The sequence below is a fragment of the Pleurodeles waltl genome, chromosome 3_1 (assembly GCF_031143425.1).
Source record: "Pleurodeles waltl isolate 20211129_DDA chromosome 3_1, aPleWal1.hap1.20221129, whole genome shotgun sequence".
Classification (NCBI taxonomy): Eukaryota; Metazoa; Chordata; class Amphibia; order Caudata; family Salamandridae; genus Pleurodeles; species Pleurodeles waltl.
The window spans coordinates 854,486,935-854,559,023 of record NC_090440.1 but is presented as its reverse complement, the minus strand read 5'-3'; positions in this window follow the sequence as shown (position 1 = coordinate 854,559,023).

Genomic DNA, 72,089 nt, shown 5'->3' with positions numbered 1-72,089 from the left:
TCATTGACTTTTCAGTCTCGTTGATTCCATGCATGAGATCATACTCAGGACATAAGTGTTTCTATATAAATATACTTGCTCAACACAACTCTGAAATTCTAAATCTTGTTATCCTAGTGCCTAAGCTCTTCGACTGGTCTCGGTTCCTGCCACGAATTTCTTAGAATGAATATCCATTCACTGATCCCAACCAAACAGATGCATTTTCTTTCTGTAAGGGAAAACATTTACTCAGTTTTGCATCTCAACTTTGTTTTGCTGAACTCTGTTTGGACAAGCGCTGCAACACGATCTGTGGATCACGAAACCATTCTTCCAAGTAAAGGAACTTAGGGTTATTTAGAGTTTAGTGGATGCCAGTCATCTATCAAAAATGGTTGGATGGCCCACCCCCTCTCTCTGTGGTGCGTATGCATGTGTGTGCACTTGAAATAGGATGCCCTAGCCACCCTTTTCAGAGTGCACATATATACATCTTATTAGGACAGACAGAGCCGTCGCCATTTTTTGGCAGATGTCCAGCATCTGCCAAGCTCTATATAACAACCTAAGGCTTTCTATGTTAACAAGCCATGAATCAAATCACATCTACTGTCGTTCGAAAGCAAAGATTTCTTTCAGATATCGGCGTTTGTAGAAAGGTGAAGCCTGCACACCCACCATCTTCTGTTCCAAAATGTTCCCTCATGGACATACCACGGAACAGGAAATGCAGTATGGGGAAGCGGGAAGGAGAATTTTGACAAACTCTGGCTATTGCCCATATAATGTAAATTCCTGAGCTTGTCTGAATGCACGTGCGTATTAATACATATGCGCAGCATTACTTATGATTCATTCTTACCTTGTTGACTTCTATGTGTGTACAGATATATCACTGTACTCAATCTGTATTAATACAGACCTGAAGGCTTCTTGGTCCCAGGCAGGAAGGCTGCTACCCTGTGGCACCTCCAGATACGTCTCTAGTGACTACACAGCCCTTCACAGTCAACCGAGTTTACTGTCTACTTTGAGTAGAGGAAAGTTGCATTAAGTTCACAGCATCACAAATTTGGGAAGTTGCCAAGTTTGTGAACTTTCATCTATTGTGTTAATTGGTGAAAAATCCCACAAAAAAGGTTTAGTTAGAATTTCTGTCCCACAAAACCTGCTTTTGCAGGTTCCCTTCCCTGCTTTCATGCTTTCTCTTTTCCCTCAGAACCTATTTTTGCAGGTTCCCTTACCTGTGTTAATGTGTTTTCTTTGTCACGTTTGGATAGGTTAGGAATGTGGTGAAGTGTTGAAGCAGGTCTCCAGGACACGAGTGGAAGCGACGTCGCACAGTTCATAGACCCCTACTCCTGACATAGTGACTCTAGCAGAGACTCGAGGGAGCACGGAAATAACAGAATCTCAGTTCCACTATTTTTCTTTTGATTTTTTTTCCACATATATTATCGTTTTCATATTAAATGCATGTTACTGTCTTTTAAGTTCCATGTGAGAAGTAATTCCTTTTGACCAATCTCCACTTACTGCTCCTCTCTGTCCTTTCTAGGAATGCTTCAGCAGTGCTCACCCAACCTGTCAATATAGCATTGGCCACTGTTTCGCTAATCTTTTCGGGCCTTTCCTTGGCAATTAGTGCCACCTAGTAGCAGCGCCCTATGGACTGCCTTTGCTCAGTTTGTCGTGGCATTTGCACCGGCAGCCATTGCTAAGGCTTCATTCACACTCACCAACTAAACAACATGTTGTACTGGAGGGTGCTAATGTCAGTTAAAGGCTGGTGAAAAATTGCCCAGGACTGATGTAAAATTAAGGGGCGTCAGTGCACAGTCTAAAACTGTAGTAAGGCGCCTGAACTTGCCGCAGAAAACGACTTGCTTTTCAAACCTTCTCATACAGGAAAGAGGCTCTGAATCTCGGTCTATGCGCAACAAACATTGGTGCACATATTACCCCAGTATCGGTGGATAAATAGAAATTATGGGTGGGCTGCTTCATTTTCAACTTTATGATCCTCCCTCCCCCCCCCCCCCCCCCCCCAAAAAAAAGGAGGTTTAATACTGTGTATCAGAACTCCAGCTCTGCACACACACTCCCCTGTGAAAATCCACTGATTTCAGCGGTGTCTCGGAGGGCACGCAGCTTCCATTGGAACCGAATCCAATTTAATTGTTATTGGATTACGTCTTCCTGACGGCGAGACTGACAGGTCTCTCTAGCAGGAGGGAACTGCCGTTGTTGGAAGTGCAGACCAGTAAAGACACCTCAACAGTCTAAGATTTAAGCAGGGTTTTTTTTGTCTGGAAGGACTGCTTTCCTGGTATGTTTATTTAACTTTTATTGTACATGCTGCGAAACATAATTGCTTGACAGCACAGAGGTATTAGGTTAGAATTATGCCTGGGAGAAATTCCAATGTCCCAGCATAATTCACCTAATTTCAGGTATTTCACAGTACGCTTGTGGACAACATTTTGGCCACAACGCATAATTAGCCACTTTACGGGAAGATTATAGCATGACAACATCAACGACAAGAACATGAGTGTGTGTTGTTCATTCCACTTACATTTTTTGGTCTAACTTTACAGTGACATACGTCTTCCCATTCAAAATATGAGGATGCATTTCACACAAATATATAGTTATAAATGCCAGATTTGCATTTCATATAATTTTACATAATTTTCCTGAAAATGTGCATATCTGCACGAAAGCAAATTATGCAAAATTCACACAACACACCTAATTAGAATAGATTATGATATGATGATGTCACTGCCCTGCTGGCTAGGGATCGATTGCTAAAACAGACTCCTCCACGGTTTGATCATGACTTTCTGCCTTTGTTGATCTTTAGATGCATCTGTGATGCTAGGGTATTTGTCCCAGTAATGTGATGATTTTGCCCTGTCTGCTCAACATGGAAAGTTTCGCATCATAAACAATATGAAACTATAAGAGCCATATTAAACTTCATAGCTCTCACATTTAACTCTATTGACTTTCAAAAAAGTGCCTGAAGGCAAGTAATGCAATGAGCACTATTAGGGTGACCTGATGAAGAAAACAAAAAAAACAAGCATTTGCAATGCAACGGGTCTCGCATTTGCTCATGTTAGAGCTATTAGCGTTGTAACGCCTAACCAGACTTTTCCTGCCAAATAAACTAATAATGGAAAGTAAAACAGTTTCATATATGTGAGCCGATGGTCGCCATGAGTGTGAAGGAGACACAGAAAAGGAACCAGAAGTTCGCTCGCAGGGAAACTTAGCGGCAAAAGTGAAATTTTCCATGTTACTGGCAAAAGTGCAATTATCCATGTAACAGGGTTGATGTCATGCAAAGTGCTCGACTTCTGCCCAGCGAGATTGCGCTGAGCAGGAAATGAAAAGATAAAGTAGTCCAGAAACCAGCTGAAAACACAGAGCCTCGTATGTGTTGAGTAGTTTACCGGTGCACTTGAGGAGGGCCAAACCCGGGAAAAGGCACGACGTAGGCATGCTTTTCACAAATGGAATCAATCGATTTTTAAAAGGCAAGCCTACGAACTAAAGAAAGCGACAGGTGTGACATGGGCGTGGTTAAAAGCCCACAGAGAGATTACAACATGGTCAAGAGTGCTTGTGCGTGCTCAACCCTAAAAAAACTAGGACATACCACAAACACAGAGGTAGGGCTACAATTTTCCATCGACAGAGGGGCACAGAATGACATAACTAATAGTGCTCACCAACATCGAAAACACAGTTAACAAGGCTTTATGGGGTAATTATATGCACATTTGCATGCAGTTTTATCTGTGATGTTTTAGTTTCTTTGTGCTAAAGACGGTACTAGAACACAAGAAAACTTGGTTCCATCTACGTTTGGTTATCCCTCTCTGAGAACCAGGAGAAGTGCTAGTAAAGGTACTAAAATTCGCTTGGATACATGCTGAAAACATGGGAGTGTGCAGCAAATCTGGGACACCTGGTCACCATACCATTATAGAAACAAAAAAGTCTCAGAAACTTCAACTTTTTTGAAGGATTACAGAAACAGTCTGAGAAGGCAGCATTTCCTTCCACTGCAATCGTTACAACTTTGACTTGGGTCACAATAATGAGTTGCCAATGTCAAATCATGACGGCAGAATTGTAAGTATCGTCTTATATTGGCTGCAAAGATTTATGCTAAAGTATGTGCAAGTAAAATGTTATTTTCTAGCAGTAATACTGATAATATGTTATTTTTTGTGACAGTCATTTAAATACTAAACTACGCTATCTATTTAGAAAAAAAGCTATTTGGAAAAAATTACCTCTTTCTTGTGCTTGCTCACCTTTGTACTTACAACATGACTGCAGTACCTTCTTCAAGAATTTATTGGCTCACATAATCATTAAAACAAGGCAATTGTATTATGAGATTATGTAGTCTCTACCAGATTGTAATTTGGCTGTTTTGGAAAAATCACACAGTTTGTTTCATCTGACTAACACGGTACCCCTAAAACACAAAAGGTGATAAGAGGAATGCTTGCAAAGAGTCTAAATCACTGGCAATCATTCTGGGTAGCATTTCAATTCATTGTATTTCACCCACTTTACCACTCGAGACAGAGGCCTGCAATGCTAAACCTGGTTCTCATGGGAACAGTCCAACCAGAACTGCCAGGTGTAGCACCCTTCAGGAGGGAACACAAACAACCACAGACCAGTTTCAGCTTTATTAAGCCCATTCAGTGAGATAAAGTTTAGAACCCATTGCATAGAAAGCAAGTGGTGCATGTTTGGTTATGCCCTTGACCTCTTAGGGCATTACCCAGCTACACAAAAGATGATTGGAGGAATGCTTCCAAACACTGTAAAGCATTGGCAATGATTGTGGGCAGTATTTTAGCCAAATTGGTATCCCTTTGTTCTACTCTAGACAGAGGGCTGCCATATACAAATCCAGTGCTTAATTTGTGCTTGTTGTTTCTGGTGTAGAGGGCCGGCACTTATTTTTCTGCCTCAAGCATTTACTGCAAGCAAAAGACACATATGGGAAAGACGGAGGAAGAGAAAAACAAAAAAGCGTCACAAAGGGCAAAAGCAGAAAACTGCAAGAGTGAGCTGAAGGGGCAGGGAGTGGCTTTAAATGGATCGAAGAGGCCCGAGATGGCTTCAGGATCACGCTGCCTCAGTAGTCCGTGTTTGCACATTTCATTGCAGCAGCAGCATGTTTAAGAGGAGGTCTTTGGGCACCGGCATGTTTTTATTTCCAAATTAAGCACTGTACAAATCAGTAAGGTCAAGACAAGTATGAGTTGCTCAATTTTGCAAATGAATCTGGATGAGAAATTCCAGAGCAGATGATTAAATTGATGAGCCTCAAAGTCCTCAGAATGTGTACTGAGCACAAGATATTTCCCTTTTTCACTGTTGAGAACACTGTATCGCGGCATGAGAGGATTGAATCTGCGAGACCTAAAGTTAATTAGAACACTTGTAGAAGAGAACTCTTGCCTTTGCAGAGTTCAGGCAGAGCATACACTTATTTGTCAAAGACTGCATTTCCTTGCACGAGGGCAAGCTTAGCTTGATTCTGTTCGTCTTCTGAGGTGTATCATTAGAGTGAGTTCACTTTCCTATGCAAGATACACACTGTCACTAACATCTTGCCCGTCTTCTTGATTCCAGGTTTAACATAGACGGTGAGACTGGATTAGCTAAACATATTCCTAAAATAATGTTTCTACTCTGCATGTTCTCAGGCACGGCCTGTCCTTTAGGGCGGAGGGGCCACCCCCCAACCTTTTGCCCCTCATGAAGAGTGCCGGTCAGGCTGAACAAAGGTCAGCCTGACAGACACTCTTCATGTTCAGGTCAGGTAGCCAGGAGCAGACATGCACGATTTGCGCTGACTCCTGGCTGCATGAGCTGAACTTAGCTGGGCTGAAGAGGTCACAGCTCCTGTGGGCGTGACCTCCTCGGCTCAGCAAAGGTGCCTCGAGGCCCTCCCCCGGGTGGTGAGGGAAGCCTCACCCATTGACTTTGACCTGGGTGCTTCAGGTTTAAGCCTTGAAGCGCCCACGGCAAGTGTCAATCAGTGACACCTCGTCACAGAGTGGGGTGGGGTCAGCAGTCTCACTGACCCCAACCCACTCTGTTACGAAGTTGGGATTGCTGCCTTCCCTCATTGGCTGACGTAAGGTCAGCCAGTGAGGGAAGGCAGCAGTCCCAACCATCCTGGGACCTCCGAGGCTGAAGGTAAGTGTGTGGGTGATCTTTTTAAATAAATGTTTGGTGCGTGCGTGCATGTTTGAATGTTGATGAGTGTTGTTAATGGATGTGCGTGCATGCATGTGTGTGTGAAAGAATGAGTGTGAGTGTGCTTCCAGCCCATCCCCCTCCCTCCTAAAACTGCCGGCCGTCACTGCTTGTTCTATGGTCCCGCTCCTTATCCCGTAAGAGGTACCCATGCTCCCCTTTCCTCATGATAGATAAAGCCAACCTGTGGTCAGGACTAGGACGGGACCAGGGAACAGAGTGAGCGAGTTCCAGGACTGTGATGAGGAAGACTTGGACTTGGAGTAATGAGGCTTATGGTAAGTAATCAGGGCATGCACATCAATCCTGGCATTTCCTGTGTGCAGTCAACCTATTGAACTCACTGTTGTACAGACCATTGTTTATTAAACTGTATGCGTAGTAGGACTTTACTACTTCAGGCTTCTTCACAGGAGAATGACTTGAACACAGTATATTGTAGCGTTCAGAAAACGCTACAATATACTGTGTTTTAACAAGGTATTGAATATGTGATAATTTGCCAGTGCCAAGGAGCAGAAAAGCAATGGTTCAATAGGGCTGCCTTTCTTCTGCACATAAACCTCTCCACTATGAGCACAATTCAGATTACATGCTTGACGCACTGTTCTATATATAATTTAATTGCTCTCTTAGTTTAATTGTGTTCCTGTTTCCTGTAACAATTTTGAAGTTTGCGTTCTATCTGCGTCCTCTAACAAGTGAAATGGAGAGACTAGTCAGTCATTCATAAATTGTTACCGATTAATAAAAATCACCATTCATAGCTTGTAATATCAAAATATAAAATATGGAACTTTACTTTAAAATTAAAGCTAATCAGTTATTTCGGCTTATTTTCTGTGTATGATATCCATCAATTTTAAACAGTTCTTGTAGTATAGTTAACTGTTCTATTTATTGCTGTTGCTGATGAAAATGCCCACCCCAGATGTCTTCAGACAATACTTCAAAATAGCCAGAAGAATGTTATTTTTAATTCTTAGGCTATCCTGGAGAGTACCGTTTGAATCTTGAGCGCAGAGGAGAACAGTCTGGAGAGTATAGACTGCCGTATGCACCAAGTACATGGCTTTGAAATAAATCCATTATCTTACTGGAAGCAAGTGGAACGGGGCAAGAGTGGAGAAATGTGATCCCTTGGCCTTAGTCCATGAACCAGGCATGGAACCTGGAACCAACTGCATGTGCTGTATCAGAGAAGCTGGAAGGTCAAGGCAAATTGAGTTGCAGTAGTCCAGCAGTGCAGATATAAACACCTAAAGCATTTGTACTCTGTAAGGAAAGGCATATAAAACGTTTTAACTTATATAGTTTGAAAATACAAGTTTTCACAACCGAGGCAGTTCCCAAAATCTAAATCATTTGGGCCCAGATGTACTAAATAGTCACGCAAGTGCAGCAGTAAAAAATGCTTCACTGCGCTGCATGAGAAGGAGAAAACAGGAGAGTGCCATATTTACAGAAATGTGGCTCTGTCGTCACCTCTCCCTGGCGCTGGCACTGATTTTAGCTGCATGTACCACGCACACCTTTGCACCATAGTGCAAGGGTGTGTGATTGAGTCTAGCATAGTGTTGTACTGGGAGGGTACGCTTCCAGTGCAAAATACTATGGGGGAGATTCTCAAACATTTTGCGCTGGGTTAATGCCACAAAAGTGATACACACCAGCATAAAACTTGTTTTGCGCTGGAAAGTAATCAAAAATAACGCAAAGCAGTGCAAAATGCTGCTTTGTATTACTTTGAATCAGGGGGCCTTACATGGGTGGTACGTCGGTATTCCCAGGCAGCCAGGCATGCTTTTTGATGCTAAACCAGTGCTTAATTTGTGCTTCTTGTTTCCGGTGCAGAGCACCAGCCCTCATTTTTGAGGGTCAGCGCTTAATTTTCTGCCTCAAGCATTTATTGCAATCAAAGGACACATTTGGGAAATGCGGAGGAAGAGAAAAACAAAAAAGCGTCACAAAGGGAGAGTGCAAAAAGCTGCAGGAGTGAGCCAAAGGGACAGGGAGGGGATGTAAATGGATTAAAGAGGCCTGTGATGGCTTCAGAATTATGCTATATGACTATTCTGTGTTCACACATTTAATTGCAGCAGCCGCGTATTTAAGAGGCGGGCTTTGGGCACCGGCACGTTTTTATTTATAAATTAAGCACTGTGCTATACCCTGTCTGCCAACATTACTAGGCAGGGTTTAGAGCCAAAAATGAACACCTCTGAAAAGCAGGCGTTAAAAGGAGAAACTTAATTTCTCCTTTCTTTTCAGATTTGCATGTCCTGCACCTTACAGCACGCATACAAAGTAGAAAAGGTTTTTCTCTTGTCTAGCCACAGTATTTTGTACAAAACCTATGGTAGACTCAGGCACGCACCCTAGCACTACCACACTAAAGTGTGTGCTTGGGACACAGCAGCTGAAATCAGCGCCAGCGCTAGGGAGAGGGGAGAAGAGTGCCATATCTCTGTGGATATGATGCTCTGCTGCTTGCTCTCTGCCACACAATGCAGCACAGCATTGTTGGCTGCTACGCTGCGTTCTGTAACACCTTTGAGAATCTGGGCCAAAGCATAGACACACTTTAAAACTTTCCCTACGTTGTATGTGTGCTGTAGAGTGCAGCACGTATGCAAACTCGGAAAAGAAACGAGAAATAAAAACATCTCACCTTTTAAAGCCTGCTTTCACATGGTGTTAACTTTTGCTGCAAAACCCTGTCTACTATTGTTTGTAGGTAGGGTTTTGCATCAAAAAACATGGATGTTTGCATGGGAATGCCCATGTGCCACCCATGTAACGCCGCCTTGGCGCTAAGTAACGCACAGCCCTGCTTTTTAGGGGAAAACAGAATCACAAAAGGATCGAACTTTCATGCTATAACGGTCTTTTGATAATAGCTTTGTCAATTCTTTCCGCTTTAACTTGCACTCGATCAGCTCGCCAGGGGCAATTACTTCTACGTCATGCCTCCCAGCATTCTGACTTGCACACTTCTGAGGTGAGGAGAGACGTTTAGCATTTACCTGCAAGCTTTGCTACACTAAGCCAAGCTCCACTCTCACCAGAGCTTGGCTAGTTGTTACTGGCAGGTGAAAAGCCCTTCTGTAGCTCTTACACACATTTCCAAACATGCTGAAATTGTTCCACATAAGCTAGCTAACCGTAGGCCATAGTGTTAATCAGCTTGGCTCTTATGAACTTGAGTATGGGGACAGAAGAAGGACTATGCATTTTGTTGTATGGTTAACAGAAGGCAAAGGATAAAGAAGTGGATTTCTTCTAAACTGATGTTAATTAAGCCCATATCGCTAACCCAAACACCCTGGCAAATGTGCACGTGAAAGTGGCAAATGCACGAAGTTGTATGCATGCCTAGTGTCCGTGTATGACAACACTTTTGACATTTTTCAATGACCTTAATATTTGTTTTGCTACCACTTACCATACAAACGTTTCTCTTTGTGGTAGCCGTCTTGATGCTTCAGAGATCCAGTTCAAACCAATTCAGGTCTGGTCAAAGATGTGCAGTGTGTGCGTACTGAATCTGTTGTAGCCCCGGTTTTGCAAATGATTTTCCTCTTTTGCATGGAGCCTGAACCACTACAGTAGCTTAACGGCTGATTAGCTGGGAGCAAACAAATACCCGTAGTTCAGACTCCTATTTTTGAAAACGGTCTGAGAAGTGCAAACTGTTGGCGAGTCTGACCCATACCCATGTTGCTTTTTATAAAAGAAGAATCAAATTGCTTTTAGGTGGGTGTTTGGTATACACCAAGAAGAAAGCTTTACTCCAGAGATTCTCCTTCGAAGGTGGTGCTATAATCCAAGAAACATGCATACAAGGGGATTCCCAGGTTGTGGACATTTTGGTGAATCGGGGGTTAAAGATGTGAGAACATTATCCAAGGTGCTGCAATGAGCCAATAACCTTGTTTGGTAACAGAGCCTTCTGGTCAACCCATGTTTTCTATAATTAGCTATTGAACGTTTGCATATGATTTTGCATTCACATTAAGAACAGCAATGTTTCTGTAATTGCTGGGTTCAGCCTCATTGCCATTGTTGGAGACTGGTTGAATAATGGGTCACCTCCTTTAATGTTGAATACTGGCATACTGAAATTGTATTATATTGTAATAGTATTTATATAGCGCTTACTACCCCTGATGAGGGGTTGAAGCGTTTTTCGGCAAATAGCACGCTACTCCAGAACTCAAAAGGAATTAGCGATGGATTAGTGTAGGGAAATATGAGTACACTTTTAGAATTATTATGAGTTAATCTGAGCCGCGGATATGTGAGTTTATTAGTTGGACTGACTGGAGTAACAGAGGGGTGGAGGAGGGAAGAATCCAGAAGTGTTAATTGGGAGTTTATGGTAATAAGATTTAGGCTTGGGATGAGTAAAGGGGGGATGGAGGAGGGAAGAGTTTGTGGAAAGGGTTAGGGAAATCATAGTAGCGGGGTGAAATAAATGAGGGAGAATTTAGTAGGGTTGTTTGCGAGATCATGGTAGTAAAGTGAGGTTTGGGTGAGTTAGATGTAGAAGAGGAGGGAAGAGCTTAGGCAGGGTTATTTAGGAGATGAAAGTAGTCGAATGGATTTGGGACAAGTCAGAGTGGGAATGGAGGATAGATTGATAGAGACATGACATATGGTGATGGGTAGACAAGGTGTGATATAAAATGAGAGCAGGGATTCATAAGTATCTAGTATAACAACTTATCTAAGAGTCATGCAATGACCTATGAACATGTTAAGCATAGAATAACATACATACATTTATATTAATATATATATACACACACACATACATGCACACATGAATACACACACATATGCACACATATATGTACATACATATACATATTTAAACCATGAGTAAATATACATTAGTTAAACAGGTTTAAAGAGTATGTATGTAGTTTATTGTTATGACATAGTAGCAATACATAGTTTCTAAAGAACTATATATAACTGGAATACACACATAATCAGATAAAAAATATTTATCAACATAGGCATATGCAGTCCATACCTTTTTGAATATGGTGGTTATGAAGGAAAGAGTCAACTCTTGAGTAACAAATGACGCATAACATACAAGAGATAGTCTTGCAGTCTCTATGACATATTTGCTCTTAATTGAAAACCAGTCCTCATTAGCCAATTGCTTTCAGGTTGTTCTACGAAGATCCACAGCACAAGATTAACTTACATTAACAACAGTTGCTATGGCCAGCACGAAAGAATGCGTCCGCTCTTTAACATTGACATGCAATTTGCTGATATGAGTAATCCTTTTAGTTGACCCTTAAAAGGACATTTGTCCCCTGATGTTTAAATACCAGGCCTCCTATTCGTCATTTGACTGTATGACAAAAGTTTAATGCCTTGTACGATGCCTGTCAACGAGTTTAGATGCAATAGACATAATATTGCTACACGTGATCTGAACCAGTCGTTGAGTGATTGCACAAGGGATATAACGTTACCCTCATTTAATTTGTCACAAGGACCTGCCGAGAAGTATTCTGGAGTGAAAATGTATGTATTCTCCTGCGTTCCAAGCATAGGACACATTTACAGGTTATTTGCTGAAGACGAATAAGTACAAGCATTAATTATCAAATTGTTTGCAAATAATGGCCTTGTGACCTGCTGATGGCTAATTACTAATACCAGTTTCTTCAATGCTTCAAACCCATTTTATAACAGTCTTTGCTTGTGAAAGGTGCTCCCTTTGGCCGGCAGTCTGCCTTCAAGCCAGAAGTCCCATGTTTTATCATAGTTTACCAGGCATCAGTGCTTAATTTGTAAAAAAAAACAGAAGTACCAGGGCCCATCTTGTGTTCATGTGAGGCAACTGCAACATGCACTGTCCACTGCCTCTGCCACCACTGTCAAATGTAAGTACCACTGTTGTCTACTAACCATTAATTTCCAACAATGTGCCAATCTGCTCTATTCTGTGTTACTCATAGCTCTAAATTATTACTTTAGTTTTAATATATATTGACAATTTAAATATTCTGATACTTCGCAGTGCTCAAAAATAAAAAACCAGCACCACAATGTTGTGCACTGTCAGAAATAAGTACTGGTACCAAGAAATAGGTTTTGGATCCCAGCACTGGCAAACACCAGCACAAATAAGCATGACCATACAGATGTTAGGGCCAAAGTAGTAATCTGGGTAGTAAGTGTTTGCTGAGGATCTTTATGAGCATTGGAGGGCTTCAGTGGAATGGTGTTTAGGACATAGGGGGTCATTCTGACCCTGGCGTTCGGTGATAAAGCGGCGGCCAACCCGCAAACAGGCTGGCGGTCAAAAAAATGGAATTCTAACCCTGGCGGGAACCGCCAACACAGGCCGCCACTTTAACACTCCGACCGCCACGGCGGGACCGACAAACAGCGCGGCGGTCACCGCCAACAGGCAGGCGGCAGACAATGTACCGCCCACCCTATCACAACTCACCAATCCGCCAACTTTTCCGGGGCGGGAGCCCCGCCGATAAAAACACGGCGGAAACAGACTACGAACGGGAATAGCTCACCTCTACACACTCCACGAGGAAGGAGGACAGCATGGAGCCCGAATTACACATCCTACCAGCTATTGTCTACCTGCTTATCTATCAGGAGTACGAACGCCGGCGCAGACGACAACGGTGAGTACTGCACCTACGACACAGGCGAGGGGGGAGGAGGAAAGCTTACGGGCACACACATGCGCCATACACCCACCCCCCCACCACAAATACCTACACCCCAATGCCGAGCAACAAGTCAGAGTGACACCACACAAACCCCCCGGAATAATGCAAAGACACAATTTAAATGATCTATAAAATATATGTATAAATAGCTCCATTGAAGGAATGGCAAATATGCCATATAAAAGATACAAAAATAAGGAATGAACATAGTCAACAATATATACATAGGCAAAAAGTCCTGCACATTCCGTCAAAGTTCCATAGTCCGTGGGCCAATGTGCCCAAACACATGGGCAAAGCCCACACAGGAGACCAGATACCATTGGAGAGAACACTGCAGGGGCATCAGATGATAAAACTACAGGCACCTCAGGGGGAAGGAAAGGGGGGGCACCTCAGCCACATGAGTCCACGACGAGAGATCCACGAGGGGCCTCCATGCCCACTGTCCCATCCAGGGGAGTGTAAAGCCACAGTCTCACAAGTCCCTACAGTGGGAGGCTTGCCCACTGGACCATCCTGGGGAGTGCAAAGCCACAGTCTCTCAAGTGTCTACAGTGGGAGGCTTGCCCACTGGACCATCCTGGGGAGTGCAAAGCCACAGTCCATCAGATGGATTACCGACTCCACTGTCCTTGGAGGAGGCATGGTGCCCAGAGTGCTTCCTGAAGCCCTGCTCGACACAGAACCGGCACTGTCAATGGGCCAGCGGTGCTTGAGATGAAGGGCCCAGCGGAGCGGTGCTTGTGATGAAGGGCCCAGCGGAGCGGTGCTTGAGACGGCGGGGCCCAGCGGAGCGGTGCTTGACAGGAAGGGCCCAGCGGAGCAGTGCTTGACAGGAAGGGCCCAGCGGAGCGGTGCTTGACAGGAAGGGCCCAGCGGAGCGGTGCTTGAGATGAAGGGCCCAGCGGAGCGGTGCTTGAGACGGCGGGGCCCAGCGGAGCGGTGCTTGACAGGAAGGGCCCAGCGGAGCGGTGCTTGACAGGAAGGGCCCAGCGGTGCGGTGCTTGACAGTAAGGGCCCAGCGGAGCGGTGCTTGAGACGGCGGGGCCCAGCGGAGCGGTGCTTGACAGGAAGGGCCCAGCGGAGCGGTGCTAAAGACGGCGGACCCCAGCGGAGCGGTGCTTGACAGGAAGGGCCCAGCGGAGCGGTGCTTGAGACGGCGGGGCCCAGCGGAGCGGTGCTTGAGATGAAGGGCCCAGCGGAGCAGTGTTTGTGGCGGCGGGGCCCAGCGGAGCGGTGCTTGAGACGGCGGGGCCCAGAGGAGCGGTGCTTGACAGGAAGGGCCCAGCAGAGCGGTGCTTGAGATGAAGGGCCCAGCGGAGCGGTGCTTGAGACGGCGGCACCCAACGGAGCGGTGCTTGACAGGAAGGGCCCAGCGGAGCGGTGCTTGAGATGAAGGGCCCAGCGGAGCGGTGCTTGAGATGAAGGGCCCAGCGGAGCGGTGCTTGACAGGAAGGGCCCAGCGGAGCGGTGCTTGAGATGAAGGGCCCAGCGGAGCGGTGCTTGAGACGGCGGGGCCCAGCAGAGCAGTGCTTGACAGGAAGGGCCCAGCGGAGCGGTGCTTGAGATGAAGGGCCCAGCGGAGCGGTGCTTGAGACGGCGGGGCCCAGCGGAGCGGTGCTTGACAGGAAGGGCCCAGCGGAGCGGTGCTTGAGATGAAGGGCCCAGCGGAGCGGTGCTTGAGACGGCGGGGCCCAGTGGAGCGGTGCTTGACAGGAAGGGCCCAGCGCAGCGGTGCTTGACAGGAAGGGCCCAGCGGAGCGGTGCTTGACAGGAAGGGCCCAGCGGAGCGGTGCTTGAGAAGGTGGGGCCCAGCGGAGTGGTGCTTGACAGGAAGGGTCCAGCGGAGCGGTGCTTGAGATGAAGGGCCCAGCGGAGCGGTGCTTGAGACGGTGGGGCCCAGCGGAGCGGTGCTTGACAGGAAGGGCCCAGCGGAGCGGTTCTTGAGATGAAGGGCCCAGCGGAGCGGTGCTTGAGACGGCGGGGCCCAGAGGAGCGGTGCTTGACAGGAAGGGCCCAGCGGAGCGGTGCTTGAGATGAAGGGCCCAGCGGAGCGGTGCTTGAGACGGCGGGGCCCAGCGGAGCGGTGCTTGACAGGAAGGGCCCAGCGGAGCGGTGCTTGAGACGGCGGGGCCCAGCGGAGCGGTGCTTGACAGGAAGGGCCCAGCGGAGCGGTGCTTCAGATGAAGGGCCCAGCGGAGCGGTGCTTGAGATGAAGGGCCCAGCGGAGCGGTGCGTGACAGGAAGGGCCCAGCGGTGCGGTGCTTGAGAAGAAGGACCCAGCGGTGTGGTTCATGTCCCGCCGGGGCCCTGTTCAGCGGTTCTTGTCCCGGCGGGGCCCTGTTCAGCGGTGCTCCTCCCGGCGTGGCCCATTCAGCGGTTCTTGTCTCGGCGGGGCCCTGTTCAGCGGTTCTTGTCCCGGCGGGGCCCTGTTCAGCGGTGCTCCTCCCGGCGGGGCCCGTTCAGCGGTTCTTGTCCTGGCGGGGCCCTGTTCAGCGGTGCTCCTCCCGGCGGGGCACGTTCAGCGGTTCTTGTCCCGGCGGGGCCCTGTTCAGCGGTTCTTGTCCCGGCAGGGCCCTGTTCAGCGGTGCTCCTCCCGGCGGGGCCCGTTCAGCGGTTCTTGTCCCGGCGGGGCCCTGTTCAGCGGTTCTTGTCCCGGCGGGGCCCAGCGGAGCGGTTCTTGAGATGAAGAGCCCAGCGGAGCGGTGCTTGAGAAGGCGGGGCCCAGCGGAGCGGTGCTTGAGATGAAGGGCCCAGCGGAGCGGTGCTTGAGATGAAGGGCCCAGCGGAGCGGTGCTTGAGACGGCGGGGCCCAGGGGAGCGGTGCTTGACAGGAAGGGCCCAGCGCAGCGGTGCTTGACAGGAAGGGCCCAGCGGAGCGGTGCTTGACAGGAAGGGCCCAGCGGAGCGGTGCTTGAGACGGCGGGGCCCAGCGGAGTGGTGCTTGACAGGAAGGGTCCAGCGGAGCGGTGCTTGAGATGAAGGGCCCAGCGGAGCGGTGCTTGAGACGGCGGGGCCCAGCGGAGCGGTGCTTGACAGGAAGGGCCCAGCGGAGCTGTTCTTGAGATGAAGGGCCCAGCGGAGCGGTGCTTGAGACGGCGGGGCCCAGAGGAGCGGTGCTTGACAGGAAGGGCCCAGCGGAGCGGTGCTTGAGATGAAGGGCCCAGCGGAGAGGTGCTTGAGATGAAGGGCCCAGCGGAGCGGTGCTTGAGACGGCGGGGCCCAGCGGAGCGGTGCTTGACAGGAAGGGCCCAGCGGAGCGGTGCTTGAGATGAAGGGCCCAGCGGAGCGGTGCTTGAGACGGCGGGGCCCAGCGGAGCGGTGCTTGACAGGAAGGGCCCAGCGGAGCGGTGCTTGAGATGAAGGGCCCAGCGGAGCGGTGCTTGAGATGAAGGGCCCAGCGGAGCGGTGCTTGACAGGAAGGGCCCAGCGGTGCGGTGCTTGAGAAGAAGGACCCAGCGGTGTGGTTCATGTCCCTCCGGGGCCCTGTTCAGCGGTTCTTGTCACGGCGGGGCCCTGTTCAGCGGTGCTCCTCCCGGCGTGGCCCATTCAGCGGTTCTTGTCTCGGCGGGGCCCTGTTCAGCGGTTCTTGTCCCGGCGGGGCCCTGTTCAGCGGTGCTCCTCCCGGCGGGGCCCGTTCAGCGGTTCTTGTCCCGGCGGGGCCCTGTTCAGCGGTGCTCCTCCCGGCGTGGCCCATTCAGTGGTTCTTGTCTCGGCGGGGCCCTGTTCAGCGGTTCTTGTCCCGGCGGGCCCTGTTCAGCGGTGCTCCTCCCGGCGGGGCCCGTTCAGCGGTTCTTGTCCCGGCGGGGCCCTGTTCAGCGGTTCTTGTCCCGGCAGGGCCCTGTTCAGCGGTGCTCCTCCCGGCGGGGCCCGTTCAGCGGTTCTTGTCCCGGCGGGGCCCTGTTCAGCGGTTCTTGTCCCGGCGGGGCCCAGCGGAGCGGTTCTTGAGATGAAGAGCCCAGCGGAGCGGTGCTTGAGAAGGCGGGGCCCAGCGGAGCGGTGCTTGACAGGAAGGGCCTAGCGGAGCGGTGCTTGAGATGAAGGGCCCAGCGGAGCGGTGCTTAAGACGGCGGGACCCAGCGGAGCGGTGCTTGACAGGAAGGGCCCAGCGGAGCGGTGCTTGAGATGAAGGGCCCAGCGGAGCGGTGCTTGAGACGGCGGGGCCCAGCGGAGCGGTGCTTGACAGGAAGGGCCCAGCGGAGCGGTGCTTGAGATGAAGGGCCCAGCGGAGCGGTGCTTGAGATGAAGGGCCCAGCGGAGCGGTGCTTGACAGGAAGGGCCCATCGGTGCGGTGCTTGAGAAGAAGGGCCCAGCGGTGCGGTTCATGTCCCGCCGGGGCCCTCTTCAGCGGTGCTCCTCCCGGCGGGGCCCTGTTCAGCGGTTCTCGTCCCGGCGGGGCCCTGTTCAGCGGTGCTCCTCCCGGCGGGGCCCGTTCAGCGGTTCTTGTCTCGGCGGGGCCCTGCTCAGCGGTTCTTGTCCCGGCGGGGCCCTGTTCAGCGGTGCTCCTCCCGGCGGGGCCCGTTCAGCGGTTCTTGTCCCGGCGGGGCCCTGTTCAGCGGTTCTCGTCCCGGCGGGGCCCTGTTCAGCGGTGCTCCTCCCGGCGGGGCCCGTTCAGCAGTTCTTGTCCCGACGGGGCCCGTTCAGCGGTTCTTGTCCCGGCAGGGCCCTGTTCAGCAGTTCTTGTCCCGGCGGGGCCCTGTTCAGCGGTGCTCCTCCCGGCGGGGCCCTGTTCAGCGGTGCTCCTCCCGGCGGGGCCCTGTTCAGCGGTGCTTGTCCTGTGTGTCTAGGGAGCCAGACTTGGGCAAGACTTCCCGCTCATTCACCATCCGAACTTGCGGTCGCGGCGCCCTCCTGTGATGGAGTCCTGGGCCCGTGGGTGTCGTCCGTCACACCCGGAATGGGGCTGGTGGGGCCCTCCAATGAGTGTCCTGAGGAGGTCAATGACCTCCTCACTGAGGGCAGCAGGGGTAACTGGGGCAGGGCCTGAGGTGCCTGGGGTGAAGGAGATGCCCGCCTTCCTGGGCGAGCGGGCACGGAGCGAAGGCTGAGGGGCTGCTGGGAGGGCGGGGCTGGTGCGCTGGGTGGCGGCTGTACCTGTTGTGGCGGTGGGCACGGATGTTGCCGCCACCGCTAGGAAGCTCCCTTCCGAGGACGTGTCGGTGTCGCTGACGTCTCCACGGGTCCCCGTTGTGGAGCTCCACTCGCCCTCCGTCTCACTGGTGTATTCGGAGTCTGTTGTATGGCCCTCCGGGGCCATGTGAGATGCAGCTCCCTCGTGCGCCGATGCCACTTCTCCTCCGCCTGATCATGCTAATGCACACATGAACAGGAAGACAAAGAAAATGGGGAGGTTGAGTGCATGCATTGGCAACACCGTTGTCGGAGAGGACAGACACAGAAGCCCCCTGAACTAGGCCGCGCAATCAGGGTACACTACTCAGTTATTGTGACTAGGCCTACGGGTCTATGGATGACAAATGCACACATGGGTGAGGCCGGACCATGGATAGCTGTACTTGGCACCCTACAGAGGTGGGGGGCGGGGGCACAGGGCCGTGTCTAACGGAGGGGCCTAGCCTACAGAATGCGCCCTGGCCTGGAGATAGCCACAGCCCTCCTCCCCCACCCAGACACCTTCACTGCGCGCAAAGATAGCAGAATGTGCTGATACTCACCCCCTTGTGTCTGCTGTGATGTCCTCACGCGCCCATCCAAATCGGGGTAGGCCACCGCCAGGATCCGGGACATCAGGGGGGTCAATTGGCGGCTGGTACCCCTCCTACGTTGGGAGGCCATCCCCAGCAGAGACTCAGCGGCCTTTCTGGTCCCGCGGCGGATGTCCTCCCACCTCTTTTGGCAGTGGGTGCCCCGTCTGTTGTGGACCCCCAGGGCCCGGACGTCCTTGGCGATGGCACGCCAAATGTCGATCTTCTGATGGGCGCTGACCTATGTGACATGTACAGGGTGGTAAAGGAAATCGCATCAGTTTTCTGCCTGGTCAATGTGAGTGGCCCCCCCCCTCCCCAACCTTGCCATGTGGCACATGCTCTCATCTTTCGTGCGTTGCACTCCTCATTCGCTCCCCTCCCCACCATCTTACATACACCCCACTCAACACAGGCATAGCCCATTCAACGTGCACCCTGTGTACTAACCTGTTGGTCTGGAGGACCGTAGAGTAGCGCATACTGGGGGAGGACCCCATCAACAAGTTTCTCCAATTCTTCGGCAGTGAAGGCAGGGGCCCTTTCCCCAGTCGCAGCAGCCATTGTATCTCCCAGACCGAGGTCACAGCAGCACTTGCAGTATAGGTCCTCTCCTGTGGATGATCAGGTCTCGAGTGATTAATCAGATAGAAAATGGCGGCCACGCCCGCGGCGGTGCGTACCGCGGCGGTGCGTACCACGACCGCCGGCGCACATCGTCATTGGCTCCTGAGACCCATAGGGTTCAATGTTAACCAATGCTGCTTTGCGCCGCGGTCTTCGACCGCCTACCGCCACAGTGTGCCACGCCAGCGCAGTGACCTCACATCCCACTGTCATACTTCACAGGCAGCCGCCATTTCAAGGGCCCACATGGCATGATTTCTACTGCGTCACACAGGCCTAGGCCTTGCATTGCCACTCATACAAGCCGTTCCATGCATAGCGATTCGTGTACTGTGCAAGCTGTGTGAACGAACCTGTGGGTTGCTTGACTCTGTGCTCCATGTTGTCCTTCCTAGGCACCGTCCGCTGGGACTTGCGAGGAGAAGGATGAATCCTCCTGTGTACCGACCCCTGGTGGACCTGTCGACAATGGAAGAACGACATATCATACTTACATACCGGCTTGACAGAGCAACTATACATGAACTATGTGCCCAGCTGGAGCCAGACCTGATGTCCCCCATCCGCCAACCCACAGGGATTCCCCCTCTGGTGCAGGTTCTCTCAGTACTCCATTTTTTGGCAAGTGGGTCTTTTCAGACAACAGTGGCCATATCATCTGGGATGTCTTAGCCTATGTTTTCTAAGGGTTTGTCCAGAGTGTTGTCTGCCCTGATGAAATACATGCGGAGCTACATTATTTTCCCTGAGGTGGGCGAATTGGCTACAGTGAAGGGTGATTTCTATGCCCTTGGACATATCCCCAACATCATTGGTGCCATTGATGGGACCCATGTGGCTTTGGTTCCCCCCAAAGAAAGTGAGCAGGTGTACCGAAACAGAAAAAGTTATCATTCGATGAATGTCCAGGTGGTCTGTTTGGCTGACCAGTACATCTCCCATGTAAATGCCAAGTTCCCTGGGTCAGTGCATGACGCGTATGTCATGCGAAATAGCAGCATCCCTTATGTGATGGAACAGCTAAAGAGACACCGTGTGTGGCTAATTGGTGAATCTGGTTACCCCAACCTGTTGTGGCTACTGACCCCAGTGAGGAATCCCCGGACCAGGGCAGAGGAACGGTACAATGAGGCCCATGGGTGATCTAGGAGGATCATAGAAAGGACCTTCGGGGTCCTGAAGGCCAGGTTTAGGTGCCTGCATGACAGGGGGATCCCTCATGTACTCACCAAAGAAGGTGTGCCAGATAATCGTGGCCTGCTGTATGCTTCACAATCTTGCATTGCGACGCCAGGTGCCTTTTCTGCAGGAGGATGGTCCAGATGGTGGTGTTGTTGCAGCTGTGGAGCCTGTGGAGAGTGAAGAGGAGGAAGACGACGGGGACGACACGGACAACAGGGATACAGTCATACAACAATACTTTCAGTAGCACACAGGTAAGAAACAGCCACCCCAATTTACATTTACTTGAGGCCTCATGCGTCTCCACTGTCTGTGATTCCCCCCAGTTCCTGTTAACTGATTTGTGACTTTCCCTTCCTTTTTCAGAGCTGTATGACCCACTGCCTGACTTCAGCTTTGTTTGCCCATGGACTAAAGCTTATTGAAATTGGTATGTTGTCATCACAAAGTAACTGGACATTATTGAACCGTTATGTGTAATACATTTGTTAAGAATACAAGCAGACTCCTGTTTATTTAAGTGGAATAAGTGATTTATTTTAAGTGCTACATATAGGTAAATGATTGGGAAGCAGGGATGGGTGGGGGTGGAGTAATGTCCATGGCAGAGTCCAGTTCTCAGTCGCACAGGTGCATTGTCCATATGCCTGTGGAAGGATGGAGCAGGGGCAGTTCAAGGTTCGACAGGGTGACAATGTGGGACAGTGGGATGACATCAGGGGGTATCTTAGGCTGGCGGGGTCTTGCAATCCTACTCTGTCTTCTTGTGAGATCTCAGGTTCCGCTTGCGGGGTGGTTCTTCTTCTGCAGGAGGTGGGGTTCTGGTGGCCTGTCATTGTGTGGGGGCCTCCTGTCCACTAGCGCCGGCGGAGGTGGTAGGCTGTTCCTGGCCTGGGCTAGTGACAGGGGCCCTTTGGGTTGCCACATGCTCCCGCAATGTGGTGACGATCTGGGTAAGGGCCAGGACGATGGTCCCCATTGCGGAACCGATGTTCCTCAGTTCCTCCCTGAACCCCATGTACCGTTCCTCCTGCAGTTCCTGGATCTCCTGGAACCGGGCCAGTACCCTCGCCATCGTCTCCTGGGAGCGGTGGTATGCTCCCATGATGGAGGAGAGGGCCTCTTGGAGAGTCGGTTCCCCGGGCCTGTCCCCCCCCTGTCGCACAGCAGCCCTTCCAGTTCCCCTGTGTTCCTGGGCCTCTGTCCCCTGGACGGTGTGCCCACTACCACTGCCCCCAGGTCCCTGTTGTTGTTGGGGTGGTGGGTCAACCTGGGTGCCCTGTAGTGGTGGACACACCGCTGATTTACGTGCCCTGGAGACAGAGGCATGGGCCCGCTGGGTGGGAGCTGTGCTGGTTTTCCCAGAGGGGGTTGGGTCTGGTGTAGCCTGTGGCTGTCTGTGGGGAACCGACTGTCCAGAGGTCCCCGATGGGCCGGGCTGGTCGTCTGGCTCCAGGGAGACAGAGCTGCTGTCATCGCTGGGGGCCTCTTCTGGGGGTGGGTGGACATCTCTGGACCCTCCGTGGCGGTGTGGTGGCGTTCGGGTCCTGCAGGGGTATAAAGGTATGGTTATTGCTTCTGTGTGTGGCATTTCGTGTGATGGGTGGGTGTCCGTGTACCCATGTGCAGGCATTTCCTTGTGGGGGCTTTTGTGAGGGTGGCTTGTGGAGGTGATGTGTGTGTGCAGTGGGCATGCTTTGGTGATGGGTGACCATGCTTTGGGGTCGCATGCAGGGCTTGGTGTTGGGATGGGTGGGTTGTGATGGTGAGCCTTTTGCTAGGGGTTGGTGTGATGGGGGAGGGGGTGAGGGTGGGGGTATGATTTGGCATGCAGGTGGGGTGGGGGTGGGAAGCAGTAGTGAAGATTTGCCTTACCAGAGTCCATTCCTCCGCCTACTCCTGCGAGGCCCTCAGGATGCAGGATGTGCAAGACTTCCTCCTCCCATGCGGTAAATTCTGGGGGAGTAGGTGGGGGTCCGCCACCAGTCTTCCGCACCGCAATGTTGTGCCTTGATACCATGGAACGCACCTTCCCCCGTAGGTCGTTCCATCTCTTCCTGATGTCCTCCCGATTGCGTGGATGCTGTCCCACCGCATTAACCCTGTCCACTATCCTTTGCCATAGCTCCATCTTCCTGGCAATTGTGGTGTGCTGCACCTGTGCCCCGAAGAGCTGGGGCTCTACACGGACTATTTCCTCCACCATGACCCTGAGTTCGGCGTCACTGAACCTGGGGTGTCTTTGGGGTGCCATGGGGTGGTGTGCTTGAGGTTTGGGGTGGCGTTTGTGGTGATGAGTGGGGTGCGTGTGGTGGTGTGTGGTGTTTGGTGCGTGGATTCTGTGTGGGTGATGGTGTTGTGTGCCTCTGTGTTGTGGGATTCTCTATTCTGTGCTCTGTCTCTAGCCTTCGTCAATGATTTCGGGTCGTAGGGGCTTGTGGGTGATGTGGGTGTGTGTTTTATATTGTGTTGGGTGTGTGGGAGTGGTGTTAGTATGTGTATCAGGTGTGTGTATTTCGAACTAACCAATGGTGCTGAGTTTTCTATGTGTGTGTGTATTTTGACCGCGGCGGTGTGTACCGCCAATGGAATACCGCGTTTGAAAGACCGCCGCGTGGATTTGTGGGTCGGAATGGTATGGGCGTATTTCTGTTGGCGTGACGGTGGAGGTTTGGTCAGCGCCATTTTTTCGCTGACCTTTGGTGTGGCGGATTTTTTAGGATGTCGGGTTTTCGGCGGTTTGGCAGTTGCGGGTCAGAATGACCGTGGCAGTTTACCGCGGCCGCGGTGGTGTTATGGCGGCCTTCTGGCCGGCGGTAAGCGCCTTTTACCGCTGAGGTCAGAATGACCACCATAATTTAGATTAGATATATTTTCTACCTTTTAAGTGTTGCAGAGGATGAATGTTCGACAGTGGTAGCTATGATGATGTTGTTAGGTTCCCACTACTTTTATGACTACATTGTAATTTTTCCCAGTGCCAACCAACATGCTAAGAGACCACTGCAAGCTAGGTTGTGCATGCACCGAATGTTATACCCTAAGACCCAAGTGTCTCCTGCAAGGGACATGGTGCATTGGGTGTTTGCTTGGTGGCCCCTGTTTGCTCTAAAGGGGAGATAATAGAGTCCGTACAGTTAGCTCACATTTGTTTACCTCTACATCTGTCTCCTCAACTGAAACCCCATTCATTATTCCAATTTTGCTAAGGGCCTTTTGTGAAATCCATCTTTGTGTCTACTTTTTCCCTTAGAATTTGTTGGATTGTTCTCAGCATGAGACGAACCTTTTGTCTTCGGAAGTATGGAAATAACCTTACTGCCTTTCATTATTTTGCTCTGGGTTGACTAGACAACGCAGATTACTACATTTAATAGAATCCAAAGATTTCTTGAAATAGAAAAATAGATATATCTATCAGATCATATTGACCATTTTTTAAATGTTATTTGCCACCAAATAATGATTTTGCTTGCATGGAACCTCAGAAGTGCTGTTTATTACCACCATCGCTTCTATAGCCAATAATAAAATAGTATATGATACGAGAAGTGGGCAAGTCAGTTTTTGTTCTGCTGAGATATGTTCAGCTAAAAACAAGCATACACATGCACATTTTTTCTAATAACAGGCGCGTCGCTTTTGTTCTGCGTATCCCAGTGCTGGTTTCGAACCTTCCTTCAGTTTTAGATTACTCTGCGTCTACACCAAGGAATTTCAAAAGCAATCATTTCCTTTATGGAGAAGCCTCCAGAGCAGCACTGTATACTACATACTGTATGTGTCTCACTAGGAGGCACTGTATGATTCAAGATGGCATACCTTAAAAAGAAAAGGACCCTAAGTAACCTTTTGAAACAACTGACTCTTCAAGAACAGTGCCTCGGATGTATTATGAATTTGCATGAATTATAAAACAAAATATTTGTATGATAAAGAATTAATTTTTTATTTCTATCCTGCATGAATTCTACCTAAGTATGTATAGTAGATTAGTTCATGATGTAAAAAAAAACTCCCTCCCGAGCTCCTGACCTGGAGACACCAGTACGGACTGGGTGAAAGGTTAACTTCTGTAGATTTAGCTTCTGAATAGTGCAATCAACAGGTTACTTGACCATTTACATTTAGTACGTCTCTGCTAGTGCTTTTTACCAAGTGGTGTATTTATTTATTTAACATTTGATCACTGGGACATTTGATGAATCTCAACCAGAGTAGTCTGTGGTCACTCTTGAAACCCAGGGATTTTCCTCTGGCAACCCTGACAGTGCCTTTGTTACCCTGGTCCCAGCAGTCATGAAGGCAGCTACAGAAATAGAAACTACATCTCTATTTAGAAGTTCTTTGTAGCTTTACTAGGCTGCACTCCCAGCCCTTCCATTGGGCACTCATCCACTAAGAGAAAGCTGTTAAGGCACTAAGGCCAGGACAAGGGGCCAATGCTTGGGCATCTTAGGAGTGGAGGGGTCAAAGGGTGCATGGCATTTTGGTAAATGAATGTCCATGACACTTCTATGTTTGTGCTTGCCCAGTTGAGATCCTCCTGTCATGTGCATCAAGCAGGGTTTTAAGTGGGGTGAAAAATGAGGGAGGGCAGGACCTAAGAACCGTAACTAGCAATCCTTTCCAACAGATTTGGCCTATATAACTAAGAGTGTGGATTAAAATATGCAAACTTAAGTCCTGAGCTTTCAATAGTGTCCTTCTGACCAGTGTTTTTCACCTCTCTGTAAGCTTTCTAATATTGCATCCCCTCACAATAAATAAGATGTACCTAAGACAAGCCAAACCCATTAGCTTTGTCAATGCTTGTTAGCAGCATCAAATAAATTAATAACAATAATTATTTTGTTATGAATAATTAGAATTGAAAATATTTACATTCTGGAAATATGAGAATGTTAAATAAACATTACTTAGATCTGTGGAAAGTGTAATAGTTTTCTGACTGTCTCAATCTCTCCTGTTCTTCCCTACACTTTCCTCTTCAATATCTCTGCTGGTCACTTATGCCATTTTTCTCATCATATCTCAGATCATCAATCTACATTTCTCACACCTCATCTCTTTCGAGTTCTATTTCAGGACTGGAGGCTCAGATTATGCTATATCTCTCTTTACTGGCCAAACACAGCAGCCAATCAGTTAACCCCTTCGCTGCCAGGCCTTTTCCCCCTCCTGTGCCGAGCCTTTTTTTGGCTATTTGGGGCAGTTTGCACTTAGGCCCTCATAACTTTTTGTTCACATAACCTACCCACGCCAAATTTGCGTCCTTTTTTTCGAACATCCTAAGGATTCTAGAGGAATGCTGGATCCCAGAAAGCTAAACATTTCTGAAAAGTAGACAAAATTCTGAATTCAGCAAGGGGTCATTTGTGTAGATCCTCCAAGAGTTTCCTACAGAAAATAACAGCTGAAATAAAACAAATATTGAAATTGAGGTGAAAAAACAGCCATTTTTCTCCACATTTTACTCTGTAACTTTTTCCTGCGATGTCAGATTTTTTAAAACAATATACTGTTACATCAGCTGGACTCTTCTGGTTGCGGGGATATATAGGGCTTGTAGGTTCATCAAGAACTCTAGGTACCCAGAGCCAATAAATGAGCTGCACCTTGCAATGGGTTTTTATTCTATACCGGGAATACAGCAATTCATTTGCTGAAATATAAAAAGTGAAAGATAGGTATCAAGAAAACCTTTGTATTTCCAAAATGGCCACAAGATAAGGTGTTGAGAAGCAGTGGTTATTTGCACATCTCTGAATTCCGGGGTGCCCATACTAGCATGTGAATTACAGGGCATTTCTCAAATAGGCATCTTTTTTACACACTGCCTTACATTTGGAAGGAAAAAATGTAGAGAAAGACATAGGCAATAACACTTGTTTTGCAATTCTGTGTTCCCCCAAGTCTCCCGACAAAAATGGTACCTCACTTGTGTGGGTAGGCCTAGCGCCCACGAAAGGAAATGGCTCAAAACACAACGTGGACACATCACATTTTTTCACAGAAAACACAGGTGTTTTTTGCAAAGTGCCTACCTGTGGATTTTGGCCTCTAGCTCAGTTGGCACCTGGGGAAACCGAGCAAATCAGTGCATTTCTGAAAACTAGACACCTAGGGGAATCCAAGATGGGGTGACTTGTGGGGATCTGACCAGGTTCTGTTACCCAGAATCCTTTCCAAACCTCAAAATTTGACCAAAAAAACACCTTTTCCTCTCATTTCGGTGACAGAAAGTTCTGGAATCTGAGATGAGCCACAAATGTCCTTCCACCCAGTATTTTCCCAAGTCTCCCAATAAAAATGGTACCTCACTTGTGTGGGTAGGCCTAGCGCCCACGAAAGAAAATGGCCCAAAACACAATGTGGACACATCACATTTTTTCACAGAAAATAGAGGTGTTTTAGACAAAGTGCCTACCTGTGGATTTTGGCCTCTAGCTCAGCCGGCTCCTGGGGAAACCTAGCAAACCAGCACATTTTTGAAAACTAGACACCTAGGGGAATCCAAGATGGGGTGACTTGTGGGGCTCTGACCAGGTTCTGTTACCCAGAATCCTTTGCAAACCTCAAAATTTGGCCAAAAAAACACTTTTTCCTCTCATTTCGGTGACAGAAAGTTCTGGAATCTGACAGGAGCCACAAACTTCCTTCCACCCAGCGTTCCCTTAAGTCTCCCGATAAAAATGGTACCTCACTTGTGTTGGTAGCCCTAGCACCCACGAAAGGAAATGGCCCAAAACACAACGTGGACACATCACATTTTTTCACAGAAAACAGAGGTGTTTTTTTAGAAAGTGCCTACCTGTGGATTTTGGCCTCTAGCTCAGCCGGCACCTGGGGAAACCTAGCAAACCAGTGCATCTTTGTAAACTAGATACCTAGGGGAATCCAAGATGGGGTGACTTGTGGGGCTCTGACCAGGTTCTGTTACCCAGAATCCTTTGCAAACCTCAAAATTTGGCCAAAAAAACACTTTTTCCTCTCATTTCGGTGACAGAAAGTTCTGGAATCTGACAGGAGCCACAAACTTCCTTCCACCCAGCGTTCCCTTAAGTCTCCCGATAAAAATGGTACCTCACTTGTGTTGGTAGCCCTAGCACCCACGAAAGGAAATGGCCCAAAACACAACGTGGACACATCACATTTTTTCACAGAAAACAGAGGTGTTTTTTTAGAAAGTGCCTACCTGTGGATTTTGGCCTCTAGCTCAGCCGGCACCTTGGGAAACCTAGCAAACCAGTGCATTTTTGTAAACTAGATACCTAGGGGAATCCAAGATGGGGTGACTTGTGGGGCTCTGACCAGGTTCTGTTACCCAGAATCCTTTGCAAACCTCAAAATTTGGCCAAAAAAACACTTTTTCCTCTCATTTTGGTGACAGAAAGTTCTGGAATCTGACAGGAGCCACAAACTTCCTTCCACCCAACGTTCCCTTAAGTCTCCCGATAAAAATGGTACCTCACTTGTGTTGGTAGCCCTAGCACCCACGAAAGGAAATGGCCCAAAACACAACGTGGACACATCACATTTTTTCACAGAAAACAGAGGTGTTTTTTTACAAAGTGCCTACCTGTGGATTTTGGCCTCTAGCTCAGCCGGCACCTGGGGAAACCTAGCAAACCAATGCATTTTTGAAAACTAGACACCTAGGGGAATCCAAGATGGGGTGACTTGTGGGGCTCTGACCAGGTTCTGTTACCCAGAATCCTTTGCAAACCTCACAATTTGGCCAAAAAAAACACTTTTTCCTCTCATTTCGGTGACAGAAAGTTCTGGAATCTGAGAGGAGGCATAAATTTCTTTCCACCCAGCGTTCCCCCAAGTCTCCCGATAAAAATGGTACCTCACTTGTGTGGGTAGGCCTAGCGCCCACAAAAGGAAATGGCCCAAAACACAACGTGGACACATCACATTTTTTCACAGAAAACAGAGGTGTTTTTTTTACAAAGTGCCTACCTGTGTATTTTGGCCTCTAGCTCAGCCGGCACCTGGGGAAACCTAGCAAACCAGTGCATTTTTGTAAACTAGATACCTAGAGGAATCCAAGATGGGGTGACTTGTGGGGCTCTGACCAGGTTCTGTTACCCAGAATCCTTTGCAAACCTCAAAATTTGACCAAAAAAACACTTTCTCCTCTCATTTTGGTGACAGAAAGTTCTGGAATCTGAGAGGAGCCATGAATTTCCTTCCACCCAGCGTCCCCCCAAGTCTCCCGATACAAATGATACCTCACTTGTGTGGGTAGACCTAGCGCCCACAAAAGGAAATGGCCCAAAACACAACGTGGATACCTCACATTTTTTCACAGAAAACAGAGGTGTTTTTTACAAAGTGCCTGCCTGTGGATTTTGGCCTCTAGCTCAGCCGGCACCTGGGGAAATCTAGCAAACCAGTGCATTTTTGAAAACTAGACACCTAGGGGAATCCAAGATTGGGTGACTTGTGGGGCTCTGACCAGGTTCTGTTACCCAGAATCCTTTGCAAACCTCAAAATTTGGCCAAAAAAACACTTTTTCCTCTCATTTCGGTGACAGAAAGTTCTGGAATCTGAGAGGAGGCATAAATTTCCTTCCACCCAGTGTTCCCCCACGTCTCCCAATAAAAATGGTACCTCACTTGTGTGGGTAGGCCTAGCGCCCACAAAAGGAAATGGCCCAAAACACAACATAGACACATCACATTTTTTCACAGAAAACAGAGGTGTTTTTTTAGAAAGTGCCTACCTGTGGATTTTGGCCTCTAGCTCAGCCGGCACCTGGGGAAACCTAGCAAACCAGTGCATTTTTGTAAACTAGATACCTAGGGGAATCCAAGATGGGGTGACTTGTGGGGCTCTGACCAGGTTCTGTTACCCAGAATCCTTTGCACACCTCAAAATTTGACCAAAAAAGCACTTTCTCCTCTCATTTCGGTGACAGAAAGTTCTGGAATCTGAGAGGAGGCATGAATTTCCTTCCACACAGCATCCCCCCAAGTCTCCCGATACAAATGATACTTCACTTGTGTGGGTAGACCTAGCGCCCACAAAAGGAAATGGCCCAAAACACAATGTGGACTATTCCACATTTTTCACAGAAAACAGAGGTGTTTTTTTACAAAGTGCCTACCTGTGGATTTTGGCCTCTAGCTCAGCCGGCACCTCGGGAAACCTAGAAAACCAGTGCATTTTTTAAAACTAGATACCTAGGGGGATCCAAGATGGGGTGACTTGTGGGGCTCTGACCAGGTTCTGTTACCCAGAATCCTTTGCAAACCTCAAAAGGTGACCAAAAAACACCTTTTCCTCTCATTTCAGTGACAGAAAGTTCTGGATTCAGAGAGGAGCCACAAACTTCCTTCCACCCAGCGTTACCTTAAGTCTCCCGATAAAAATGGTACCTCACTTGTGTGGGTAGCCCTAGCGCCCACGAAAGGAAATGGCCCAAAACACAACGTGGACACATCAAATTTTTTCACAGAAAACAGAGGTGTTTTTTACAAAGTGCCTGCCTGTGGATTTTGGCCTCTAGCTCAGCTGGCACCTGGGGAAACCTAGCAAACCAGTGCATTTTTGAAAACTAGACACATAGGGGAATCCAAGATGGGGTGACTTGTGGGGCTCTGACCAGGTTCTGTTACCCAGAATCCTTTGCAAACCTCAAAATTTGGCCAAAAAAACACTTTTTCCTCTCATTTCGGTGACAGAAAGTTCTGGAATCTGAGAGGAGGCATAAATTTCCTTCCACCCAGCGTTCCCCCAAGTCTCCCAATAAAAATGGTACCTCACTTGTGTGGGTAGGCCTAGCGCCCACAAAAGGAAATGGCCCAAAACACAACGTGGACACATCACATTTTTTCACAGAAAACAGAGGTGTTTTTTTACAAAGTGCCTACCTGTGGATTTTGGCCTCTAGCTCAGCCGGCACCAGGGGAAACCTAGCAAACCAATGCATTTTTGTAAACTAGATACCTAGGGGAATCCAAGATGGGGTGACTTGTGGGGCTCTGACCAGGTTCTGTTACCCAGAATCCTTTGCAAACCTCAAAATTTGACCAAAAAAGCACTTTCTCCTCACATTTCGGTGACAGAAAGTTCTGGAATCTGAGAGGAGGCATGAATTTCCTTCCACCCAGCGTCCCCCCAAGTCTCCCGATACAAATGATACCTCACTTGTGTGGGTAGACCTAGCGCCCACAAAAGGAAATGGCCCAAAACACAACGTGGACACATCACATTTTTTCACAGAAAACAGAGGTGTTTTTTTACAAAGTGCCTACCTGTGGATTTTGGCCTCTAGCTCAGCCGGCACCAGGGGAAACCTAGCAAACCAATGCATTTTTTTAAACTAGATACCTAGGGGAATCCAAGATTGGGTGACTTGTGGGTCTCTGACCAGGTTCTGTTACCCAGAATCCTTTGCAAACCTCAAAATTTGACTAAAAAAGCCCTTTTTCCTCTCATTTCGGTGACAGAAAGTTCTGGAATCTGAGAGGAGGCATACATTTCCTTCCACCCAGCGTTCCCCCAAGTCTCCCGATACAAATGATACCTCACTTGTGTGGGTAGGCCTAGTGCCCACGAAAGGAAATGCCCCAAAACACTATCTGGACATATCAAAATTATCAAATACAAAACTACCTGTTTTTGCAGGGGGGCACCTGCATTTTTGGTCCTGGGCTCAGCAGCCTTCTAGGGAAACCTACCAAACCCAGACATTTCTGAAAACTAGACACCCGAAGAAGTCCAGTGAGGTGTGACTTTCGTGGATCCCCTAATGTTTTCTTACCCAGAATCCTCAGCAAACCTCAGATTTAGCTAAAAAATCAATTTTTTCCCACATTTCTGTGTGTGATCACCGCACTGGGACACATTTCATACCACCCAATGTTCTCATCAGTCTCCCGGTAAAAATGATACCTCATTTGTGTAGGTGGGCCAAGTGCTTGTGAAAGGGAAGAGCCAAAAACATGTCGATATTTAGGGGGAACAAAGGGGGTCCAAAAGGAAAGTTTGCACAAAAAAAATTTTTAGGCTGACAAGTGCAATTTTTATCGGTATAGATGAGAAAATGCTGGGTGGTAGGAATTTTGTGGATTCCTGCAGATTCCGGAAGGTTCCATCACAAAAACGTGGGAAAAATGTGGGATTTCCACCAAAGTTGGAGGTTTGCAGGGGATTGTGGGTACAAAAATGGTGCGGGTGCATGTGAAACACACCACCCTGGAATCACCCAGATGTTTAGTTTTCAGATGTGTCTAGGTCATGGCAGCGTCCCAAAGTCCATAAAGTGCAGCCCTCACCATTCCAAGTGGGATGATTTTGAGAGTAAGCCAAGTTCTCATGGCCCAAATGTAAAAATAAAACCCAAAATAATCAAATGTCTTCTTGCTTGCTGTGGGATAAGATGTTTTAGAGTGTGGGGGAGAGCTGAAAGACTGTTACCCCCTTCATACTGGTTGGTAGCCACCACCCCAATATTTTTCGTTTTTTTTTAAATTCCCTGGCATTTAGTAGACTTTCTGCCCCCCAGGGTGTAGATCAGGGTTAATTGACCCATCTGCCCACTAGTTGGCAGAACAACCTTGTCCCCATTTATTTGGTGTGGGGGTATGGCCACCCTCTTATTTTTGGTGAAAAAACTTCCCTGGCCTCTGGTGGGCTTTCTGCCCCCCCTTGGGGCAGATGGGCCTTCCAAAAATAGGCCCATCTGCCCCCCATTGGGGCAGATATGGCTAACAGTAATGTGCCCCCATGGGGAGTGACAATTACCCAAGGGGCTGCCTCTCTAAAGAAACACACGCATACACACACACCAATCCCTGGTGCCTAAGTGGTTTCAGCCCCCATGGGGGCAGATTGGCCTAACAAAAATTGGCCGATCTGCCCCCAAGGGGGGCAGAAATGTTCTAAATACAATTTCCCCCCCAGGGGAGCGACCCTTGCCTAATAGGTCGCTCCCCATCTCTAAAAAAAAAAAAAAAAAAAACCTAGCACTCCCTCTGGGCTCTGTGCCCAGGACGTAATGGTTACGTCCTGGGCACACGAGCACTGTTCCTCAGGACGTAACCATTACATCCTGGGCACAGAAGGGGTTAACAGTACAAGAAAAAACTACACAATCCATGATGCATGATATATAATCACATGGTCAAATCACCATCTGTGACCTCTGTCCATAAATATCCTGACCCCCAATGTCACTCCCTCTTTCTTTGCTTCTTCGCAGCAGATAAGTACTATTTTATTTTTGCTCTGATATATATGCATGTTGCTCATTGTGATTCTTGTTGATCAATATTTACCTTTAGCGATGCTATTTCACTCGCTTTATTTGTTGATTTAGCGCCTTGCGCGCATGTTTTGTTCTGCTGTTTTTCCTTTTTGCTTTTGCCCCTTTTTCTTATGTGGAGCGTGAGCGTGCTACGCGCGTTGCGTGTAGCCTTTTCTTTGTGCCCCTTTCTTCCTCACGCGCACGCTGCTTTACGAGCCGGTACTTTCGATTTCATTAGAGAAAGATCGGCTCGTGATAGCGGCGCGCGAGAAGGGAATCCCTGGGTTTTTCCTTAATTCTTCAGTGCTCCCTGACGCCCACTGCGTTTTAATGCTTGGATGGTACAAATAAAAATAGGCTTGGCCTAGAGTGCACTACAGGCTGCTCCCTCCACTCTTTATTGGGCATTTATTTTTGTATTGGCCTGTTAGGGGGTTTTTGCACTCCCATTTTGTCATTGATTCATCTTTTATTCTTTTGAAATATACAAAGGCTCAATGGAGTGAGCAAGAAGCAGGGTACTACCCTGAAGATATTGATAACCAACTGGAGGTTAATCTTGGTGAAGCCCTTGATTCTAGGGTTCAACAGTCTGTAAACAACGCCCTTGTGAGGGCTTTAGGACCCTTTTCTGGTCAGATGTTTCATTACACGCGTTCCCAGGGTTGGTTTCTCAGTCAACAACCTCTTCTGGAGGGAACTAAAGTTAAATCTAAGTATAAATCAAAGCATTTGGAAGGAACTGATGCTCCGTCTGGAGACTTGCATGCTGATTTATTTGAAAAATTGCGCAATAAACGAGCTGCTGAACATAATTATAGCTCTAAAAAAGATACTTCTTTGACCCACTCCTCTTCTGACAAGAACTCTTCTTCTGAGGATTCCGATGCCCCTACTCCCAGTAGAAAAGCAAATAAACAGCCCCCCCCCTTCAGGTGTTAGATTTTGACCCCTCAGAGATCGTACATCCCAGATCTTCCACTTGGGTTCCTTCCCCTGAGGTGGCTCAATATGTTCACTCTAATCTTAGGAAGAGCTTTGATAAGGAGGTACGTTCTTGCCTTCGGGCGGAATGCCCTAGACCTGATTTAGATGACAAAGTGTCTGATACTCCTGAAATTGATCCCACGATGTTCACTTTTAAGAAAAAATTCGCCAGAGATCCCAAGAAGGGATTGGACAGGTCTTGGCGACTATGCCAAGATAAACTTTTGGATCTGTCTGGTCCATTAACAAAAGTCCTAGATAAGCCCTTTTTGGCCAAGGAGTCCGATACACCTGTGGACACGGATGTTCTTATCGGCTGAGCCATTTGTCATCTGGGCAATATTAATTGCGCTATTTCCTCTGAGTGCAGAAAATCTGTTCTAATGCAGATTGACCCGAAGTTAGTTGACTTATCCTCTTCTGAGGCAGGCCCAGCAGCAGATGGACTCCTTTTTGGTAACGCTTTTATCAAGGAGCGGGCCAAGTTTTGTTCTACATTCTCTTCTCTGGATAAGGCACAATTGTCTCTTAAAAAGGTCTTCAGATGAGGCTTTTTTGTCAGGGCCGGTCATTACGGAGGACGAATGCCCGGCCGAAGCAACTTCTCTGGTCCTCAGAACTACTATCCCAGAGGGAGAGGGGGTTGGTATGGAGATCAATCAGACCCCAGGTTCGCGCCTTGCTCAACAAAGGTGCAGTAAGTGTTTCAGCCCTTCACCCCTCAGGCTTCCTCAGTCCCATTTTTGTAGTGGACAAAAAAGGAGGGGGTCATCCCTTAGTATTGAATCTAAAGGATTTCAATTCTTCGATCCTATACAGACATTTCAAAATGGAAGGGATTTACATGTTAAGGGATATCCTCTTGGAAGGAGATTGGATGGTACATCTGGATCTAAAGGATGGGTACCTGTCGATTCCTGTCTTTCCCCCTCATAGGAGATTTCTTCAATTTCTTTGGAAAAGTCATTGTCTGCAGTTCAATGCACTCCCGTTCGGGCTGTCGTCAGCCCCTTGGTGTTTCACGAAACTCTTGAGACTAGTAATGGAATGGCTGAGGACCAAGGGAGTTCGATTGATCATTTAACTAGATGATATCTCACTGATGGCGCAGAACTCCCATTCTCTTCTGATTCACTTAGATTGGACCATCAATCTTCTGCAGGACTTGGGTTTTCTTATTAATGTGCAGAAGTCGTTACTGATTCTGACCCAAGTGATAGAGTTTTTGGGTTTCAAGACAGATTCTGTGCGCGCCACTTTAACACTCTGACCGCCACGGCGGTACAGACAAACAGCTTGGCGGTCACCGCCAACAGACAGGCGGAAGACAATGTACCGCCCACAGTATCACAACCTACCAATCCGCCACCTTTTCCGGGGCGGATTCACTGCGGATAAAAACACGGCGGAAACAGTCGTTTCAAAGGGAAAACGCTCACCTCTACACACTCCGCGAGGAAGGAGGACACCATGGAAACCGAACTCCAAATTCTCCCTGCAACAGTCTTCCTGCTCCTATACGACCATCATCAACGCCGGCGCCGAAGACAACGGTGAGTACTGCACATACGATATAGAGGAGGGGGAGGCAAAAGTCAGGGACACACACACGCAACAATGGTGCCCAGGGCGGTGCTGATGGTTCTGAGTTCCTCCCTGAAGCCCAAATACTGTTCCTCCTGCAGGCGCTGGGTCTCCTGAAACTTGGCCAGGACCGTTGCCATCGTCTCCTGGGAGTGGTGGTATGCTCCCATGATGGAGGAGAGGGCCTCATGGAGAGTGGGTTCCCTAGGCCTGTCCGCCCCCTGTCACACAGCAGCCCTCCCAGTTCCCCTGTGCTCCTGGGCCTCTGTCCCCTGGACCGTGTGCCCACTACCACTGCCCCCAGGTCCCTGTTGTTGTTGGGGTGGTGGGTTATCCTGGGTTCCCTGTAGTGGTGGACACACAGCTGATTGACGTGTCCAGGTACGGAGGTATGGGCCCGCTGGTTGGGTGATGTGCTGGTGTTACCAGAGGGTGGAAGGTCTGTGGTGGCCTGTGACTGGGTGTGGAGAACCGACTGTCCCGAGGTCCACGATGGTCCGGGCTGGTCATCTGGATCCAGTTGGACAGAGCTGCTGTCATCACTGTGGGCCTCTTCTGTGGGTGGGGTAGAGATGTCTGGACCCTCCTGTGTGGTGACGTTGGGTAGTGGTCCTGCAGGGGTGTAAAAGCATGATTATTGCATCTGTGTGTGTCATGGTGTACAATGGGTGGGTGAGCGTGTACCCCAGGGCTAGCATTCCTGTGTGGGGGCTTGTGTGATGATGGTTGGGGGGGTGTTATGGGTATGTGCAGTGGGCATGCTTTAGTGAGGGGTGTCCATGCTTTGTTGTGTCGTGCAGGGCTTGGTGTTGAAATGGGTGGTTTGTGTTAGTAGTACATATGTGAGGAGTTGGAGTGATAGGGGAGGGGGTGAGGGTGGGGGTCTGTGATAGCATGCAGGTAGGGTGGGGGATATGATAGTTAAGATTTGACTTACCAGAGTCCATTCCTCCACCGACTCCTCCGAGGTCCTCAGGATGCATAATGGCCAAGACCTGCTCCTCCCATGTTGTTAGATGTGGGGGAGGAGGTGGGGGTCCGCCGCCAGTCGGCTGTACTGCGATGTTGTGCCTGGAGACCACGGAACGCACCTTCCCCCGCAGGTCGTTCCACCTCTTCCTGATGTCGTCCCGATTTCTTGGGTGCTGTCCCACTGCGTTGACCCCGTCGACTATTCTTTGCCATAGCTCCATCTTCCTAGCTATGGAGGTGTGCTGCACCTGTGATCCAAATAGCTGTGGCTCTACCCGTACGATTTCCTCCACCATGACCCTGAGCTCCTCCTCCAAGAACCTGGGGTGTATTTGCCGTGCCATTGGGAGGTGTAGGTGATGTGTGGGGTGGTGTATGTGGTGATGAGTGTGGTGATATGTAGTGGTGTGTGGTGTTTTGTGCGTGGATGTAGTGTGGGTGATGGTGTTGTGTGCCTCTGTGTGGTGGGGTTGTCTATGCTGTGCTGTCTCTCTGGCCTTCGTCAAAATTTTTGGTCGTAGGGGTTTGTGGGTGATGTGGGTGGGGGTTTTCTATAGTATTGATTGTGTGGGAGTGGTGTGTGTATGTGTATCAGGTGTGTGTATTTCGAATTGTCCAATGTGGCGGTGTTTTGGAGATGTGGGTGTATTTTGTACCGCCAATGGAATACCGCGGTTGAAAGACCGCCGCGTGGATTAGTGGGTCGTGATAGCATGGGCGTGTTTCTGTTGGCGTGACGGTGGAGGTTTTGTTTTCACCAGTTTATCACTGACCTTTGGTGTGGCGGACTTGTGTGGGTGTCTGAATTTTGGCGGATTCCGAGCTGTGGGTCATAATAGCTGTGGCGGAATTCCACAGCTGCGGCGGTGTATTGGCGGTCTTCTGCACGGCGGTAAGTGTCTTTTACCGCCAATGTTGTAGTGACCCCCATTGTCTCATCTGGAGAATGTTGTTTTTTCCTTTTACCCTCCCACTTTTATATATGTTTGAAATATTGTGGTCCGTTTTGACTGGCATGAGATATTATTTTTATTATTTTATGTTCATAGGATCTGAACAGAAGAATTCTTGAATTTTCTCTATTATGGTTGATTGATGTCATCACCTAAAGGAGGATCTACTTGTGTGGAAGTTTGTTACTTGGCTCCTGTTGAGCTCCGTTTATGTATCCAGATTTGGTTGGAAGATCATGGAAGTTATCCCTGCTTAAGAAGTTTCAGTCTGGAAATTTTAATAACTATCTGACATTTTCAAAGAAAGAGGAAGTGACATTTGGGGTCAGGATATTTATGGACAGAGGTCACAGATGGTGATTGGACCATGTGATTATATATCATGCATCATGGGATGTGTAGTTTTTTCTTATACTGTTAACTGATTGGCTGCTGTGTTTGGTCAGTAAAGAGAGAGAAGGCATAATCCTCGCCTCTGTGTCCTTATTGGAATTGAAACTTCTTGACGCGTAAGCTAGAAAAAATGTTATTCAATGATCTCTTTGCACTCTGTCGCCCTCTAGTGTTTCCTTACATCTCTTTCACTTTGCCATCCTCCACACACACAACACACCAACTCACCTGTAAGCACTACATTTTCTTTTACTTTCGCCGTGTTAATATTCGCCAGCTATGTATCTTCTTCATACATTTTCGCACAGAATCACTATTACAATTGCCGCATTTTTCTGTGATCTGCAGCTAGGCCAAGAATGGAATGTGCATGTATTCTGAACACTTTGATGATTCACTCACGGGCATTGTGAGAAAGTTCCACTGCCTTCATCCTCTACAAATAAGCTGTCAATCGTACCCCGTCATACACGTCAATCCACAGTCTGAATCCAACAGACATCTGGAGGTGACTGAGTTCACAGAATGCACTATACAGGAGTAACATGCTACAAAAAAAAAACAACAGAAACACAACATACTAGAAAATGCAAACACTCTTAGGTAATGCAAGATTAGGCAAAGCAGGTGAAATGTAAACTGGGACTCCATGCTCACACGGATTGCCTGTTTTGTTCAGAAATTGATCAGCGTTTTGACTATAAAGTTAAGGACATTAATATAGGGCTCAGTGGGGCCAGTTTCAATGTTAGTTTTGTATTACTGCTGGGTCTGGGTTCTGGGGGCACCTTCCCCACTTAAAGGGCTGGTATAAAAATAAGTAAAAGACTGATGGGCCTAGTGCATCCTAAAGTTGGGCCAAAGGGCTTACAGAGAGCGAATTGTCTTTAATACCGAAGTCAAAAGGCTCATTAAACCCTAAAATAGTTATAAATTGCTAATGACCCTCCGCCGGCGCCATGTTGACATATGGCCACAAGGAGGGGCCTTGTCAAGTAGGAATTAATTACTTTATCTTCATCCTTTCTCACAAACCAAAATCTTTCCACAATGTCTTCTTTTTATAAATGGCAAGTTGATTTAGAATGACTATTTGATTCAGCAGCCTTTAGTGCATGAAGAGGAGTTACGCAGTGAAGTGTTCTCTGTGTAAGTTACCTTCATCATCTCTCTTAAATCTAATTTTAAGACACATTGCTTTTTCCGGAGCCGAGCATCCTCTCATGCGTCTTGATTGCTTTAATCAGCTCTGTTATTGTTCTCTGGTTTGTTGCTTTGGAGATGAAGGCCGGGCTGAAAGAGATAGGTACAGTTGTAAGATTTCTTTATGCGTAAAGAGGCTGTGGTTTGTTGACCCTGGATACTGTAGCACATGGCAAAAGGAACAAAGTACACAGAACAGAAAAGTGATGAAGCCCAGTCAATCAGAAATAGTTAATTATGTAATAAAGTCTGGAAAAATTAGGCAGAGTCGAAGCGGCAAGCCTGCTTGAGTGAATGGTACTCGGTTTGTACTTTCGGAAACAATGGTTATCTTGCACGATGGCATGTTACTAAGGGCCATATGTACGAAAGCTTTTTCCCATAGACACAGAATGGGTAAAATCCTTTGGTACATCTGGCCCTAAATGTGTTCTTACTGTTCTTTTAACACATTCAATAGAAACTGTTTTTTGCATAATTCATCATGCTTTACTGTTAGCAAACGTACTAACTCTGCCCAGCCCTATCTGTCTTTCAGAGACTATGGCTTTAGTTGTAGCGCACAAAGGTTTCATCTTGACACATACCTCAATTCATTCATCCACTATGATATACTGAGAGCAAACTAAAAAAAAAGGTTCTTTCACTCGGTTACCTTTTCATACCATACCACCATTCTGCTCATGTTCCCGTGCTTCAAGCCACCAGTCTGACCAGGGTCCTGTTTTTTTGCTGGCATTCTATAGCAGGACACTAGTCTGCCCAAGTTCACCTGTCTGCCCAGGTCTCTGTCCTTGAGCTGGCATTCTATAGCAGGACACCAGTCTGCCCAGGTCCCAGTCCTTGATGTGGCATTCTATACCAGGACACCAGTCTGCCCAAGTCCCCCTCCTTGAGCTGGCATTCCATACCAGGACACAAGTCTGCCCAGGTCCCTGTCCTTGAGTTGGTATTCTATAGCAGGACAGCAGTCTGCCGAGGTCCCCATCCTTGAGCTGGCATTCTATACCAGGACTCCAGTCTGCCCAGGTCCCCCTCCTTGAGCTGGCATTCCATACCAGGACACCAGTCTGCCCAGATCCCCGCCCTTGAGCTGGCATTCTATAGCAGGACACCTGTCTGCCCAAGTCCCTGTTCTTGAGCTGGCATTCTATAGCAGGACACCAGTCTGCCCAGGTCCCCGTCTTTGAGCTGGCATTTCATAGCAGGACACAGGTTGCACAAGTTCCCGTGCTTGAGCTGGAATTCCATAGCAGGATGTCATGCTGCTCTGTTCTGTGACTTCTGAATATTGTCTGTGCTGTTTCACTTGTGGTGGCTCCGACAACTCTCCCAGGTAGCACTGACATTGATGGAGTGGGGTGAGGTGCGGGGAGGGCACATGATGCACTCCACCGTATGAAGTCGCTGCTACTAAATGACCGGAAGGGTATGGGAGCTCACCGGCGATTCCAAATTCCTTCCTCTGGGTGGTCTCCCCTCATGTGGTGATGTCTGACACAGTGTAAGTTGTGCATGAACCTCTTGACCAATCACTGAAAGGCAACCAATGAAACCGATGCAACAACAAATAGTCTCTTCAAGTCCACTTAGCTGGTGAGTGACACAATATTGTTCTGTTGTGAAACAGGAGATGTGAAAGACTATGAAGCACCAATGCTTCATAGGGCCCTGGGTGAATAATGACTATGAGAGATTACTTTTGTGCCTATCTAGGCAGGTAGAATGAGAGTCATATAACTGCTATCAAGCATAGTTGAGTGAGCTAACAAACAACTCTACACTGTGTGCCCCTGCAGGATGAGATACACAGTTAAGTGATTCATGGCAGAAAGGCGAAAGTCCGACAACTCCTATCAAAGCCAGGTATGTCAACACAATCAATAATGGAACACGAGAGGTCATCTGAAAGTTGAAATAGAAAAATGGTGTACATGATAATGTCATTGTTATGACCACAGTTAAAGTGAACTTGCCTGAGATGGTTGGCATGCTGGCATCTATCAATTGGACAAACGAATGCCAGGTTGAAGGCAGAGCATGGCCGTGGGCACTGGGGAGGAAAACTTGCATGCTTGCATGTGCCAAGTAAATGGGTGCGAGTTCTGGGTTTAAATTAAATTGAACATTTATGCAAGGTTCTGGAGTGCCAATGGAGGACCATGCACCAAAGAGGGCAATTGCAAGAGGATAAGGTGTTGCCATAGCCCTCTCCCTAATGCACACTGATTGTGAGGAGCCAGAAGAGTCTGTAATGATCCCCTTGAGTGACGTAGAGAAGAAATGTAAATTCCAAACTAAATATAGAGTGCACAATGCTGGGATGACAATGCTAGCACTCATTGTGAAAGAGGGTTTGGTGAATGTTATGTCAGAAAAGTTCATGTTTGAAACCAAGACCATGACAGAGCCCAACACCGCATTGAGTTTCTTCGATTGAGCACCTAATCCCCTCTGCCTGAGACGTTTCTTTATGTAATGGAAGGACCAAAAGAGGGTCAGGTGGACACCAAATTCTTTGCTTCTTTGACTGGCACAGAAGGAGATATTTAAAGATGTGGGTGCTTCAGGTACATTGTGATATTACTGAACATTAATTTAACAGTTAAGCCAGTCTCTCCTTGCTACTGCTACATGTTATTTCAAGTAAGTTTTGAACCGGAGAGAGCTTGCAGCTACTGGTATCACTAAGCAGATGCCATTCCCTATCCCCGGATGTCACTGGTTTAAGCACCAAGAGGAAGTGAGGGTGTGCGTGGCCATGAGGCTTCTGAACTAGTCCATCAAGCAACACCATCACCTCATATTCACTTCTGATGATATTGTGAGCAGTAAACCCCAAAATTCAAATAAATGCTTGGTTTTACCAGTAGCTGCTTAATAAGAACTTACGATATATCACTACCTTTTCTATGCATGTTAATTTCAAAAGTGACCGAAATTAGAATGCTCTTGGCAGAGCAACAGTATCCCAGATGTGTATGGACATTGTTGAAAAGTCTATGGTTGCCTGGTCTCATGCTTAACAAGAATAAGTGTGAGATTTTCAAATCTGAGCTGGTGGTCTATGCCAAACCCACAAATATCAAAGACATGCTGTTAGCTGACTTAGGAGTCATGTCCTGACAGATAACTGAAACTTGTGGAAGTTGTTGACTATGTAATGCTGGCTAAGTCCATCATGGAATATTTTGATCCACAGTGAGTGACACAGATAGTGGTGGATGCCAGCCCATGTGGATTTTGAAGTATCTTGCTACAGAAGGATGATGATGGACGTCTGCTCCCATTCCATATACCAGTCAAAGAACACTGGTTTACTATCATACTATGAACAATAATTAAGCAGTTCTTTTTGAAACCCCTATTTTATGTGTATGGGCACCTACCATGGTAATCACATAACTGAAGACAATAAGCCATTGTTCTAAGGACATGCCCCATGTTCTCCTCCATGGTATGAAAGGTGAAACCTGCAGATATCAGATTATCAGTCTGAATGGGAGCACGAGCCTGATGTGGGCAGTAATTTTGACTACATTGGGAGACATATACTGTCCACTATCATGGTGGGGCTACAAAACCACAGAGTAAGATGTCATACTCATTACTAAGATAGTTATGCTCAAAGCAGTCAGGATGCACAGCATCTTACAAGCTATGGCCTACAAGCCATGGCCCAATTAGAACTGAACTGCTGCTATAAAACAAAAAGCAATAAGACTTACAGGCAGTGATGAACATTTACAAAGGGTTCTCCATTTATGCAAAAGAGACCTTGCAAAGTGTTTGTTGTGCTGTCATGCTGAATTTCTCCAACAAGAGGATAATGGACTAGCCTACACTGGCCATCAACGAATTTTGAATCTGAACACAGTAATACAGGTGAATGTCAGGCTGAATACTTTGGAGAAGAACATGTACTCCTTGGGCATATTTAAGAGCCCTTAGTGCCTTTTCACGCCCTATTAGCGTCATTTTTTTATGCTAAAGTTGCCCAACAAGGCCAAAATCGCCACTCCAAATCTACACAGTGGCGCAATGCATGCATTGCACCGCTTTGTAACCTCTTGCACCACATTATGCCTGCGCCAGGCATAATGTATGCAAGGGAGTGTTTCTCTGTTGGGGGGGCTGAAAAAATTGCGCAAAGAAATATAAAAGATATTTTTGCATAATTTTTTTCGGCATTTTTAATGCCTGCTCAGAGCAGGCTTTATAAGGGGGCATGCCATTGTTTTCAATGGGCCCCTATGTGCTGTTCAGGGTTAGCGCCAAAATCATGGTGCTAACCCTGTACAGTACATCAATAGCGTCCGAAATTCTGATGCTATTGCCCCCTACACAGCGCCATGGTGCACCGTAGTTTAAATACGATGCACACATGGTGGCAGTAGAGTGATGCAAGGGGCCGCAAGAAAAGTGGTGCTCCATGTAATGTAGTACCACTTTTCTTAAATCTGGCCCCTTGTGTTTAGAATTGAAGGCACATGGGCAAGGTCATCGGCCAGCTCTTATCACCATTGATGAGCACATCATGAAGCGATGGAAGAATAACAGTCTCCACTATTCAGGACTTTGAGCCCCAAGCTGATTTGCGCCTGAAGGCACCAACATTCACACAGGGGAGGAGATAGCCATACCCCCTGACCGCTCTAAAGCATGGCTATCTTCCTGCTGTGCAGGAATACTGCATTTCTGGAGATTTTGAGACCCAGTCGAATTTACGTCTGAGGGCACAAGCATTCACACAGTTAAGGAGGCGGCACACCCCCTCACTGCTCTAGAGTGCAGCTTGCTTCCCACTATGTGCTAAGTGCCGGGGCTGTGCCTGGTCAAAGACCGGGCAAGTCTGCTCCCCATTGGTATCCGGCCGAGGCTGGGCCACCCCTCTTGGCCTTACGATCCACTCAATTCCTGTCAACTGCCACACTTTGTTGATGGTAGAATCCAATGGGGAAAAGGAAGTCCACAATGCAGACCTCTAAGGGGCACCCATTAGCTGCCACTATCACAAAGTTCTTCACAAATGCTATGGGTGCAATTAATAATGAAATTGAATGCATTGAGGAGAGGTTGGGGGCCACTAAAAAAGCAATTTCAATGATTCCAGCTGCTAATGATGTAAAGGGCCCTTGTGCGTCAGGCTCTAATGCATATAATGAAATTACCTCTGTTGCCTTCAGCGTATGTGTTTTTAATGGTGATCTTGTTATTGACACTTGCCCTAGTCAAATTGACTGCAATGGTCACTGGAGCCCTCCTCCACCTAACTAAGCAAAACAACAAGAAGAGGAAAATAGTCATTTGCTCTAAAAAACATGTGAGCTCAAGGAAAGCTGAAGATGCAACTAAAGCAACTGAGAATCCCAAGGGAAACCAAGGGATGGGCCTTGGTGGAGTAGATTCAATTTATGCTTCATATATTGATGCTTTTGAAACTGTCTTGGCTAAGAAACTTGATCCATTACTTGCCATTTGTAGAAATATAGGCCCTCATTATGATCATGGCGGTTCAGCCCGCCATGCCGGCAGTGGCGGCTGAAGCCGCCAGCCGGCATGGAGGGCCGAACCGCCATATAACGCACATGGTGACGGCTGCGCTACCCTGCGGATAATGTTTCATTTCCCGATAGCCTCCCGGGGCACCCCTGGGGGCCCCTGCACTTTGCATGGGAAGTGCATGGGCCCTGGTGCAGAGCCCCGTCGCGCAGGTCACTGCCCGATTTTTGGGCAGTGATCTGGGTGACGGGTGCAACTGCACCTGCCGCACAGAGGCATTGCGGGGTTCCGGGGTCGCTGGCGGTCAGTGTTTTGACCGCCAGCTTGAACACGGCGGCTGTTTCTGCCGTGTTCATAATGACCACCATAGATTCCTCTCTGAAAACCCTGAATGATTAATGGAACATCAGGTGATGGCAAGGGCACAAATGTTATCAATTTTTTTGTTGACTCAAATATCTCCTAATATTATAGTGCCACAAGTGTCACTCAAGATGCTGCCTCAGAATGTGGCCACTGGGGGCAACGGCAGTGAGATGCACCTGGTCCGCCAATGTGAATTCAAATAGCCTGCAGAAGGAGGTTTTAACAGCAAGTTCCATCCAGGCTGAAGATCTCCAGCATGGCTCAGAGGTAGCTCAGCTTAGCACTAGTAGACCAGGATGCCAAATTCAGCACTTGGGATGCAGAACTACCAATAGGGTCCCTAAGCTACCGTCCGAGGCCACACCGCTAGTGATAGCCTTAAAGAATGTTCTAACCCTAAATTCTAATCAAGATGAGGACAATCATTAGCTAAAAAAACAAAGTTGTGCATTGGTTGGCAAAAGCAATGAATGTATATAGGTTTGAGACTTTATCCAATAATATAATCAGTATGCAACAGGTCATTTGGATGGGGCCCAGTCTAAAAGAGGAGTCGGGTGATTTTATAGTGACAAACATGCTATCAGGACCCTGTTGGAAAGGCTGTCCACAATTTGCCCCTTTTATGGATTTTTAGTGGAGGTCCCGCTGGGCTATTTTTGCAAACCACTTTTTTCTGAATAATTTAATATTCGTGCTCTGTAGCTGGGAAGCCCCGGAATGGGACGACAAGTGAGCCTCAGCTGTGGGCGGAGCACCCTCCCAGTTCCCCAGGGGCACCGCAGAGATGTGGTCACCAGAAGATCCTGAGTACTTCTGGGGTCGAGAAGAAGACAGCAGAGAGGAAGGAGGAGAAAAAGGAGTGCAAGCACAGACACAGGAGGCAAACACCAGAACGCAAGGAGAAACACAGGAGGCGAACACCGGAGCATGAGGAGAGATGCAGAAGGCCAGTTCCGGCACAGGAGGAGAGACGAAAAGGCGATCCCAGGAGCAAGAGAACACGAGGATGAAGAAGCACAGAGAAAAACTGAGAAAGCGAGCAGGTACAGAAATGGAGCTGAGCAAAGAGCCTAGGAGGTGCACAGCCCGAGCCACTTTCCAGAAGGAACGTGGCTATCCAAGGTATGGTTCTTCCTAGCGGCTGACAGAAAGGCCCATACAAATAGAGGAAAAGGGGGTAAAAGGAACAGGGAGCAGAGGGGGTGTATACCCAGAAACACAAACGTGTGCCACATATCCTTTGGGGAGCACATAGGAGATTGTCTTGTGCACAGTGGAGCATCCTAGAGTTACCCTCACTGACACCACCTCCCCCCTTTTTTTTGTTATAAAACACTTACCTGATTCATTGCCACTTTTGCCCTAGACCAAGGTGTGACGTACAGCAGCAGTGATGCCACCTAGAAGACAGAAAGAAAAGAAAGGGTTAGAGGATGGAAGAGAAATAGATACCAGAATAGAATAAACCTTTGTACCACGCCAAAAACCCAAGAAATAAAAAACAAAAACCTGCAGAACCCTGAGTACCACCTATTCAATTTCACTGGGGGCCACCTTGGGAACAGTCACATGCTCGAACAGAGACATGATAAAATTCAAATTTAAATGTTAAATTACCTCTGGAAACAAACATCTCGGACCTAGTAAACTGATAGAGAAAAAACATTATCAGAGAAATATAGGATAAATAAAACAAAAGATAACCAGGGTTAAGTGGTAAATTAAATTGATAGGTTTAAGTGGTACAGTGAAAGAATAGAGTTAAGTGTAGGGGTAAGGAGAATGGAAAAGAAAGAGGAAAACTTAAGGGGGTACTGGGAGGTACGGGGTTTAAATAAACAAAAGGATAGGTAGGGGAAAAAGGGAAGTATGGAGGAACTGTGAGAAAAGAAAAGGAAAGGTGAAAAATAATGCACAAAACCTCTAAGGAAAGAAACACAGAGGACAACCATTGTTAACCCTTGGATTTTGTCAAGTTGTCAAGAACAATTAAAATGAACCTGATATTTCATCACATCTAGATTAATTGCCCAGAATCAATCAAGGAGTGATTTTTATCCTGAACAAATTACATGGGACCCTTGGAACTTTTGACTTTTGAAGCACCTAAATATGGGGGCATACTGTGGCTATCCTATGAACTTCGCCCTTTCATACTCCTTCAAATGACAGGATACAACATTACCGGTCATCAGGCATGATGACACACAGGCTCCAATAAGTTCTCATTGAAGTAACATAGATCAGTGGGTGACACTGCCCTCTTTATAGAGAACCTGCGACATTGCCCTTTTTATATAGAACTTGTGGGTTACATGTTTAATTATAGCTGGTAAAGCATTTTTCGGTTATGCTTTAAACAAGGTCAATAAATATTTTCGCCCAGCATGAAGGGATGGAGAAGTAGTGCAATCAAGACTTTTCAAACAACACAATATAAAATGACAGTTTGACCAATGTGGCCACACAAGGAAAACTCCAATCTGAAATAAGGTTGAGGGGCTTTATGACAAGCTCAGACTCAAAGTTATGTAGACAATCCTCAAAACAAAGTTATAAAGGTACAGAATCACCATGGGTTGACCAAGTTGATGAAAACATTCACACAAACTAACATCAAAAGGTCTAAACGTTCAACAATAAAAATACAAAACTGCAACAAGATAAGTCTTTGCAAAGCATTGGAAACTGGGTAAGGGTAGAGAGATCTGTACCTCTCAGAGTCCAAGGGAAGTCAAGCAAAGAGTACAGTGGGAAGACTGACTAAAGTCCAACTGGGGAATTGCATATTAAAGTCCATAGTGAAAGATGATATGCTCATTCAACACTCCACATGAATTGGAAGGTATAATTGCCCAATGAAAGCTCATCATGCAACATGGAACTACAAAATCAGGAAAGATTCCCATTACCAACATGCGAAAGGCATCCATCTTAGCTCATCCATATGTGCTGAAACAAATGTATACAGTCTACTTTCACAGTTCCTCAATGTACTGGACACAAGGTTTCTTTCTCAGGCTCGCTATGTGTAAAACAATAGGGCATCCATTTTCAAGCTAACATTTCATGGGAACAAAGTTTGAAAAGAATGGCACTTTAGCAAGAATGATTGAACACTTTCTACACAGTTAGGAGAAAGGGCCATGCAGGCCTCATTGAGGCTAAATAAAATTAATTTAAATGGCATATTCATTTATATCAAAGCAAAAGATATAAAACATTCAGAATTATGAATTCAGCACTAGTAGGCTTTGTCAGGGTTCATGTTACAATACATTTAAAACAAAATAACCCTGTTACTACATTGCATCATCTATAGTGCAGAACTGCAAACTTCAACTTTTGCATGTAGCATTTAAAACATTTCTCTTCAAACATTCATTATCATTTTAGTGACAACCATTAACTACCATTACATGGAATTGAATGAATTGGCTATACATTAAATTTTAGGGCTGTACTAAATCAATCAAAATTGCTAGCTTACAGTTAATGCACAGGAACATAGGCTTTCAGTGCCCCACTTTACAAACAATCTATTAGTATTTCAAATAACAAAATGCAAAGATTGTCACATATAAATGATTACTGTGCCATCAAAGGTAGCAATAATAGTTCTGCTATATCAATCCCCCTTTAATGGTGAATCAAGCCATCACATCAGATTACAATCTTGCATTTTCAATGAGACAGATCAAAATCTTAAAGGTCGCTCCAGGAAAGATTTTCTGGACTTCTCTAATTGCTTAATGTCACTGTAATATATACTCTGTCTAGCCTCCAGCTCAATTACTTACTTTCATTTTCCTCTCTTTGCTCTCATTTTCTTCAGCTTCTGGTATAACTTGTAGAGGCCAACTGCAACGAAGGAACACAAATCTATAATAATATAGGTCTCAAAATACTGCCAGAAATTCCTTTCCCCAAACTTCTAAACTTCCAAACCACTTCCCAACTGTTAGAAAACACTACCTAATCATTCCAAGGCACCTGTTGTCTTTAACTTCCGCAGGTCCTTTTTCACACTTTTAATATTTGCAATACATTTTCTCAGCTACCATTGTCCAAAATGTAGGTGCATCATTGTGGAACCTACAACATCTTGCAAACTTCACACTCTTTCGCAAGAAGGATGCCTAGCGCAAGATGATTTTATAAAGCCATTGATCCTATGGCAACCATTTATGTGTCAACTAAAAATATGGCACTTGCTGTATCTGAAGATAGCTTATCTACAATTGTTGACAACTTCTTTATCTTGTGATCATTCACGATCACTCCCACAGATGGAATTATAGCACCAAAACTATCTTCTACAATCTCTGAAGCACTGGCAACACTTTTGACTCTGGTATTTGACTTCTCATCCCAAACAGAATCTTTGAACTGCTCCACATGATAAGGTTTTGGGAAGATGATTCCTCTATAACATGTTCCATACCATCCTTTACGTAGCTTATAATAAGCATTATTCCCATAGATTAAATAAAAACCTGGTGTGGCGGGGTCCTGTTCAGCTAACATGAGTGTCCAATCAGAATCAACAAAATCATGTCTACATTCACTAGGTCCTTCACATTTTGTGTCAGTTTTTGATTTAGGTCTATATATAACAGCTTCCCTACATGTTGACAATTTAAAGCAAGGGATCCTTGATTTCCTGCTAACAAAAGAGCTTCTTCTTCTCTATCCCAGCTATGTAGCACTACTCCCTTTTCTACCTCTGCGTTCATTGCCCTTTTTCTGTCTGTAACTTTTCCTATAAACTCCTTTTCTACTGGGGTGAGAATACAGGTCAGATTGTTAATAGGAGCATAGACTGAACCAGATGTCAATGTAGGTTCAAAGAAACCTAATGCTATGTCAATGTTTTTAGCTTTGGCAATGCTGCTCCAATTTTCCATGATAGGGACAACTGAGAAAACACAATCATAATTAGAGTAATAATGCTAGAAATACTTTTGCTGATACCAAAGAGTCATCAACAAACTACAGGAAATTCCACAAGTCAAGGAGGCACCATGACAAGTAATTCCCTCAATAACTGATGAAGGCAATTGAGTGCAGACATAACAGTCTTTAACTTCCATGGTATTTACATAATCATACAACAGAATATAATATAGCTTTGTAGAAAGATCACCCATGGAACCATCTGCATGTAAATATTTCTCATTGACAAGGACTTTTTATTTGTTATACGGTTTGTAGAACTAGAGCAACGTGTAGATTTACCCTTCTCTGAACTAATAGGTGTCGATAAACTCAACCCAATAAGCAACAAAACAGTCATTATAACATGAACAACAAACACGCCTACACATATGTACTTACATGTACTACTCTTGGTGTATTTGACTCCATGAGTTGTCTAATTTCAGACCAAAAATTTTAATAAAAAATGCAAAATGTAAAAATGCAAATAGTGGCAGCAATATATCAAATGTCTCTTTCAGTCCTTTTTCTATTTGCGAGCAAGGCAAATATCAAGAAAAGTAAACATTAAAACTAAAACTTATTTTCAAAGTTCAGGTGTAAATGCAAAACAAATCTTCAAAGTGCCTCTATTAAAATCCAAATGTCTCTAATAAATGCGCTGTTCAAAGATCAGCAATAAACACACACAGGATATTATGTCTCACGTAATCAAGTGGCTACATAATTTCAAAGTTCAGGTCTTCCACATGAACAAATTCAAGAATATTCAACGGTATATGAAGTGTCACAGCAAAATATTGTGAATTCCTTCTCACAGTCATTTGCTGCAAAGTATCTCCATTCAGATGCTGCATACCTTTGACTTGGAACCTTCTTTCTCTTTGATCTTCGAACTACTCGTTTGTAAGTATCACCTTCATTCTGACCAGATTCTTCATTTTCTTCTGGAAAAGTTGGGGGCACTTGCGCTACTGGCACAGTTTTCTCATTTAGCCATTTATCTCCAGGTACAACTCTTTGTGCTACAGCACTAGGTCCTTCATCAGCAGCTCAGCTTTCAGGAGCCAACTGTAACAATCTCGACCCTTCTGTACGAGACACTGCTATTGATTCACTCAGATCCCCCAGACCACAATTGTGCTGTATCAGTCACTTGCACACCCCCAAAAGCTTGACTAACCTGATTGCTCCACCGCACTGTAACCAACCCTTAGGGTACAAGTGTTGTATCATCAAGGTTACCTGGAACTTTGGGAGTGTGATTTGCGTATACCCAATTAGGGAGACCAGCACACTTCACAGTCATTGTAGTCACAAGTATGACCTAGTGTGCCCCTTCCAACTTGGCTCTGAACAACACTTCCTCACTGGCTTTCTGACCATCACCCAGTCGCCTGGACACAGGTCATGGCAGAGGTCTTGCTGTGGCTGGACTGTAGCTTCTCCAATTAAGAGAGACACAGAATGAACCACATCAGCTAGTCTTTGCAAAAATCCAGAACCAAGTTATCTGTAATGTTCACAAGTGCATTTACAGGTACAGCTGACAATCTCATAGCGTGCCCCAAGATAATTTCATGTGGGGACAGACCAGTTTTACTGTCTGGAGTACTGTGCAAACTCATCAAAACAAGAGGCACTACATCAGGCCATTTCAGAGAGGAAGAGGCACACACTTTCGCCAATCTGGATTTCTAAGTTCTAATAACCAGCTCCACCAATCCAGATGTCACAGGCCTATAACTGCAATGTAGTCTTTAATCAAACTTTTTATGCCGTATATAATAATTTCAGGACCTCACTGTTGAAGTGTGCCCTTCAGTTTGACTGGAAGCAAAATCTCAGAATTAGCTTTCTAAGTAACAGTTTTGCTACTGTAAGACTGTCATGTCTCCTGGTTGGGTAAGCCTCAACCCAATGTGAGAAAATGCAAACAATAACCGAGACATATCTCAGTCCATTGCATACGGGAAGCTCAATAAAATCGAGCTGCATCCTGTTGAAAGGCCCTCCTGATCTGCTTATATGACTCAGTGTGACTGCTGTATGTTGGCATAGTTTTATCTGCTGACATATGACACATAGGGCCTCTGCCATTAATCTAAATCTGGGGTTGAACCAAGTTTGCTTGAATGTCCTAACCATAGCATCACGACCAACATGAGCTGGACCATGGTAATGCCTAGCCATGGGTGGTACCAGACTATTGGGCATCACAACTTTTCCATCAGTTGAAACCCAAATATCATCTTCATCTCTTTTGAAACAACCTGCTCTAACCCAACCTTCCTGTTTTTCCTCTGACACTTCTTCCTTCAACCTCTTCACTTCCTCCCAGGTATCTGTAGCAGTTAACAGAAGACCGTGGCATGTCTAATTATTTGACTCATTGGAGTACTCAACATTAAAGGCAGTACAATTCAGGGCACAATATATAGCCACCTCATTGGCGTAGTTGTTGCATAGAGTTGCATCATCAGTGGCTTTGCTGTGTGTGTAGCACTTCACAACTGCAATTTGGGCAGACAACTGTAATCCGTTCAACAGATTATAAACTTTGACTCAATTCCTGATAGGCAATCCAGAAGCGGTCATCAAGTCTCTCTGAGACCGAAACTGTCCATTGTCATTAACAACACCAAAGCCACACTAACGGTGAAAATGGTGAAAATAGTCACAAACACAGTATGCAGTTTTATGAACCATTATTTCAGCTACTTGAGCAGAAAAGACTCCTACAAGCCAGGAAGCTTCTACTACACCTGAGACTGTACAGACTGCATTACCAGCTCTCAAGGTACCATGACTGTCTCTCAAACAGGAGCCACCAACAAACATCACATAATTTTTAGGTAGGAGGAACATCTTGACTATCAGATCTTAGCTTGGTGCATAGTTTAGGTGACATCTAGACAGTCATGCTCAATTTACTTAGTACAGTAGTAATTCACATCTTTATTATTCACAGGAACTGGCAAGAGTTGCTGGATTCAAAGTATTGCAACATTTGAGATTGACATTCTGAGTGGCCAATATTATATGCTCATAGTAGGTAAGATGGGTTGAGTTTTGGGGTGGGTCAACAAAATTTCTACAGGGTGGGGGGGACAAAAACACACAACGGATGACCCATGAAAGTGGTTTCACACTTTTCAATGTTGACGCTCAATGCAGAAACTGACTTAGAACAAGACAGGCAATGCTGAAGCCACAGGGTCAAGAGTGGCAGAATAATATGCCACACGTCTTTTAGCATTTCCATCCTTTTGAGTCAAAACTGAGAGACTGCCTCACTCCCTCTCACAGCAGCATTCTTTTTCATACGATTAATGAGGAGCGCCAGTTTCTCTTTGTGTTACAGTTTGGCAGAAGTGGTTTGGCATGGTGCCGAGTCCCACAAGGGTATATCGAGAGCACTTTCATCTTTAACCAGATGTTGAAAAAGAATATAGAGTCACTTAAAATGCCCTAGCATTCAGTCTTAGTTTAGTACATTGATGACCTACTAGTGGCATCAAATAATCAGGAAGCATGCAGGAGAGATTCAATTGTTCTATTGAAGCACTTAGATGAAAATGGACATAAAGTTTCCCTGACTAAATTACAATACTGCAAGAAAGAAGTCTTGTACTTAGGTCTCCACTTTCATAAAGGTGCAAGGAAGGTGTTGCAAAAAAGAATCTTAGTGTTAGAAATTGAGTTTCTTGTTGGCTAGGATATGCACCTAAGCGGAGCAGAACCCACCACTATAGTCAGGGCAAGTTAGTTACACACCAAAGATAGTCTGTGCTCACGCCCTGGTAGCTTAGCACAGGACACTCAGGCTAATCCCCAGAGGCAATGTGTAAAGTGTTTGTGCAACACCCTCAGACCAGTGATGCAATATATAAACCACAAAAGAGACCCCATACCAAATTAAATAAAAACACATAAGTTATTTTGTATATCAAATTTGGACCAAAACAACAGAAATCCTAAATACTATGCATACTATGCTGTCACTCTTAAAGTACTGATTTTCTTAAACAATGTAAATATGTTGGGCATATGATGCAACAGTTTATGAACAAAAAGGTACATAATAATTTACAATATTGATTTACAATAATTTGTAAATAATGTAACCTTCTTTGGGGAAAAAACACATGAAGCACCATACATCACCATAACGGCCTAGGTCACCAAATATCCCTGTAAGAACCTAGGGTGTAGTGCACCTTCACTGCTATTAGGCATTATACAGTAAATTAGGCCTAGAGAAAGTGACACGGGGATTAAAACCTGTGATAGTAGGGCACAGGAGTCCCGGCACACCCTCTAGATAGTAGGTGGTAATTTTGTAGCCATCCTCCAAAAAGGAAACTGTCCCCGCACACCCACTTGGTATAGCCATGGAAGGCTCCACAGCCATAAACTCCCCCAGTGTGGGGCCAGAACCATGCACCTATAAGGTCAGTCCAAATCACAAGACAAAGTGTGTGGTGCACACAAAGGATCAGGCTCGGTCCCCCGCCTTCCTTTACTAAAGTGAAACCAGCTGCCTCTGAGAGTGTGAGCAGCCGTAACAGCATCAACTCAGGGGGCACACAGGAGTTCTTGGATGACTCCCTGGAGCCACCTGCAAAGGAGCACTGGATGGCTTTCTTGTTCCCCCAGGCTCTTACTACCCCACTGTAGTCCTTGTGGGGGTGAGCACAGCCCCGGGGAGATGTCTCTGGTTATGGCCCCTCCAAAGAGTGCTAGGGAGGGGTCTGTTGGGGATATCTGAGGCTGTAGGAACAGTGCTCACCTCGTTACACTCCGTCTCATGGGTCGCATATGACATGTTTCCAGTGAGGGTCAACCCCACTGTGATGTTGTATGAGACTGGTTTCCCAGGTCACCATGGTGACCCCTCCTTCTTGTGTGTCGGTGAACATGCCTAGAAATCTGAAGGAGGGCGATCTTCGGTGCTACAGCAATGCATGTAAATCCATCTGGTCCTCAGCACCCACTCCTGGGGACCTTCCGACACACTGAGGGGACTCGGGCCACCAGCCCCTTGTTGGTATACGGCACCAGTTTGCACCACACAGGTTACACTGTAGTACAGCCCTGCATGTGCTACCTTCATTGTTACCATCACTCAACACATGCTGATAAAGGCAATGTGGATGGTGGACTTATGGATCCCACAGCCGATTGTAGTAGCATGCTAGGGGCCTTCTGACTCCTCAAAGGCCACCACCAGAGCAGGGTGGCATGCCACAGTCCCTGAAGGGCATTGTGACATATACATCGCACAAAGACAGACAGCAGGCCACTATACTAGCCTACTTGAGCAGAGTGACAGTCTCTCTAGCAGCCCAGCAGGACACAGGTCAGCACAACACAACAACCAATTCTAATGGTGGTTCCTCCTGGCAGCACAGCAGTGCCTACTTAGGACAGAGTCAGAGACCAGCTGGCAGCAGGGCAACAAACAGAAAAGCAGTTCTGTGAGTCCTCTATACCACCCAGCAATTAGCAGGCATCCAGGCAACAGCAGAAGAGCAGTCCAGATGAGTTCTTTGTGCAGCGCAGCAGTCCTTCATGGGTGTAATCCCTGCAATTGTTACAGGTGGCATGTTATGTGTGGAATTCTCAGGTATACAGCATTTGGTTTCATAGTTATTTTGGTAGGCTCAACCACATTAATGAGTCATATCTCTTTTCCTGAAAAGTCCCAACCTTCAGGGGACACAGTATTGTTTAAATCTTTGGGCAAGTCATTACTTGTTAACATTAGGTACAAAGTTTAAATGCTGCATCTTCATTCGTGTGAATCCTAATACCACATGGTGTACAACTGATGGAACTATTCAACTTGAACAGCAAGTTGTGCTCAAGCAGACTTACGTCACTTGAATTACATACCACAAATTGATGATCATCCTCAAAGAAACATATTTTTACAGGGGCAGATTCTGTTACTGGGTTAGATAATTGTTTATTTGCAACTCCTAGAACTTGAATTCCCTTTCCTGAAAGGGGCAAGTTCGGTATTTCTGCTGTTCTGCAGTAGAACGTGTGGCTCCTTTGTCTACTAGAAAGGACACACAGTGACCATTCACATCACCATCCACATATGGACCACGTTGATCCACTTCTAAGGAAGTACCAAGCATGCACTGTAGGAGGCTGGCCTGGTTTGTAGTGGGTATCTTGGGTACTTACACCTTATACCAGGTCCAGTTATTCCTTATTAGTGAAATGTAGTAGTGTTCTAGCAGCTTAGGCTGAAAGAGGTAGCTGTAGCAGAGCAGCTTAGGTTGAACTAGGAGACATGCAAAGCTCTTGCAATACCACTATAGCTACACAGTACTTTTACATTAGTAAGGACAATACTCAGTGTCACCAAACTACTGCAAGTTTCCTTAGGACACACTACAAGTCGTGATTAGAGTTACTGCAAGAAACAAGCAAGACTGCAACCAACAAATGGTGGATTCCTGAACCTGAAGACATGTGAAGAGAGGAGATCAAGTCCAGAAGTCGCAGAAGATTCCAAGAAGGATAGGAACCCCTGCCAACCTAGAAGATGGTGCAAAAGAGGAGTCTCCGTTTGGAAGAGGACTGCAGAAGAGCACCAAGGAAGATGGCAGTGGGTTCCTGCGTGATGCAAAGGATGTCCCACGTGGAGATGTTGGATGCAGGCGAGTTGCAGCACTGGATTCTTCCAACAAGCCTTGGTTCAAGCAATGTCGCAGATTGCGTCAAAATGTTGCTGCCTGGACCCAGGAGGGATATGGGGGCCTCAACTCTGACTGAGGAGGCAAAGGGGGACTCCCAACACTGGAGGGAACCCACAGATGACCAGGCAGCACCCATGTAGGTCCCAGGACATGGGAACAAAAAAGGTGCAATTTGGTTGCTGCAGCACTTCAAAAGAACGTCCCACGCCGCCGGAGAACAACTCAGTGAGTTGAGCATCACAGGAAAGAGTGCTGGGGATCTGGGCCAGGCTGTGCACGAAGGAATCTTGGAAATAGTGCACAGAGGCCTCAGGAGGTGAAGATGACTCTGTGCACAGGGGTACTGTCGCAAACGGGGAAGGCAAGCTCTTACCTCCTCCAAATTTGAACAGCAGGACCTTAGGACAGTCTGTGTCAAAGGGGTCCACCACCTGTGTTCCAAGGAGCATGCTTGTCGCCAGGAGAGGAGTCCAGGAGAACCAGTCGTCGTCTTAGAAGGCACCTGCTGGAGCAGGGAAGTGACTCCATCACTCCGCAGGAGATTTCTTTGGTCCTTCTGGTGCAGGGTGAAGACAGGGCGTCCCCAGAGCGTGCACCCAGTGGAAACTGTTGCAGTTGCTGGCTGGAGCTGAAGTTGCAGAGTCAAAGTAGCCCTTCTGGATACTTTGTTGCAGTTACAGCAGTTCCTGGAGCAGTCTGCAGTCGATCCGAGGTCAGAGGATGAAGCAGTGGTTGCAGAGGATTCCTGATGGAAACTTGCAAGCAGAATCTGAAGAGGAACCCACAGGAGAGACCCTAAATAGCCCTGAGATGGGGATTGGCTACCTAACCAGGTATGCACCTATCAGGAGGGGTCCCTGACGTCATCTGCTGGCACTGGCCCCTCAGAGGCCTCCATATTGTGTCCCCACACCTTGGAAAACAAGATGGCTGAAGGCTGTGACACACTGGAGGAGCTCTGGGCACCACCCCTGGGGTGGTGATGGACAGGGGAGTGGTCACTCCCCTTTCCTTTGTTCAGTTTTGCACCAGAGCAGGGACTGGGGGTCCCTGAACTGGTGTAGACTGGCTTATGCAAGGAATGGCACCAGCTGTGCCCTTCAAAGCATTTCCAGAGGCACTGGAAGACTACCCCTCTCAGGCCTTTAACACCTACTTCCAAAGGAAGAGGATTTAACACCCTCCTCCCAAAGGAAATGCTTTGTTCTGCCTTCCTGGGACTGAGCTGATCAGACCCAAGGAGGGCAGAACCCTGTCTGTGAGGGGGCAGCAGATGTAGCTGCAGTGCAAGCCTTAGAGAGCTGGTTTGACAGTACTGGGGGTCCATGGTGGAGCCCCCAGAATGCATGGAATTGGCTCCTTAATACCAGACTTGGAATGGAGGACAATTACATGACCTTAGACTCCTTACTATTGTGAAGCTACATATAGGTATTGACCTATATGTAATGCACGCTTGTAATGGCATCCCCGCACTCATGAAGTCTGGGGATTTGGCCACGGACAGCGTGGGGGCACCTTTGCTAGTGTAAGGGTGCCCTCCCACTTAGTAACCTTGTACCTAGCCTTCAGTAAATTAAGGTTAGACATATAGGTGACTTATAAGTTACATAAGTGCAGTGAAAATGGCTGTGAAATAGTGTGTGGACTATTTCACGCAGGCTACAATGGCAGTCCTGTGAAAGGGTTTGTCTGTGCTCCCTATAGGTGGCAAAAGAAATGCTGCAGCCCATAAGGATCTCCTGGAACCCCAATGCCCTCGGTACCTAGGTACCATTTACTAGGGACTTATAAGGGGGTTCCAGTGTGCCAATTGAAATTGGTAAATTAATTCAATAGCCTATAGTGACAAATTTTGAAGCAGAGAGAGCATAAGCACTGAGGTCAACTGATTCACGTCAAAAAATAAGGGGATTCGGAGGATTAAAGGTCCAGTGTATACCCTCCAATAACAGTTACTAATAATGTAATACACTGTTCCTAAAGGACAAGGAGAGAACAGGGTGAGAACTAGGGGGTCCTATTTAGTAGGAACAAGAGTCCTCACACACCCAAGAGGGTGTCATGCTTCATCATCGGACGAGCTCCTCGTCAGACCGGCGCTGCAATGTCTGACGGGCACCACCAATCGGGGTGCTTTGCCGGAGTTCTTTTCGATGATGCCACACTATCCCGCAAGTGAGTAGGGAGAGAGGGAAGGGGGAGAGTTCAAAAGGAAAGAAAGAGTAAAATTGGCTAAGAAACCCTCACTAGGAATTATCTTTATTTATGCGGGGTACAGGCCAAGGTTAAAACAATTACCAGGAGAGTGAAATAGAGATGATGCTCGACCACTCTCTAACTGTATAATACACAACAGGGTGGTCAGGAAACTACAACTGTGACACAATTTTGGCCAGATTGAAAAACCCACACCTGACACATATACACACACCATACACATCCACCGACAGCACTATAAAACACCCCCCACACAAGCCACACGTCTTTGCAAACGTGAAAACCTAGCTACACATTGCCAGCCCAAACATTAACAGAACTGCACATACAAACCACACCCACCCTTACACCTGTCACGCATCACACACCATACCTCCACACCTAACACACAACAACACTGGATACAATCACTAGTCCACAGCATCCCCCCCCCCACAAACACACACACACACACACACACCCTGCAACCTGACAAAACATTCCACCCTTTGCACAACACATACACTACACCCACTACACAATAGGCATGTCTCCACAAAAGAACCCCCATTTCATTGATGAGGAGTTACGGGTCATGGTAGATGAAATCGTAAGGTTAGAGCCACAGCCATTCGGAGCACAGGTCCAGCAGATATCCATTGCCAGGAAGATGGAGCTATGGTAGAGAATCGGGGACAAGGTGAACTCTGTGGAAATCTATCCACGTATAAGGGACGACATTAGAAAGAGGTGGAATGACCTACGGGGAAGGTGCACGCAATGGCATTCAGGCACCACATTGCTGTCATGAAGACTGGCGGTGGACCCCACCTCCTCCCCCACAGTTGACAACATGGGAGGAGAAAGTCTTGGCTATCCTGCACCCAGAGGGCCTTACTGGAATCATCTGAGGGGTGGACACTGGTAAGTGACCATTACTACCCCAGCACCACTGACACCTACATGGCATGTCACCCTGACTCCCTTCACCCCACTCCATCCCAAACAGAGAGCCACCACCTTAACCACCCTCAACTGTGTACCCCTGCATGCCCTACCTACTGCAAGCACACCCCACCAAGCTCAGCATGCACACACAACAGTAATGCATGGGCAGCATGTAGTACTATCAATCCCACAATCCATCACCATACACAAACCAAAGGTGGAAGAACAACACCCATCCCAGAGGGAAAGCCAGAAAGGCTGAATAGGTATCTGACAGTGACTGTAACAAATCTCACACATGTCCACAGGTACCCTAGCTGCCAGTACGTGTCACGTCAACCCAGCCCTCCACCAGAAGAAGGCTCCAGTGATGACAGCAACTCTGGATGTCTGGATCTGGATGATCTCCCTGGCCCATCTGGGACCAATGGTCAGTCGAACACCACAGAGCATCCCACATCGGACGCCACTACCACAGCAGCCACCCAATGTCCCCAAACCTCTGTCCCCAGGACACGTCAATCAACAGTGTGCCCACCTGTATAGGGTCCCGAGTCGACACCACACAGGCAAGATGATGAAGGTCCTGGTGTCAGTGGGAGTGGGCACACAGTTCTGGAGACACAGGCACAGGGGGCCAGGGCCAGTGGGAGGATAGCTATGTACCAAAGGGTGGGTCAAACCAGATAACCAACTGCCCAGGAGGCACTCTCACATGTCCTGAGAGCATACCAGAAATCAGAGGACAGGATGGGCCAGGTATGTACCATCTTTCAGGAGGTCATGCAGCAGTTGCAGGCCTTAAAAATGCCAACATGGCCTCTATTGCAGGGGTGCTGAGTGACATGGCTACCATCATGTGTGAGTACACAACAAACCAGCAGGCCCCTTCCACTAGCCAGTGTACTGACCACATCTGCCGCCGCTAGTGGACAGGAAAACCTGCCACAGGACTCACAGGCCACCAGCATCCCTCCCTCTGCAGCAGAAGAAGCACCCCGCAAACGTTCCCTGTGACCCAGGCAGCCACGAGAGACTGTAGCCAAGACCCAAACCACTGCCAGGAAGTGAGCTCCTCCTAAATGTCACTGTTGTGTGCCACTGAGCCCCTTTTTTACTTAGGACTGCCATTACTCCTTTTCCTATGGCCCCATGGATACTGGACCTGTGCTACAAACCAACTGGGCCACTACACTGAAGATTTTGTCCACCATCACCCCACTCTTTTGCACTATCCCTTCCTTTCGTCAATTCAATACACACACATAAACACAACTGAAGGGTTTGTGCTTTCATTTCAACAATATGCAATGTTTTGACCTTTATTGTCCTGTGCAAATTTAACGTTACGTGTGCATCCATCCAAAGGACAGTCAGCCTGGGGTACACATAACCAGTGCATGAGCATGCACAAGTCACCATCCACCAAACTGTGTGAAAGCAGTCTGTAGACATAACATTAGTACACTGTGGTGAACACTCCAACATATGTGAAAAGAGAAAGCATTAGTAACATTCAAATGAGAAGTCAACGAAGTACAGCAACATGAGCCCCTGGAACACAACAGCCTACAATCAGCTGGTCACATTAACACAGACATTTGCACTGCAATTGACTCCACACAGCATCAGTGAGGAGAAATATCTGATGTCAGGCCCTCACACAGGATGCCACAGTATTGGCCATGCCATATTGTCGGTATGTCAATTTCTCCTCTGGACCACCTAGTCTTGCCCAAACTGTCAGGGACACTGAAATCACAGAGCGGTTGTGTAAGCACATTGTAACTCACATAACATTCTCAGCAAAGTACTACATGGAATGAGGACACAGTATAAAGTGGGCATGTGTTTGAAAATGCTAAACAACTGATACATTGCATGGGCTGAATAAGCTTGATCACTACCACCATAACACTGTCACGACTGACCACAGATGGTACAGTGTCAGGTCACATAATGCACAAATTTGTGCTTGGCACAACACAGTAGCCATACATCACTTAATTGTAATGGAGGTATGAACAGAAGTACAGTCTAACCTGAGTGTCATTAGAAGTACTTCTGTATAAGATGAGTTCTGCTGACCACATCCTCCTCCTCCCCATCTTCATCACTGTCTTCAGTGTCCTCTGCTGCCACAGGTGCATTGTCTCCCCCCTCCTCCTGCAGGAATGGCCCATGGCGTCTGAGGGCCAAATTATGCAGCATGCATCAGGCCACGACTATTTGGCAGACCTTCTCAGGGGCGTAGAGTAGGGATCCACCAGAAATATGGAGGCATCTGAACCTGGCTTTCAGTAGCCCAAAAGTCCTTTCGATTACTCTTCTGGTTTGACCACGTGCCTTATTATAATGATTCTCTGCCCCAGTTCTCGGATTCCTCCCTGGTGTCAACAGTCAGGATAGGTGTGGGTAGCTGTAGTCACCTGGAAGTAGTGAGACACACACATTACTCATGTACAATAGCACAGAGGACACCTCCAGGTGGCATACAGTGACATACATTGTGTGAAACTTCAAGCTCACCTATGAGCCACACTCTCTCTTTCTGTAGCTGTGCCATCATCTGTGGGACGCTGTTATTCCTCAATACATAGACATCATGCACAGATCCTAGAAACATGGCAGTTATGTGGTAAATGTATTGATCAGCACGGCACACCATCTGGATATTTATAGAATGGTAATTCTTACTATTTATGTACACCTGCTAATTTGTCCTGGAGGGACCAAAGCAATATGGTTCCCGTCAATGGCCCCAATCACATGTGGAATGTGTCCCATTGTGTGGAATGCAGCCTTCACAGTTGGCAAATCATCACTGTGGGGAACAAGAAATAGCTGCTCATGTGTTTCAGCAACGCAGCCAAAACTCTACTCAGCACATCAGAAAACATTGGCTGTGACATACCTACAGCCAAGCCCACAGTCACCTGAAAAGAACCACTGGCTAGGAAGTGGAGCACTGACAGGACCTGTACTGCAGGGGTATTACTGTAGGACTACGAATAGCAGGAATGAGATCTAGCTCCAATTGTTGACACAGTTCAGTGATTGTGGCCCTGTCCAGATGATAGGTGAGCATAATATGTCATTCCTCCAGTGTAGCCAAGTCAACTAGGGGTCTGTACAAAGGTGCATGCCTCCTCCTCCTCTGCAGTGGTTGGGATCTAAATAAACCAAACATCAGATGTGTGTGACAACAGGAAGGATGGACACACTACATCACTGTATAGAGTTACAACCATTGACTGTAATCTGCACTGGTGTACTCTACATGCAAACGGACTTCTACAAACATACGTACTATACATTTGCCATTGTGTCTCACAGATGTAGTTGGAGTTGTGCGCCGTGATTTGTACCATACCATTTTATATGTTCTTTCAACTACTCATCTGCTAGTAGTGCACTGGTATGAGATCTAATTTGAGTGCCAGAGTCTACTACCAAACCAAAGTATGTTGAAGGATTGGAATTGTCTTGGTGTCTACCATCAGTAACTTGACCGCCAGGAGTACCATCATCAGAAAACAGCACCCGCCTGTCATGCATGCAGAAACCGGTGGAAGTGACCTCACTCTGCTGGCGTTTGCGTCATGGCGGAGGGTGGTCTGCACCCCGTGTACTTCTCATTGGTTAACATGGAAGTATATGGAGCACAGGGGCCATTGATAATCACCACTGGCGGCGACAGTGTTCACTGGCGCGGACGTGACTGCCATTTTCTGTATCCCACTTCACTTGATTCCTGACTCTCACCATATCAACACCTGCATTGAGTGTGCTGCTGTAGCCTGTGTCTGGAACCGACAATGGCCCATGCTACAGGGGATAGAGCCCCATACTTCACATCTGAAGTACTGGAGAAGCTTGTAGATGGGGTCCTACCCTTGTATGGACAGTTGTATGGGCCTCCAGAGCAACAGGTGATCACCTTTTGGGTACTTTGGATGCAACATGGCTGTATGTAGATGTATGTGTGTGCAGGCAGTGTGTCATTTGGGGAGTGTATTTTTGCTGCATACAATGTGTACGCACAGGTACGAGTAATGTGTAAGGTTAATGTGGGATCTATGCAGTATGTAAGCCATTGCTGTAACAGAATGTAGTGTGAAGTTCATGGTGTCCTTCTGCCTATGTTCCCTATGCAGGTTAGCGCCCATCAGAAGAAAGGGTTATGGCGTGCCATCGCCAAGGACGTGTGGACCTTGGGGGTACATATCCGGCAGGGCACCTACTGCACAAAGAGGTGGGAGGACCTGCGACGCTGGGCCTGGAAGACCACGGAGGCCCAGCTGGGGACGTCCTCCCAAGGAAGGAGGGGTGCCCGTCGGACTCTGACCCCCTAATGGCCTGCATACTGGCAGTAGCCAATCCAGAGTTGGATGGATGCTTGATTGCAGCACAGCAGCCACAAGGGGGTGAGTAAACACTGTGAGGAATTCTTTCCTAATGCCTGCAATGATGGGTGCTAAGTTCTAGTAAGTGTATGGCCCAATATGCCCGTGTAGCTAATCTTGTTGAGTCCTGCTTAGCAATGGTGAGTGATATGTACATTTGGTATTTACAATTAGCTGGTATTCCATTTGAGACCTAAATCCTGACTCACCAGTATTGTTGTGATGCTCTGATGTCCACTGCCTAGGTGGTGTGACTTGGCAATTGCAGGTTGTGCAGTCACTTTGTCAGAACTGTGTAGCTGTGCTTTGTCAACAGGCAGACATGGATTAGTGAGTCCCAGTTGGTGAGCAGATGGTAGTGTCGCCTGAGTTCATTTCTGCTGTTGGTCCCAGGCATTGGTTTGGTATTGGGGTTGTTACTGCATAGAGTTAGTTCCAGGGAGTGATTGTGATGTGTATGCCATATGTACTGTTATTGCTGTAATTGACCCTGTGTGACCCTGTGCTTCCTTTCTTTCTCCCCCATCCTCTCACCTTTCTTGTCCTGTCCTTGTGTGCATTAGCATCATCTGGCAAAGAAGCAGGGGCACCGGTGAGTGGGGGAGCTGCAGCCCATGAGACCCAGGAGGCAGTGTCAATCGATGCTGAGGGGACCAGTGGGTTGGAGGGAGAGGGGAGCACCACAGTGGAGACAGGAGCTAAACAACAGACTCTGGTTCCTCCTCCGATGGAAGCTCCCTGGTGGTGGGGGACCCCCCTGAGGCTACACCCCTACATTATCTTCTGCCACCCCCGTACCAGCACTGCCCTCCCAGTAGCCCCCCAACCCATTGCCCGTGACGCTCACCCAAGAGGGTGGGCATCTCCTTCGCCACAGGCACCCAAGCCCCTGCTGCCCTCATTGAGGAGGCTATAGACCTCCTGAGATCCATCTCTGTAGGGCAGTCAACCATAGTGAATGCCATCCAGGGGCTAGCATCCTAGATGCAGCAATGCAATGCCTACCTGGAGGGCATTCAAGGTGGCTTGGCTGCCCTACAGAGATCGTTTCAAGCTGTGGCCTCCTCTTTGATGGCAGCCAGTGTCCCTAGTTCATCCGTCACTCTTCCAACTACCTGTTCCCAGTCCCAGAGCCCTCTCCCCCCACCCATCCCAAGCACACAATCAGACGAGCATGCACCCAAGACAACAGTCAGGACCCGCAAAGACAAGCACAGGCACCACGGATCACCCCACAAGCACACACACAGCCAACACCCAGGTGCACACACAACAACAGCCACCACCTCCGCTGTCTTACCCTCCTCCTCCTCCCACACAGTCACATCAGCATTCACACCTGCAAGCACTGCATCCTCAGTCCCAGATCCCACCACCTGTTCAGCCTTGCCCACAGTCACCACAACAGCAGACAAACAGACTAGCACCCCATTCACCACATGCGCAGCCACCACCCCCACCATCATAACCACATGCAGCACACCCACCTCACTTGTAGATACCACCACAACATACATGCACACGACCTTTGTCCTCTCCCACCCTGTCTGGCCCCCCTCCAAAAACACATAGGGGGTCATTACGACCCTGGCGGTCGGAGACCACCAGGGGTAATGTGGCGTCCGTACCGCCAACAGGCTGGCGGTACGGAGACCCTTATTACGACCGCGGCAGTAGCGCTGCGGTCGCACCGCCGGCGGTTTCCCGCCGTTTTAGCCCCGGCGGTTTCCCGCCGTTTTAGCCCCGGTGGTGATAATCCGCCAGGGCAGCGCTGCAAGCAGCGCTGCCCTGGGGATTATGACTCCCCTACCGCCAGCCTGTTTCTGGCGGTTTGCACCGCCAGGAAGAGGCTGGCGGTAAGGGGTGTCCTGGGGCCCCTGGGGGCCTCTGCACTGCCCATGCCACTGGCATGGGCAGTGCAGGGGCCCCCTAACAGGGCCACAGGCAGCTTTTCACTGTCTGCATAGCAGACAGTGAAAAGCGCGACGGGTGCTACTGCACCCGTCGCACGGCCACAACACCGCCGGCTCCATTAGGAGCCGGCTCCTATGTTGCGTCCTCATCCCCGCTGGGCCGGCGGGCGCAAACTAGGTTTGCCCCGCCGGCCCAGCGGGGATGTCGTAATGGGGTCCGCGGGAGTGCGGCCACATTGGCGGCCGCACAGCGGTTACCGCTTGTGACCCCCATAAACGCTCCCACTCAGACACTCAACAGTGATCCACCTCACACACTCAAACTGTACATGCACCTGCAACCCAGTCCAGCACACCTACTCCTCCTACAACCACCCCCTCTACCTCCACTCCCAAACCTCCTCCCACACTCCGCCCCACTGTACCTAAAAAATATTCCCTTTCCCGCCTTGACTTCTTCCCTACTCCTGTCCCACCATGTGTTGTCCCAAAATGTAAGGTCCCACTCACCCAGCCCAGTCCCTCCAGCTCCCGGTCCTCTCATGGTCCCTCTGGTGTTGCAATTGTCCCTCCCCCGCTAAAAAGACTCCCACTACGGAGCACAGGCCAGCCACTCCCACCCCCGCTGCAGACCCACTCCCCCGGCCTCTAAACAGAGGAGCAAGAGTCCACCCCCTCCCAAACCAAAGTCCAAGGCCCTTCTTCCAAGAGGAAACCCACCCACCCCCTGCTCCCTGAGGTGCCTGCCTCAGACATTAATTTCCCTGCCCAGTGGAGTCACCTGGGTTGTCAGAAGTCAAGTTGGGTCTTGTTTGTTGCCCTGTGGGTTGTTTGTCACATTGGACTGGCCAATGGCCCTTTGTATATCGTTGCCTCATTTGTTATGGGTGCTGTTCTCACGGGAATACAGTGGCTGAATCACAGACATTTGTTCTGGTTTTCTTTACTTCAAGCTTATGTTATTTTTGCAACTTAATGCAGTCTGTTCTCCATGTGTGGCATGTGTGTATGGTATGTGTTGTGTGTGTGGGTGTCTCACTCTCCCCTCCCTCGCTTGGGTGCTAGGCGGCTGTACTCATCGTTGTCTTCTTCGCTGCTCCTGGACTCCCATCGCATGGTATTACATCGGCAGGACTTCCAGTTCGGGTTCCATGGCAGCCGCAGAATCCTCTGTGTCCCTGGAGGTGAGTGTCTCCTTTCATATGGGTTGTATCAGCCAGGCTTTTTGTGGCAGTGGTACCGCCCCCGAAATCCTGGCAGTCTGCTATGTCGTAATATGGTGGGCGATGAATGGTGTTCCGACAGCCCGAAGATGGCAACCGCCGTGGTTGGTGGCTGGACTGCACTGGCGGTTCAAGCAGTCCATTGGCTGTATATGGGAGGGATCACCGCTGTGATCATAATATGGCGGTCTTCACCACCAGCCTAGTGGTGGTACTACCGTCATCACTGGCGTAGCGGGCGTGTGAGGCCCTAAATGTTTTCTAGGGCATAGAAATCAAAAGTGCCAATCTGGACATCTGGTCGCACTTGACTGGGGCAAATTCAAAAGTTGAGGCCGACCGCAATGGAGCCCTGTTTGGCTACAGTGAGTGGGAGGCCTCGCTCAAAGGTTTACCTTTGGACTTAGAAGAATTTCTGAAGATCTCTTATCGACCGGGACAAAGTCGCATGCTGAAGCCTACCCTGCTCGACCCCTCTTCGGATAAGTGCTGTCAGAGGTCTCTGTGAAGAGTTCTAGGTTCGGACTTAGATGATTTCGATGTGTGGCAAGAAAAGTCAGGTTATGGGATTTACAATGCTAATAGCTCTAACTCGAGCAAATGCGAGACCTGTTACATTGCAAATGCTTCTTCTTCTTGTCTTATTCCTGTAGGGATCTGAGGTGGGGTGCAGCTCTGACATATTTATCCTTGCTCCTGGGGTGGCAAGCAGGGGGGACTATGTCCAATTACCTGCAGGCCACCACCCTCTTGAGTGACCCTTACCTTTGACGTGTGGCAAAAAATGAATCCCAGGGAGCAACATTCCTCCAAATTCCAAGATTGCAAAAATGAAATCTTAGAGTTTAGGTCTGGCTGAGTTCCCCCACTTATGTGGCTAAGTTTCTCTAAACACACCCATTTTCAGCCCTCTCTTAATCTAATCAGGGGGACCTGGCTGTCTGGGGTTGCAGAAAAAGGGGGAGGTATAGTTGCTGTCCCAAATGTCCTTCACTCCTTTGAAGTCCAGTTTGGCTGCTCTCCCCCATCCTGTTCTACCATCTGCTGAGGCAGATCTCCTCCCACCAGATGTTTCCTTTGTTTCAACCCAGGCCACTTCACAAATTATCAAGGTAGCCTGGCTCAGGCTGCCAGAGGCTGACCAATCAGAGAAGGGCACTGCAGGGCTAAAGTTGGTAACTTTCAGCAAGAGTTCTAAAACTCTTTGTAGGTACAAGTTATAATAAATTCAACAGTGGGACGTTGTTGGGCATATTATAACTTTTAATGTGATATTAAACTTGACATATTAAGCTCATTCCTATGGAAAATAAGACTTTATTATTTCAAATAAAGCCTATTATCATTAGCCTAATTTGCATAATCCATTTTATACAGAGCACTGGCCCTGGAACTGGTTAGCAATGCCCAGGGCACAGTCAGAGTCAGTAACCACCAGTATCAGTCAAAAGGTTTGAGGGTGACCAGGGCAAAAAGGAGGACTTTCCTACACTCGGTCAAGAGCCTTTTTCTTGGGGTCTCAGTACAGCACTGGAAAATGGGTAAGGGTAGAGAGGTTTGTAACTCTCAGAGTCCAAGTGAAGACTGACCAAAGTTCAACTGGGAACGGCATATTAAAATCCATAGTGCCAGATAATTTGCTCATCCATCACTCTACATGACTTGGAAGGTGTAACTGTCCAATGAAATGTCATCATACGACATGGAACTGCAACATCAGGAAAGATTCCCATTACCAACATGCAAAATGCATCCATCTTAGTTCATCTGTGCCATTTGAAACAAATGTAGAATGTCTACTTCTACAGTTCCTCAATGTACTGGGCTCAAGGTTGGTTTCTCAGGTTCATTATGTGTAAATGAGGCACATATTTCCATGCTAACATTTCATGGGAAAGAAGTCTGAAAAGAATGACACATAGCAAGGACGACTAAACACTTTCTACAAAGTCAGGAAGCAGATCCTCCCTTATGCTAAATAAAATGAATTAAAATGGCACATTAATTTATATCAAAATAAAACACATATAACATTCAGAATTATAAACTTTGTCAGGGTTCATGTTACCATACATTTAAAATGAAATAACTCTGTTAGTACACTGCATCAACTATAGTGCAGAACTGCAATTTTCAACTTTTTGCATGTGCCATTTAAAACATTCCTCTTCAGAAACGCATTATCGTTTTAGTAAAAAACACTAATAAACATTATGAAGAATCATATGGAATTTATTTAATTTTTTATACATGGAATTTTAAGGCTACACCACATCAATCAAAATTGATAGCCTACAGTGAAGGTACATAAAGATTGGCTTCCAGTGCACCCTTTACAATCAATCCATTAGTGTTTCAAATAACAAAATGCAAAATTGTCAAATACAATGATTACTGTCACATCAAAGGTAGCAATAACATTTCTGCTACATCATAGCTCATTGGGTTAGTACAACAGCTGTGCATATTAAGGTATGCACTACAGGGTCACAAAACTATGCTAGTGCAGTAGGTATATGCATTTTCTTCAGTTATGTTTGCTTAATTGAATGTCACAAGTTTGACCTGGAACAGCCTTACATATTTTTAAGCTGATAAAATCAAGTGTTCAACTGGTAATCGCTCGATATTGGGGTGATTTGTGCTATAGGCCTAGTACTGTGCAACTCATAATCAGAGTTTTTAGTGGGAAATAGTTGTAACATTTTTTTTAAAAGGAAAATAGGAAATTCTGTTTGTGATATGTGCTACTTAAGAGGTTAATACTACTATAACTACTAATAATAACGGTAATAATAGTGCTAATATTAATTAGATTAATATTTTAAGCAAGGTGGGTTTCCTTTATTGTTTATACTTAGTCATGTCATATTTTTGCATGCTAAGAATAGAGTTATGAGAATAAGCGAAGCTACTCTTAACACGTACCGTGTCGGCAGCATTTCGTTTTCCCCATTCCATCTGCCTGGCCACGATCTTCCTTTTCTAAGGGCCTAATGTACAGTATGTTTCATCAGCTTTACTTTATATATATTTTTTTAGATAGTTTCATTTTTTTGGCTTGTGAATGTGATGTATCTGGTTAAATGTTGATTTTACTTTTCATTGCTAGAATAATAACATATTTGCAAAGTACACATGGGTAAAATGGAAAGTTGATTTTCACTTTTACAAAAGGTACGTTTTGCTGTCACATAGTCTGAATAGGAAAAGGTTAATATGCACAGCGCATCTGAGAAGAATATGAGCACGATACTTCTTTCTCTCATCCTCTCACTGAGTCCCTCATCCTCTCTCTATCTCACTCTGTCTTTCTCGTTTTCGCTTTCGGTCTCTTTTTCACCCTCCCTCTGTTCTCTCTGACGCTTTACTGCGACCATTAAGATCACGGTCTAGAACACTGGTCTGTTTTTAAGGGAAGTGATAGTAAAACCAACTGAATGTAGGTCTCACACAAACTTGCATCAATTGTGAATATTCATAACAGATCCCATAATTTGGAAAAACTTGTTCAACTGGTTTGTACATCCCTAAACATTTTGGTCACTTTCTGCATAAACGTAACCTTGCCTCATACGAACCGAGTTTATATTCAGTCTGTACCAAGAGTTTATATTCAATCGACCCTCACATTGGGTAAGTGTGTCCATCGTTAGGCGAAGAGGGTTAGGGCAGAGCCAGATTTTCAAGTTATCTACACGAGATGCATTTACATTTAATGAAAATGATGTATCTAGTCTGTAGTCCTCCTGAAAATGTAGCATGGAACCGACCCTTGTGGGCTAATAGTGGACACCCAGGTACTAAGCCAGCAGCCAGATTTGTTGCAGAAAAAGGTCTTTAAGGACATTTTGCTGATCAGTTTATTTGGAGTGTGATGCAATGCTAACTTCGTCTGTTTAATCACCAAGCTATCCAACGGTCGTGAAAACTGTCCAAGTAAATTCACTGTGCTTTCAAGCTGACATCTATTTTGTGAGATGAATAAAGCGCTGGATGGACTTCGGCAGAGTATCTCAACAAGGTGTATCACCCAAGGTGCTGTGCTTCTTGAAGAAGTGGGTGCCCAGCATTTTCTCAAAAGGTAAGTTTACAGTTTGTTTTTGAAGGAGATGTGGGAGGTCGTGTGCATGTCTGCTTTTAGTACATTATTCAGGGAACACATACATCCACAGTAACTGTTTGAAATGCAACCTATTGGGGTGGTGGAGTGGCGTTAGTTGGAAGTCAGACTTTCATTTTGTTGCTATGGTATTCATAAGTGTTCGTGTAGGTATTTGCACGTTGTGCACTCGTAACCCCAACTTCCTCCTCCCACGAGGAGCACTATGCACCAGCATTGTGCACAGCGCCCACAAACATGCACACGCTCATTTGGGAGACTTTAAGGTTGTGGTAGTAAAAGTGGTATGGCAGTGAAATGAGTTTATGGTAGCTCCCACTTGTATTAGTAGTTCCTCTGTCACGTATCACTTAGAGGAGTAGCAGAGCTAGCTTTGGTAAGTGGCAATCAGTGAACTCCCCTGGGGCTCAAATGCCATTTTGGAGTAGGGGATGACTCTGATATGTTGGCACAAGACAATACACCTAGAGAGCAACATTGCCAAGAGGTGTAATGCAAATGATAGGCCCTCCTGCAGAGTGTGACGAGGAGCCCCTGAAGCTCTCACAGCTCACAGATATTCCTTGGCCAATGACAGAATGGGGCCCTCCTGAAGGATTCGGGCCCTCTGAAGGGTCATGGACCCCCTGCGCCCCAGGGGCAGCAGGGGCCTTTGTTGAGCCCCACACTGTATTCTGCTTAGCTGTAAAGCTGATTAACGCTGGTCACAAAAACATAACATGTATATTGGTAGCAGCAAGGTCCATAATGTAGATCGAATGGCGCTAAGCCACTTACTTGCCACTTCGCAGCGGATTCAGATATATAGAGCTCATTTCACTCTGAGAGGAGGCAGAGATAAGCAATTATGCCCTGATCAATATCTTT